Here is a 72,089-nt window from a genome sequence, read left to right on the forward strand (position 1 = left end):
TTGTGTCGCCCTTCTCTTGATTTTCTGGATCTTTTCCTTCAGTGCCAACTTCCTGTGGTTATTTTTGTTCTAAAACAAGTCTATCAAGGCTTTCCACATTGCATATGGGGTATCCTTCCCGTATATATTTGAGAAAATATGATCTTTAACTCCTAGTATGATCCTACTCGTCTTTGCCACACATTTCTTCCACTATGCTAGATCTTGAGCTTCGATTGTTGGTGGCTTAGGAATATCATTGTTTATGAATTCCTTGAGCACATTATCTTTCAACACTTACTCCATCTTGTCCTTCCAAGCAATATAATTTGAGCTACCCTTGAGGGCATACTCAAGTCTCAATCCATAGAACGACATCCTGCTGGCTCTGAAGAATGATCCTGTAAATTCGATTTACCTGCAAAGAAAAACTCGAATTCTTCTCTTCTATTGTGATTATTTCTCTGATACCATGTAAAAATTCTTCATAGATTCAAACTTCTTATGTAACATTCTAAAACAATAGACTTGAATCTACTCTACTCATTAGCGCAAAAAAATAATCAAGGAATTAGAAATCATAAAACATGAGACAATATTCAATCACATATGCTCAAATATTTATCTAAGGGGAAAGCTTGCCTCTGAAAACACCTTCTTATATGTATATTGCATTAGATCAGAAAAATAGAGAATATTTACAACGCTTGCTCAAGTCTAAGAAACCTCTGCACTAGTACAATCTATCTCACTGCCTCACAAGCTGACTCTGGCCAATACTTAGCCAATTATGTTGCCTGCCAAACTCCTATTTCCTTGTGTTTTTTCTCAAGGAATTAGCCCCCTATTAATTAGGTAAATCCCATCCTAAATTGGGTACTCTCTATAGGCCCTTCTCTGACTGCATGCACCACATGTACAACTCAAAAAATTATACAACTTATAGTACATTTCCCTTGAACTCGAATCTCAATTGGGTAACTCAAATTTCATGCATGCATGTGTTAATTATGGATGATTTATCAGTTAAATAGTTGAGAACATGAAGCTAAACCCCACTGCTAGACCTCTTACTAGTTCCTCCAACAGTTGGAAATAGTTTCACTGACATTAACTCAGTTTGATTGAATTAAACTATTACAACTCAAATCAAATTTAACCTATGCTTCTATAATTTAACAATCAATCTACATGATTCAAGATAGGCCCTCAACTCGAATTAACTGAGCCAAATAAGTAAATTAACTTAGTTAACTCATTCTCGTTGTCTTGTGATGTGGAATTATAATTTTCTCCTAATTTAATTCAAGGGACAATTAAATCAATATTTTCTTGTTGCCATTTTCAACACCTTGTCTGCCTAGTCATGGATGATCCACTGCAAAAAAAATAATATAATATTATTAGCCCTCGGCATGTAGGAATAATAAGTAAATTTGTTATGAAAATGGAATACCATAGATGAATTCATCACCTTCATCTTGATTGCATCGGCAAATGGTATGGGTTTCAACATATTTCCCTCCATATGATTCACTCTTGTAACACTCCCTCATTCACACTTATAAATCATCATACACTTGCTATCATGTTATATCAACAAATTTGTTATATTAATGGTGACCAACATTACAAATATTACCAGTTATGGGAGGTGCAGTGGCGACGACATGAGGTAGATTGAGATTAATGCCACGAATGTGTGAATGTTCTTTCATAGTGATGGAGAAGGAAAAGTTCATACCTCCTTCAACATCTACCAATGTGTTTATACACTTAAACCCATCTTCATAGATATTCACTACGGAAGCCATTGTAGTGATGTTATTAGCGACCATGGTGTTGTTAAAAATATGGTTATCTTGGGGATCGCAGCCCAGATATTACTAGGGGCTCATACCATAAGATTTATTAAATGTGTAGTAGCCCACCAAGACAGAATCATGCAAATTTTGAAACACTTCTAGGTAGACGTTGTTTTCTATTAGGAGTATGAAATGCCCGCAAGATTATTGATTTTCACTTTGCACTAGCATCTTTGAAACGCCCTTCAAACCCTCAATTGATTAATTAAAATTGATTATTTTTAAAAACATGAGGCTCTTGAGCCTCTACTAATGCTCTTGGCATCATATTTTATCCCGGGCCTTCTTAACATTCCATGCAACATTCAATCGTTGTCTCATCAACGTCCTCTATTTGCAGTTCCCTCTTCTACTTTAGACTTTTCATGCAATCCATGAGACTCTCAGATAGTCTATCTTCAACATATTCTTCTCCTATAAGGGATCTTCACCTTCCTCCATAAATTTTTTGCTTGAGGTATTTTCCTCTTATTTTCCTTTTTTCTGATAGGAAATTTGAACCTCCTTCTTAATTTCCATATTTTCCTCTAGTCTTTTCTTTCTAGCAGCATTTTGACTATGTCAAGTCTCTTCCCCAGCTCAACAATTATGTTATCAATTCCTTCTTGCCTCATTCCATTTACCTTAGAATTCTTCTCTCTTCTGTTATTTCCTCTCTTTGAACCCCTATTATGGTCATCAATAGCCATCTTCTTTCCTCCCTTCTAGTGAATTTCCACTTTCCCATTCTGAGCTATAGACAAGCCCTTGTAACAAGTCTTCTCCATCACTTGTTACTCAATTCCTCACCTACTTCTCCTCAACATAGGGTATTGATATTCCTTTGGCTCCCCCCTAAGGGAGCTCTTGAGCACTCCTCTCTCCTCTCTGAATTTTCCACTCCTATGCATCCCTTGAGAACCCATGTTGTTCTCTCTAATGGAGCACTTCCAATATCATTTGGAACACTTCCCTAATTTTATAGCCTTTTTACTACAAGGATTTTTTTTCCATGTGTTTTGAGAACAATAAAAGTTCTTTGCTATAGCCTCTATTTTTGTAGTCCACATCTTCTCTTGTTGTTGCCTCTGCATTTGTTAGCTTACTTTGCAAATACCAAAACAAAATTCAAGACTAGTTACCTATCAGTTTCTTCAATTCTCAGATCTCAATATCTCATCTATCTTCTAACTCTACTCCTTTGTTGGAAATATCTTCCTTTGTTCTATGTTCTCAGTCTTGTTTATTCATGATATTATTATTGATATCTTTGTAGAAAATTTTTCTTTGTGCTCTCTTAGGTTGGGTTCTCTTTCTCAGTTGTCCCTGCATCCCCTGTAGGAAATCTTCCAAGTTCCTTCATCCTCAAACTTTTTTGTTTGCACCTATGGGTTCTCAATTTCATCTAGATTTCTATATGCATTGTCCTTTCCTCCATGAACATCCCTCTTATCCTTGTGGCTCTAATTGAGAAATCCTTCTAATCTTATCGACTCCACAAATTTGCAATGCCTACTTTATTTGTTTTTCCCATAAAGAAACCTTCTCAAATGAAACTTTGGCATAGCTTGACTACCATGTTGGGACCTTTTTTTCATCTTCCTCTTTCTCTTTGATTATCATGTGCTGCAATGGCCTTCAACCTTGCTTCGATGACAGAGGGATCCTTCTTTCTTTTGTTGAGCACACAAGCCAAATTACTCATAATGAAACCCCGAAATAACCTCCCCCAGTGCAAAGCTTTTTTTTCATGCACAAGTCCTTGGTTTTAGATCTCATGGGTCCCACCTGAGGTCAGGTTCAGGGACGTTAACTTGTTCCTATCTTCCCTTATCCACTGTTGACACAATAATTTTGAGGCCCAACCAAGTTGACTACAGTCGACCGACTATCTAACTCTGCATTTTTCATAGCGAGACCCATGCTTGGTCAAGGTCGAGTGATGTTCTTCCTTCCAATGAACATCACAAGCCTAATTGGCCAACTACTTCGACCAAAAAATTGTCTCAACCTCCATCCCAATGGGGTCCATTCTGCTTGGAGCTCGATGCATCACTTTCCCTAAATACATATATTGAGTTATTTTTGTTATTAATATTTTTTAAGATGTTACATGTCGATTCATATTAAACATTAAAGGAAATTACAAATCACATCCATACCTTGAATTAGTAATAGCATTTTAATGGAATAAGAACTCCCTCACTCTTTCTCTATATATTTGATGTTAAAATATTTTACTAACATACATATTGAAATATTTTATTTATATTCCACATTAAACTTAAATTCAAATTTTTAATTTAAATTATTTTATTTTTATTTCTTGTTATAAAATTTGAATATGGACATGAAACATTTTGTTTATGAATGAGACTGAAATAGTTTTTTAGTGTCAATATATTTTTGTCTTAAATATTACACATAAAAAAAGAATTACGCACAATGTAATATTAATAATATTATATTTACATACTAAGTAAATTATTTTTTTTACTTTTAATTACTTTATATCTCTCCATAAATTTGATGAAAAATCAAGGTGGAAATTGAAGTAATTTATTTATGGCCAACATTGATTTTTTTATTACTATTTTTAATTTGTTAATGTAACTATTATTTTATTATTTTTAAATTTAATGCTACGTGACAACACTTATTTCATTTATTTCATACTGATTTGTAGAGGACCTATTGGAAAAATAATCAATCAAATTGACTAAAGACAAATTTCAATACTTTATGTCCTAGGGGACAACACAATGGGTGTTCGAAGTAATGTGAAATCTTTAAAAACTAAGAGATCCAAAGTTAGACGCAAAGAGGTTTAGTAGTAACTATGTGTGAGGAGTTTCTAGGTTCCTCTGGAATTATAAAAAAAAAAAACAACAACAACAACATTAATTTATCTTTTAAATTATATTTTTTTTATTTTTAAAAAAATTAAATTAATTAAAAGATAATTATAAAAAACTACACTTATTTAAATTTGATTTTATGTAATATAAAAATGGGGAAAAAGATATAAATTAAAATATTGTTTTATATTAACTTTATTTTTTATTTTTTATAAACTATATAAAAATTACATACAAAAAATCGGTTAATTTAAAATATATATATATTATATTTATTTTAACTTATTGCTATTATTTTAATAAAATATAAATAATAATTTAATTTTTTTTTCATTTTACAAACTTTCATTACTGTATGAAGAGTCTAACTTTTTAGTTTCCTTGCAGCTCGAGTGGAACACCCTCCTCCCACATTTACCCAAGTTAACCAGTCTGTTGGCGTAAACATGTGACGAGAGCTACTATGATCTGATTCAACTTCCCATGTAAAGTTAAGGAAGTGGAATTGACAAAACACAATCAATGTGGCCTTCTACACATGTTACAAAACCTTCAGGAGCCAACTAACCCTTCCAAGTGACCAACCCCTGAGGTAACTTGCCATTTTACTAACTGAGAGCCTCATTCGCTCCCATGACATGGGCATGCATGCGACTGGGACCCTCCAGTCATTCCCACAATTAGGGCATGTCAGTGGCTGGGGACTTTTTCAGCTAGTTCTCAGCCAATGACCCTGGATTCTATGTCACTTTTTGACGGCCAAGACTCAAGCCACTGCCCAGAACTCCATGAATCTTCCAAAAATGATAAATAATATAGAAACAAAGGTACTAATGCAAAAATTTGATTAGTGACTTGACTGGGCCCCTACTAGCCATAATAAGCATTTCGTCAAGCATGTCACAAATATGAATTCTACAGGTCATAAAAACATATATGAGCATAGGGGTCTCATACTTGTTTGAGAATCACTAACAAACATTGACGCCTTATAACATTAGCTACATTATCATCTATTAGTTCATATATTCATTATTCATTCATTTAGAAATCAAAACATGATGAAATCCATACATCATCACTATCATAAAACATACTCACAACTAGCATATAACCAATAAAAATAACAAGGATATAAAAGCCATAAAATCCACGTATAATCCAGTACATTTACACATGAAATACCAAGGAGAAAGAGCTCTTATTAATGAGTGAAAAATCCAACCAGGTATAGGACTTCCACGAACCACTAGATCATAGATTGGTTGAACCAAATCATTCTTTTAGCCAATCACCCTTGTGCCAAATTTCAAGCATGAATGTGGGACTCCTAACCAAAACCAACTAGGGCTTCCCGAGGCTAAAGCACCTCACCCTCATCAATAGAACCAGGCTTTACCATAATCCACACTGGATCACTAGGCCCTAAACAAGCATGGATGAAACCATATTTATCCACCTACACCATGAGGAATTTTCCTATCCCCTAGTGTCTAGGATTTAGCATACATCCCTCCATAAAATGATTGAGGATCCCTAGGCCTAATCAAGACTCCACCCTCCAAGATTTACCGCATATTCTACAATTCACCAACCAAGGATTCCTAGGCCTGATCAAGGGCACCCACCTCTAGGATTTTCTGTATATCCCACCATTCACCAGTCAAGGATTCCTAGGCCCACCAAGGTAAAACAAACTCCATCTTTACCACAACCCATAGTTCAATTAAGGGGTTACTATGCCAAGGCTTTAACACAATCCAAATTCTGATTCATGGATCACTAGGACATGCGTTCCTTCTTTCAGATACCACCTCATTCAGTTTCAAATCTATCGGGCAATCCAGATCAACCAAAAACATGAGAACCCATTACACCATGGCTATCTCGAAATGGAAAGGAAAATATGAAGAACATTGTCACACCTGGAAAAACCCATGCTAATGAAAGAAAGAGAACCAAATATACACGTGCATGTTTTCCCAACATTTATCTTGGAAGAAATGTCCCATGACCGTGATTATTATTTTGCATTTATTAAATATATTTACATGGAATTTTCACCAGGGTTGTTACAGAACCCTCCCCCTTGGGGGAACATCATCCGTGGTGTTAAATCACACCTACAACCAAAAAGACTGGTGAAATAAAAACATATTGCCTGTGGAGCTTTATAACTTAGCTTGTTGGAGTATTTACAATGATCAACCTACTGAGAAACAATCAACATAACAACCATAATGATATGACACCCATACCAATTATTGGATACTTATAACACAACTCATGGTAGTATTTACATCCATATACATATGTACATATATCCACACATCACGCCAAAACATATACCAAAAACTTTCACTCAACCAGTGTATAGTGAAGGATATGTAGCCCACATATGATCTGCCATCTCCCATGTAGCTTCATCAGGCCCAAAGTGCTTCCACTGCACTTAACCTACTTGGTTTCTTAGTTCTAGAGCATGAGGATATTTCTCTGCAATATACACTAAGTTTCTGGAAGGAATTCCCCATCTGGTTCCACCTGCAATACAAACCAGTGAATCACATGATCAGTATCTTTAATATACTTCTTAAGAAATTACACATGGAAAATATCATGGACTTTTACTATCGGAGGAAGTGCAATTCGATAGGTTACTGGTCTAATCCTCTCAATAATCTTAAAAGGTCCATAAAACCGAGGTGCCATCTTGGCACACGATCCAATCTGCAAGGATCTCTTCTTGGATTTTATGCACAAGTACACTTGTTCCCCAACCTAAAAATCCTTAAAAATCATGTTCCAATCTCCAAATTTTTTCTGCCTATCCTGTGCTACCTTTGGATTCTTCTTTATTACCTGCATTTCCTGTTCCATATCTGACAACATATTCAGTCCATTCAAAACCATGTTCACTAGATCATTCCAAGTGGAGTATTACAACTCCACCCATATAGTGGGAGCATTGGTTATTTTCAATCCTCCTAACTATTCACCAAAATCATAAATAATATTTTATTGACCCTATTTAATTCAAAAACACAAGAATTCCTCTATGAATGAAACTGAAAGCTGAATAATAAATAACAAAGATGAAAAGGCAATAATTCATATGTGAACGAAACTGAATAATAAATAACTAGATGTAAAAGTAGGTTGTTAGTGTTGAAACAATGATTTTTAGGAAATAATATAATTATATTGATAGACATCTTTATTTTATAAGAGGTTTTTTAACTTTCATGGAATATGCCTAAATATTCATATTAGTATACAAATTAATGATAATAAGAATTTCATATAAATTTATAGTTTAACTCCTCTTTTTTTTTTTATAATTTGGGAAATATGTGATGTAATAGGATAAATATTGTAATCCTTATTATAAATTAATGCCATATTTACTAGCCATTTATCTTATATGATTACGCTAATAAATAGCAAAAATTATGTTCCTTTTAAATATAATATGATAAAAAAATTAAATTTGTATACACCAATTAATAAAAAAAAATACATTAAAAAAAATATATATCATGTAAATTGTACATAAATGTTATATTTCTTAAATTTATTGGACTCAAACTAATTTAACTGAAGAATAATTACAATATACTACCGTGTAAAAAGATATACAAATATTATTATATTTAATTATTTTAATGATGGATAAATATTTGATGAAATCTAACAATAATGTTTGAAATGCCTCATACATACTATTGAAAATATTTATTCAAGAGATATTATACTGCAAGGTAACAACTCCAGCAAAACCAACATTAACTATAACAATAATATGAAGTTATTATTATTTGGAAAACACAATGGGTGATTGAAGGAAAGACAACTTGATGCTGGTGTGGCTCTTGAAGCCTATGCGCTAGAGCAACCCTTTGAATTCTTCCTCCATTCTCTCCTTCCCACCCATTGTACAAACCATCATCAATATATCATATAACAATGCCAATCACCTCGACATGCTTTCAACTTCTTTGTCTCCCTCAACAACTGCTTGCATAATTAACACATTTCCCTTCGTTGCCATTGTCGCGTAGCTTCTTCTCAGCAATTTCACACACTCCTCATCTACCCAGTCATGGAAGATCCACTGCAAAGAAATATAATAGAATATTATTAGCCCTCAGCATGTAGGAATAATAATCAAATTTGTTATGCAATGGAAGACCATATATGAATTCATCACCTTCATCATGACTGCATCGACATATAGTGTGTGCTCAAACATATTTCCCCCCATATGATCCACTCCTGCAACACTCCCTCATTCCCACTTATAAGTGATCATACACTTTCTATCGTGTTATATCAAAAAATTTATTATATTAATGGTGACCAACATTACAAATCTTGGCAGTTATGGGAGGCGCAGTGGTGATGACATGGGGTAGATTGAGATTAATGCCACGAATGTGTGAATGCTCCTTCACAATAATGGACAAGGAAGATCCCATACCTCCTATAATGTCTACCAATGTGTTTATACTCTTAAACCCATCTTCATAGATCTTCACCACGAAATCCATGACAGTGCTTCTATTAGCGGCCATCGCATTGTTGAAAATTTGGTTAGCCTAGGGATTGCAGCCCAGAGATTCCCAAGGGCTAATACCATAATATTTTTTAAATGTGTAGCAGCGCTCTAAGACAAAATTGTGCAAATGTTGAAAAGCTTCCAAGTAGACATCTTTGCTATCAGGAGCAGGAAATGCCCACAATATTGTTGATTTTCACCCTGCGCCAATAACTTCGATATTCCCGTCAAACCCTGAACTAATTAATTAAAATTGATTAGTTTTAAAAATATGAGTCTCTTGAGGCTCTGCTAATGCTCCTAACAACATATTTTATCTTGGACCGTCTTCACATTCCATGAGACATTCAATTAGTTTCTCATCAACATCCTCTATTTGCAGTTCTCTTTATTGCTTTAGACTTTGCATGCAATCCATGAGACTCTCATATAGTCTCTCTTCAACATATTCTTCTACTCTAAGGGATGTTACTTATTCTGGCCCAAAATTAAAAAAATAAAAATAAAAAATAAAAAATAAAATAAAAAAATCCTTGAACTCAATTTCTCTGAGTTCTTCTTCTCTAAGTTGGGCACTCAACAAGCGCTTCATATTCCTCCATAGATTTTTTAATTTAGGTATTTTCCTCTTAAATTCCTTTTGTCTGATAGGAAATTTGAACCTCCTTCTCAAGTTCCATCTCTACCTCTGGTCTTCTCTTTCTAGCAACATTTAGACTATGTTGAGTCTCTCCCTCAACTCAACAATCCTGTTGTCAATTTCTTCTTGCCTCATTCCATTTACCTTGGTATTCTTCTCTCTTCTGTTATAGTCTCTCTTTGAACCCTTATTATGGTCATTGATAGCCATATTATTTCCTCCCTTCATGTGAACTTCTACTTTCCCACTCTGAGCTATAGACAAGCCCTTGTAACAAGTCTTCTCGATCACTTTATACTCAATTCCTTGCCTCCTTCTCCTCAACCTGGGGTATTCATATTCCTTTGGCTCCCTCTTGTGGAACCTCTTGAACACTCCTTTCTCCTCTCCAACTTTTTTACTCCTACGCATCACTTGAGAACCCTTATTGTTCTCTCCACTGGAGGACTTCCAATCTCAATTGGAACACTTCCCTACTTCTATAGCCTTTTCACTACAAGGGTTCTTTTCCATGTGCTTTTAGAACACTAAAAGTTCTATGCTATAGCGTCTATTGTTGTAGTCCACATATTCTATTGTTGTTGCCACTACATTTGTTAGCTTACTTTCCAAATACCAAAAAAAAATTCAAGACTAGTTACCTATTCATTTCTTCGATTCTCAGATCTCAATATCTCATCTATCTTCCAACTCTACTCGTTTGTTGGAAATCTCTTCCTCTGTACTCTATTCTCAGTCTTGTTCCTTCATGGTATTATTCTTGATATATGTTTCTAAGCTTGTTCTTTGTGTTATCTTGGGTTTAATTTTATTTCTCAGTTGTCCCTACATCTCCTACAGGAAAACTCTTAAGTTCCTTCATCTTCAAACTTCCTTGTTTGCACCTTTGGGTTCTCAATTTTATTTAGATTTTTATATGCATTGTCATTTCCTCCACGAACATCCCTCGTCCCTGTGGCTTTGATTGAGCAATCCTTCCATCTTATTGACTCCACAAATTTGCAATTCCTACTTTATTTTCTTTTTCCATAAAGAAACCTTCTCAAATACCACTTTCGCATAGCTTGACTGCCATGTTAGGCCCTTTGTTTCATCTTCCTCTTTCTCTTTGACTGTCATGTGTTGTAATGGCCTTCAACCTTGCTTCGATGAGGAAGGAATCCTTCTTTCCTTTGTTGAGAACAGAAGCCAAATTACTGAAATGAATCCCCAAAATAACCTCCCCCAATGCAATGCAATTTTTTTTTTTGCGCACAAATCTTTGGTGTTAGAACTCCTGGCTCCCACATGAGGTCAGGTTCATGGATGTAACTTGTTCTTCTCTTCCCTTATCCACTATTGACCCAATAATTTTTAGGCCGAACCAGGTCGACTACGGTCGACCGACTAACCAACTCCACACTTTTCATAGCGAGACCCACACTTGGTCGAGGTCGAGTGATGTTCTTCCTTCCAATGAACATCATAGGCTTGATTGGCTAACTACTTTGCCCAAAAATATTTCTCAACCTCCATATTAATGGGGTCCACTCTATGTGGGGATTGATGCATAACTTTCCCTAAATACATATATTGAGTTATTTTTGTTATTAGTATTTTCTAAGATGTTACATCTCAATTTATATTAAACATTAAAGGAAATTACAAATCTCATTCATACCTTGAATTAGAAATAACCTATTTATGGAATAAGAACTCCCTCACTCTTTCTCTATATATTTGATGTTAAAATATTTTACTAACATACATATTGAAATATTTGATTTATATTCCACATTAAACTTTAATTAATTTTTTTTTTATTTTTTTTTTCTCTTGTTATAAAATTTGAATATGGACATGAAATATTTTATCTATGAACGAGACTTAAATAGTTTTTTGGTGTTAATATATTTTTGTCTTAAATATTACACATGAAAAAGGAAATACACATCAAAATATATTAATAATGTTATTTTTACAGGATAAGTAATTTTTATTTTTATTTTACTTTTAGGTTTATATCTCTCTATAAAGGTGATGTAAAATTAAGGTGGAAATTGAAGTAATTTGTTGAGGGCCGACATTGATTTTTTTATTACTATTTTTAATTTGTTAATGTAACTACAACATTTCCTTCATACTGATTTGTAGAGGGCCTATCGGAAAAATAATCAATCAAATTGACTAAAGACAAATTTCAATACTTTATGTCCCAAGGGACAACATAATTGGTGATCGAAGTAATGTAAAATCTATTAAAAATGAGAGATCCAGAGTTAGGTGCCAAGAGGTTTACTAGTAGTTATGTGTGAAGAGTTGCTAAGTTCCTCTGGAATTAAAAAAAAACAACAACAATAACAACATTATTTTATCTTTTAAATTATGTTGTTGTTGTTTTTGTCTCTTTTTTTTTTTTTAAATTCATTAAAAGATCATTTTGAAAAAACTACACTTATATAAATTTGATTTTATATAATGGGAAAAAATAATTATAAATTAAAATATTGTTATATATAAATATATATATATATATATATATATATATATATATATATATATAAAATTAATTAATCAAATTAAAAAAACCATATTATATTTATTTTTATGTTTTTTCTAAGTAAAGACTAAATCTATTAAGAGAAGAGGAAAATAAAGTTACAAAGAGGCAGAGGCCTCAGACATGAGCATATGAATGCTTTCAGGAGAACTGGGCCATCCCAAACTTGGGAAAAGACCATTACAGTGATGCTTAAACCAGCCATAGAAGCCTGACATAGATTGGTAAGCCATGGAGCAGAAGTAGGATAAACTCTTTGAAACATTACAAAAACCAAGCCTATAGTTAGCAAAACTATACAGATCAGCCGGGAGATCATGAGATATTGAGCCAAAAAGACTTAAAACCAGATTGTCGAACCACCTGAGCAGAACCAGAATCTTAAACTTCCGAGTCACAAAGACATGGAACCAGTTTGCCTGACCGTCGATACAAAGCCTGAGCATCCAAAAAACAGAAGAGACTGAACCTTACCCACGACCAAAAGGAGAATGCTGAGCAGATAGGAAGGAGACCAAGTGGCATCACATAGGGATGTCCTGGTCCAGCGGCTCCTCGATGACAGGGCATGCATTGTCATGCCAGAAAACACCATCACGTTCCACATCTCCCACTCCGCTGCCATCTGGAGGAACCGACTCAGTATGGGTGCCACTGGAGCTGGCAGCGAAAGCCATCGAAACATTGACTGTATGAGGGTTGCCACCTGGTGGCTGCAAAGCGCTAGGATTAACCTCCTTCCCGAATGAAACGCCACGCCCCTCCACCTTACCTTCATCTGCAGAAGTCTGTCCAGAACCAAGGCTAGTCGCACCTCTGAGAGCGCCCTGAGTATGCTCTGCTACATTACTCTCCGGAGGCCGAACCAGAGCTTCTTCCTCGGCGAAAATTATGGTAATATTAGCAGTAATAATGGGCTTATTTAAGCTACTCTGAAATTTGAAGTGGGTAGATTGAAAAGCATTATGCGGGAAGGGATTTCTAGCAGGGCTGGACGGGGGAGAAGGCGATGGGGATGAAGGCGAAGAGACATGGGGCAAAGGCTGATCCATAGAATGAGCTGATCGAGGCCGCGCATGACCACCCCTATTTCCGCCATGACGGCTTCTCATTCTATGCCTGACCATGGTTAGGCGACAAGGGGAGAGCACAGAAGCGCAAAAACTTCTAGGAGAATGTCGGGGGCTGAACTGCACAACAGGAATCTGAGGAATGCTCAGAGAGCAAGACAAAGAGTGGGAGCCAGACCTCCCAGAACCAGAATGAAGAATAGCCAGGAATTAGCACTGAACCTCTGAGAACGAAATCCTGCAGGGGAATCTAGTAGGAGGCAAGCAGCGAATATGAGACGGGTCACAGGCAATGGAATTGAAAGCCGAAAACTCCATGATAAAGCCAGCTCCTACGTTGTCTCGGCGGATGTGAGCATTAATATCAACCTGCAGACTGATCGGCTCGCACCTGAGGTGAACCATCATGCGCCAGGTGAGGTCTTGGAGATTAGCGCTGGCCAGCAGCTGGCATGGCCGAGCGTCGACGCTCATTAATATCTCCATTAATGAACTCTGAAATCACCCGCATCCGGGTGCTCTTCTTCTCCCTGATACATGTCATTCTTCACCAGATTATTGAAGTCCATGAGTTGAGATTCAGAGACTATTCTGGATATTGGGCCTGAGTGAAGTTCCATCTCGCTTTTGACCCCAATGTTAGCTAGTAAATCAGCCACTTTATTTCCGTTCCTTCGAATGTGCTTGAAGGTAATTGCCCTATGAGAAGAGAGCCAGATTTCAATGAGCTCGAGCCATTTCGCCATTCTCCAGCTACTGCTAACTTTCCCTGAGGGGGTGCCTTGCATAATTTTGGTGATCATATTTATGATGAGCTGAGAGTCGCCTTCTATGATAAGCAGAAAGAATCCATTATTTTGAGCTAGAATAAGTCCCTGCCAGAGACCTTCCAGTTCCGCCGAATTATTGGTGTCCCAGCCTCTTGAACCTAAAAAGGTAAGAAGAGGAAGGCCTCTATGGTCTCTGAAAATTCCTTCGAAGCCCGCATCACCTGGGTTGCCTTTCGAGGCGCCATCAAAGTTCAGCTGATACATATTCATGGGAGGAGGGATCCATTTTTCAGGAGAACGACTAGATGAATGTGATGGTTCTTTGGAGCTGGGTTCCTGATTCCATTGAAGGTTCCAATTGTCCCAAATATTTTGTTCCTGGGGGGTAGAGGGAAAGTCCTCCTGAGACCAGTCATGGAGAAGTAATGTTTCCTTGATATTTTGGCATATAGTTTTCCAAAGATTCTCCAGGGGCACTGATAGATCCTTGAAGATCCTCCGATTTCTCTCCTTCCAAATGGTCCACATGAGGAAGCCCAGAATGAGTTTCCATAGTGAGTTCAAGATCTTGCTTTGATACGGATTTCTATCCCAGTTGCTGATAGTGGCTTTGATGTCCCCCTGTATTCTACCTTCCTTCTGACACCGAAAACTGACTTTTTCCCAGAGCCTGCGCGCAGTAGGACATGAGTGCATAAGGTGCTTTATGGATTCCTCTTCTTGTCTGCAGATCGGGCACATGGAGGGCCCATGATAGTTCCTTTTCCTGAGATTGTCCCATGTTAGGATTTTGTTTTGACATAAGAGCCAAAGAAAGGTGGAAATTTTTGGCCAATTGTTAGTGTCCCAGACTTTGCTCCAGATTGGGTTTTTGACCATGTGCTCCTTAATTATTAAATTGTAAGCTTCTCTGGTGGAAAAGGTGCCTTTTTCTTCATAACCCCATCTAAGTATGTCCTTGTCATCTGAGTACTGTATTTTGCTTTTCATTAATTCTGTGGCAAGAGATTGTTGGGCTTGTTCTGATCCATGCCATAAGATTTGATCCGCCTGAATCCATTGTCTGTGACCTTGTAATGGAGAGGGAAGCCTTGATTTTGTCATAGGCCTGAATATCCTGCTCCAGGATTTGCATATGAGAGATCAAGTCCTTTATCTTGGGTTGCTGCTACCAAGAGTCGTCCCAAAACCTTGTTGTGTTGCCATCCTTAACTTCCCAAAAACTGTGCTACTAGATTACGCTTCTATGTTGCTTGGCTGAGTTCCAGATTAGGGATCCCATGCTGACTTCTGACATTCTGATTAGCTCTTCTGTTGGGTGATTGTTAGCATATTTTGCTGTCCAAAGAGTAGCCCATGGGGTGAATGGTACAGACAGCCATTTCCACCATATTCGAGCCCCCATGACCACGTTGCTGTGATAGGGATCCCTAAGGCCAGTTCCTCCTGCGCATTTTGGAAGGCAAACGGTGTCCCATTTGACAAGGGCCCATTTTCGGCCTTGACCAGAATTGCCCCATAAGAAAGATCGCTGAATATGCTTGATTTCTTTAAGAACCCATTTGGGAGCCGCGAGGATTGAGAAGAGATAAAGCGGCATGGACTGAAGAACAACTTTTATAAGAACTAACCTACTTGCCATATTGAGGGTCCTGTGAGTCCATGAGGAGAGGCGGGCTTCCAGCTTTTCTAAAAGGATCTTCCAGGAAGAATGCTTCAAGGTTGAGGCAATCATGGGTGCTCCTAAGTAAGTGGAAGGGAGGACAGCAATGGAGAAACCAAGAATGCGGGCAATGGCTGCTTGGGTTACAACAGGAGTGTGAAAAAAGAAGATTTGGGATTTGACTTTATTGATATTGGCACCTGAGGCATCCGAGAAATCTGATAATATCAATTTGAGCTAACGAGCTTCCTAGACAGAGGGATGACCAAAAAGCATATTGTCATCAACAAATTGCTAGTGGGTAAAAGCGGAGGAGTTATGAAAAGACAAACCTCTTAGGAGCTGTGACTGCTGAGCTTTTTTAATACTACGGCCCAAACCTTCTGCCATAATAACAAAAAGGAAGGGAGAAAGAGGGTCTCCCTGTCTGATGCCCCGAGAAGGATGAAAGGGGGAGGAGGGAATGCCATTGATCAGAATCGAAAAGAAGGATGAAGTGATTAGGCTCATGACCCATCTAACCCAAGGAGGAGCAAAGCCAAAAGCAATAAGAACTTCTCTAATGTACTGCCAGCTCAAACTATCAAATGCCTTAGAAAGATCTATTTTAAGTAGCATACCTGACTTTTTGGAATGCTTCAAAGAATGAATAATTTCATGAGTCAAGATGATTCCGTCCGTGATCTGCCTGCCTTCAACATACCCAGATTGCTCCGGAGAGATAATTAGAGGGAGCAGTAATTTGAGTCTGGATGCTATAATTTTGGAGACAATCTTGTAAATTATGTTGCACAGGGCAATAGGCCTGAACTTGTCCAGGGTGCTGGGTTGAGCTTCCTTGGGAATAAGGGCTATAAATGTAGCATTCATTCCTGGAAGCATCCATCGCATGTTTCTTGATTCCTCAACCACCTGCCAAACCTCCATTTTGATCAGATCCCAGAAAGAGTGGAAGAAATTAGAGGTGAACCTGTCCGGCCCAGGTGCTTTCCCAGCTTTCAATTGACGAGCTGCCGCTTCCACCTCCTGTAAGTCTACAGGCCTAAGAAGGAGTTGGTTATGCTCCTCGGTAATAAGTTTAGGAATGTTCCTTGTAATTTTTCCTATGGCCTGCATCCTGTCTGTGTGGGGCTCCTTATGCGCTTGCTTGAAATAGTTTAGAAGTTCGTTTTCAATTTCTTCATGTGATTCCACTTTTATGCCCTGCGCATTCTGAAGATGGGAGATGTTGTTGTTCATTCTGCGCTGGATTGTGGTTTTGTGAAATTTTTTTGTATTTTTCTCTCCATCTTTAAGCCATCTGATCCTTGATTTTTGCCTCCATAACATTTCTTCCTGTTTTTCCCTCTCTGAGATTTGCGATTCCAGAAGTTTTTCCTGTACTTCCAAGTCTTTTGAACGGCCTTCGAGTATAATTTTTTGCTGCAGTTGTTTCATATCCTTATCAAGGTTACTCTGAGCCATAAATATATTGCCAAAAGAGTTATGATTCCACTGTTTGATTTTTCCCTTGAGATGCTTAAGCTTTTGTTGAAATTGAAGCATTTTTGTACCATTAGGACGAGAGAAATTGTTCCATTCTGTTTTTATCACGTTAATGAACTCCGGATGAGACATCCAGAAAGCCTCAAAGCGAAAAGGTATGCGTGTTGTTTTACCAGGAAGAGACCACTGAGGGGAGATTGGCCAGTGATCAGATCTAGAGATCGGCAAGATGGAAGCTGCAAAGTCGCCTCCAATGTGAATCGCGTTGTCTGATAGTAAGAATCTGTCTAGACGAGAGGCTATCTGATGCACCCCTGCTCTTTTGTTGTTCCAGGTAAAGAGTCCATTATTGAAGGGAAGGTCTATGAGCCAATTGTTCTAAATGAATTCTTTTAGATTGTTCCTTTCCTTATTGCTACTGATTCTGCCTCCCCTTTTCTCCTCCAGGTTGGTGATCATATTGAAGTCACCCCCGGCGATCCATAGAGGGTGCATCCTATCAGAGTTGATTGCTGAGAGGGTGTTCAAGATTTCTATTTTGTGCATGGCATCCTGGGGAAAATACACATTGGTTAGATGCCCGTGTATATTGGTCCTTGAGATGTGAAAAATTGCTTGAATGAAATTCTTAGCAGCATGAAAGTTATTGAGCTTAATGGTACGAGCATCCCATATAATTGCTAAGCCTCCAGACACTCCATCAGCATCTACTACGACAGAGAGACTTCCTGGCCATGCTTTTGTTGCAATTCTTTCCAGAGCTAATGAATTACATTTAGTTTCTTGCAAGAATATGATTTGTGGTTTTTCTTGCATTATCAAGTTTTTGAGAAGTCTTCCTTTCCCTGGGCCATTGAGGCCTCTAATATTCCATGATATTAACTTCATTGGGAGATATTGTGGAGGGAGTTGTAGTACTTTGTTAGCTTAGAGTACCTGCCTGACTCTATTAGCATTTCTCCTATTTGGATTGTTCGCTGGAGGTCTGTTTTCCTTCCTCGCTTTTTGTTATCTTTGGTAATGAGTTTCCCATCCCAAACACCTCTCGTTTGAATGCTGAGATATTTTTGCCTTTGTGCCCTTGAGAGGATCACCTCCAAGTTTTCTAGTTGTCTAACTGGAATTTTGTCGTAGTTTTTTGTTTTGCATGCCTGCTCTAGTCCTAAAATGTCCAGTTCCCCAATGTCTATACTTTCTTGTTCCTCTTCCATTTGCTGAGACTCATTCAATTCTTCAGTGGATTTTGTAGGTATTTTGGAATCAGAGTGTAGGTTGTCCATCTCCATTCCTTGACTATTCCATGCTGGGAGGTTGCGCTTAGTTGGAGATAAAGGATTTGTGGGCACAGAATCTTCTTGAGGGGATTTGGTGCTTGTATGAGCAGAAAACTTATCCTTTGGCGCTTCCTTCTCTATGGATACAGGATTTTCAGAGCTATTATCCTTTTGACAGGATAAAGCTTCAAAGCTGTTAGATGTGGAAGGCTGGGAGGAGTTAGCTTGAGGCATCTTAGGATTAGGAGCGGATTTCTTGTGGCTTTTTCTACGGTTGGTCACTTTGGTAAAGCCATCAGACTCAGGTTTCTCTGGAGCAGAAGGGGTTGAGGGTTTTTGAGTCAGGGGATAGTCCCTATATAAGTGGCCCAAGGCATGACATCTTCTGCATCTAAACGGCACATGCTCATAATCAATCAACTGAACCCATTCAACATCATCATGGTATATACTTACCGCATCCGGAAGAGCCTTGTTAAGGTGCATGTATACACAGATTCGTGCAAAAGAGGTGTATCTTTGGAGTTTTGTTTCCTCTGCAACTTTGATAAACTCACCCAGAACATTTCCTATTGCTTGTAAGGAGGCTTCTTCCCAATATTCCACAGGCAGGGAGTACAATCTTATCCAAACTGGAGCCCAGCTGAGGTCCTCTTTATCAGGGTTGAAGCGCTCTACCCAGCTTCTGAGATACAGTCCAGCAGCATTGAAGAAATACGGCCCTCCATCTAGAACCTTGTTCCGATCCTCGAGACAGTTAAAAATGGCTGTAAAGAACCCTTTGGGTCCCAACTGCAGAGTGATGTGTCCTTTAGGATGCCATTTAGCTACTATCCATCCGTGCAGAGCTTTTTCAGTTGGCCAAAGTCCTATAAATTTGCCTATCAAGGCATGGTCTCTCATAAATTGTATCTGAGCATTGATTCGATGACTTGGAAGTTCTACCTTCGGGCGTTCTGTTGCAACTAGTTTGCAGGTGGTCGAGGTTACTTTGGGGCGACTATTTTCCTCCTTTTTCGCCTGAGAGTTCATATCCGTGCTATCCTCTTATTGATTCTCTTGCTTGTCATTTTCTTTGCTCTTCTGCCGCTCTGCATCTTCATTTGGGGGAGGCCCCGCGCCCTCCCCCTGAGGGGGATTCATGAAGACCGTGACTGCACTTTCATTATCTAAAGGACGTGTAGCTGACAGTGTTTGCAGGTATGCAGAGGTTCGAAGCAGTCTGTCATTGCTGTAGTTACAGAAGCCCTCCCCATGAAGGCCTTATATTTATTTTAACTTATTGTTATAATTTTAATAAAATATAAATTATAATTACACTGAAGGTGTCCCATTTTGAAATTGGTTAGGGCTAGGCATTGTCTACCTTTTTCATCTACATTTTTACATTCTTTTCGTTTCTTGTTTTGACATCTGTTTTGTGTGATGTTGCTGTAGTGGCAATTAATGTGACTTAAGTAAGTAAATATCAGAACCTCCACCTCCATTGCCTTCCCCTCCTTTTGCACTGTTAGGTCCCTATACTACTAGTGTAACCCCTTATTGTTATTAGTGTAGCCCCCTTATTGTATTATTGTGCCCATATAGTCCCCATGTTGTTATTATTATGCCACATAGAAGCCCACTATTGTTATTGTTGTTTCTCTACAATATTATTGTTATGTAAGATCTGATTGTATTGGGACTACTTAGACTCCCATATATAGAAAGGAGGCCTTGTCATTTGTATCATCCAAGAATTGTTCATTTGTGTAATGTAAATTAGCTTTCCCCCTCGAAGAGGCTGATTTGAAGTCATCGATCTATCTTTTCTATCTTTTTGTGAGCTGGTTTCATAACATTTAGTATCAAAGGTTTGGATTCTAGGGTTTTGCTGCTCCAAACAAGCCATTGTGGAATTTTCAATATAACTATTTCTCTACAAAGTTTTAGAAACTACAAAAAAAACCCATTTGATCTGAAATCATTCGGAACCTCACGTCCGAATTTCAGATCTTGTCTCACTATATTTTCGAAGATATGATCTGAGGAAGTTAGGGTCTTTTCAAAATCCAGAATTACATCACAAACTGGCCATCGTGGCATGTTCGCCATAAAAAACATTTCTACGAAGGTTCGGACTCTGAAATTAAAACCCATTTGATCCAAAATCATAATGAATCTCGGACACTAATTTCAAATCTTGTTTCTCTATATTTTCAGAGATATGGTCCAAGACATTTATGATTTTTTCAAGCTCCCGAATTACATACCAAACAGGTGACCTAGGGAAAATCGTCATAACATTCTCTCTTAGCATTAACTTAAAATTTCTTAAAACATTACAGAAATAGGACGGACTGTAATCTTCTTTTTATTGGATTCAAGTCTTAAGGTTGAAACAATGACATATGGAACTTCGTACAAATTCACTCTACTGGACCAGTCTATATTCCGGTCATCGTGGGATATTTAGCATAAATCTTCCTTGGAGAATCCAATCTTGATCAGACTTGCAGGGTTGGAAATAGGACTCAAATGGCTGTTGCAAGACACAATTTCAGACCTTGGAGATACGAAATTACAGAGATGCAATAGATTCAATAACGAGCTCCTACAAAGTGAAAAAAGGTGTGTAGTTTTTCTTTAAGTTTTGCATAAGTTTGGTTGAAAAAATAGTTTGAAGGAATTCAAAGGGTGTGGAAGCTAAGATGGATGGTCTAGAAGAAAAACTTAAAGGCAACATGGAAGATTTGAAGACATATTTGACAAAGTTGCTACAAGAAATCCTTACTAATGGCAAAAGGGTACTAGTAAAGGAAACTCATGATGAGAACAAAAGAAATGTTAATCATGATTTGATAGATTCTAATGTTAGATTGAAGACCCACCATGTTCAAAATATCGATATGAGGAAGCTTGATGACAAGGATCCCGTAACATGGATATTACAGATGGAGAAATATTTCGATCTCCATAATGTGCAAATCACACAAAAGGTACGTATTGCAATTTTATTTTTGGAACCAAATCATTTTGTATGGTATCGATGGCTTTGCTCTCGTAAATAAATCTTCACTTGGGCAATTTTTATGGAAGAAATGATAGAACATTATGAGGATACAAAAAGCAACACCTTTTTTAGCCAATTGATAAATCGCAAACAAAAGGGTTCAATGATGGAGCACATTGAGGACTTCCAAAAATTGAGTATAAGGGTAAAACATATTCCAGAGGAGCATAGGATTGATGTGTTCATATGGACTTTAAAGGATAACATCTAATATGAGGTTCAACTTTGGGAACCTGATTCATTGGAGAAGGCATTCAGGTTGGCAAGAAAAATCGAAATCAAAATTATGGTAACAAGGAAGCCTACCACTCACAACTATAAAGATGGAAGTGTTGTTTCTCCTAGCCTTTCACCACCTACAAAGTTGACACCACAACAATTGGAAGAAAAAAGAGCAAAAGGGCTTTGTTACAATTGTGATAGAAAATATACTACAGGTCATACGTCTGTTGAGAAGAAATTAATTTACATAGATGGGGAAGAGGAGTAAGAAAAGGAACAAGAAATGTCAAAAAAAGAGGATATACACCAAGAACCAATCCCAGAGAAAGAAGAAATGAATCTGACCATATTGTGTAATTCATTGACAAGAATTACCTCTCCTCAAACTCTCAAGATAGAAGGGCATATCAAGAAGAAAAAGGTAATAGTGTTGACTGATTCGGGTAGTACCCATAATTTTATTCATTATAAGATAGCCAAGGAATTGAAATGATTTCTATATCCAGCACCAGAGTGTCAAGTAATGGTTGCAAATTGAGGAACCATAAATTTCTCTGGAAAGTGCCATAATATCAAGCTATCTATGGGAGAATATATCTTGAATAGTCAAATGCTTTCTATTCCAGTGGTTAGTGCAGATGTTGTACTTGGAGTCCAATGGCTACAATCTTCGGGTACAATAGCTTTTAATTTTCAAGAACTTTTCTTGAAAAAAAATTCGAAAGGAAAGGAAGTTTGAATTAAGGGGTATCAAAGGGAAACTGGGAAATATAATTAGATCTAACAACGTGACAAAGCTTCTAAAGACATAACAATGGGGCATATTTGCACAATTATGTTCATTAGAGGTTCCCACATCAAAAACTTCTATTTCTCCAAATCTCCAAAACGTTTTGGACAATTATTCCAAGGTATTTGAGACTCCCAAAGGCCTCCCACCTATTTGTGATCATGATCATGCTATTTATTTGATTCCAGGAGGTGTTCCCCCAAACATCAAGCCTTACAAATATCCATATTCCCAAAAGTGTGAAATTGAATGTATGGTGGCAGGTATGCTAGAGGTTGGTATAATTCAACCTAGTCAAAGTTATTTCTCTCCTCCAATGGTATTGGTATAGAAGTATGGATCCTCATGCATGTGTTTGGATTATAGGGAGCTCAATAAGATTACTATTAAAGATAGATTTCCCATTCCTGTCATTGATGAATTATTGGGTGAATTACATGGATCAATTTACTACACCAAGTTGGATCTTCGTTCAGGATATCATCAAATTAGAATGAAGACTGAAGACATTCCAAAAGCAATATTTAGAACTCATGAGGGTCATTATGAAAATTTGGTCATGCCTTTTGCCTTGCCAATGCACCTTCTACATTTCAAGGTTTGATGAATTCCATTTTCAAAACCTTCCTTAGAAAATTTGTGTTAGTAGTACAGCAAGTCTTGGGAGAATCATGTTCAACATGTTGACAGGGTGCTCAAACTATTGGAGAAGAAACAATTATATGCAAAAAGCTCCAAATGTTTATTTGGAGTACAAGAGGTGGAATATTTGGGTACTCAATTAGCTCATAGTTCACCTTATCGTCCTCAATCTGATGGGAAAACTGAGATAGTGCACAAATTTTTGGAAGGATATCTTCATTGCTTTGTATTCGATAAACAGACACAATGGGTCAAGTGGTTGCCTCTGGCTGAATGGTCGTATAACACTTCCTTCCATACTGCAGCAACAAGGACCCCATTTATGGCACTTTATGGATATCATCCATCATCCATGACATCATCTTTAAAAGAAAATTCTAAGGTTCAAGCAGTGAAAAATCACATCGAGCATCAACAACAAGTTCTCAAACTCTTAAAGGATAACCTCACTCTGGCGTAGAATAGAATGAAACAATAGGCAAATCAACATCGTAGTGAAAGATTTTTGATGTAGGTGACTGGGTATCTTTACAACTACAACCATACAAACAAATTTCCCTTAATCCAGCTAAGAAGGATAATAAATTATCACCAAAGTATTATGGTCTGTACAAGGTGTTACAAAAGTTTGGTACTTTGGAATACAAATTGGATCTTCCTGCATCTTCCCAAGTGCACCTAGTTTTCCGTGTTTCATGCTTAAAGAAGGTTATAGGTGAGAATATCCCAGTTCAAACAATATTGCCAAAACTTGACGAGGAAGGAAAAATCACATTGGAACCAGGGTAGTCACAAAAACAAGAAATCGACAGCTACAGAATCAATCAATTTTTGAGTATCTCATCAAGTGGAAGAACTTACCTGTTGAAGATTCCACATGGGAGGATGAGAATTTTATACAAAAGCATCCAAAACTACTCAAGCATTGAGGACAACACTTTTTGAAGGAGAGGGGCATGATAGGTCCCTATATGACTAGTGTAACCCCTTATTGTTATTAGTGCAACTCCCTTATTGTATTATTGTGCCCATATAGTCCCCATGTTATTATTATTATGCCCCATAGAAGCCCACTATTGGTATTGTTGTGCCCCTACAATATTATTGTTATGTAGGCTCTGATTGTATTGGGACGCCTTAGATTCCTATATATAGAAAGGATATCTTGTCATTTGTATCATCCAATAATTGTTTATTTGTGTAATGTAAAGGAGGTTTCCCCCTCGAAGAGGTTGATTTGAAGTTGTTGATGTATATTTTCTATCTTTTTGTGATCTAGTTTCATAAAACCCACCCTTGTTGCCTCCTCCTCCACTACCTTTACCATTCCCCTGCATTCCAATCTTCGATGAAGACAATCCATCGTCGAGTATTTTATCGAGGGATGACTCCTGTGCCTTCAAGAAATTTTCCTATTTGAACACTTCTTTCTTGTCGACCACGAGATACAGCCAAGAACCCCCAAAAGGAAAAACATAATGTTGAAGCGATGTTGGCCAGAAATTAGTGTAGACGACATGGCGAGGTTGGGCATGAAGCTTGCAGATCCACTTAGTGAATTCTGTGGCATTTGACGTAGTGGTCGACAGAAACACCAATTTGATAGCTGGGGGAAGGAAAATTATGCTCTCCTCCCACACAACCCCATGCTCTTGGTCCTTCGTATAGTGAATCTCGTCAAAGATAACCCAAACAGCCTCTTTCAAAACCTCAAAACCTCTATAAAGCATCCATGTGATAATCTATGTGGTCATAACGAGGCACGACGCAATTAGAGACATGAACTTTTCACGCGTCATTAACCATACATTGGCAAACTCGTGGTTGAGATCCTAGTTTTTCTAGTTGCTCAGGCCCTTTAGAGGTGAGGTGTAGATGACCTGTTTCTTATCCCTAAAGGCCATTATGATGTCATACTCACACATGGTCATATTCCCAGTCGAGGTCTGATCTGACACAAGCACCAATTCATTGTGCTCTAGGATGGCCATGGAGAAGGCTAGAAGGGGTCCAAGGTAAACCGGTAGGCCTTTGCCATGGGGCCGTTGTACACGGGGTTTAAAATTGTGTCGTGTGTGGTCTCGTCCATGGCTGAGGCATAGCTCGTGGGTATGGCCACCTTGTAGATGCAGGTTTGAGCCATACTACATATCTTCAACTAAAATTCAAAGTAGTGTGCAAAGATAAAAATGTCCAGTTACACGAGATCAACAATAAATTAGTGTGCTACTAGTAGATTTTCACTTTAAATTTAAATAAAGTAGATGATGTTTTTAGATGCATTCCCATTGGCCCATTGAAATTCCCTGTACTGTAAATGCTCTTTTCCAAGATTACTCCTGTAAATGCCCTGAACTTTTCTTCATGGTTTCTTTGCTTTTTCAATATTATTTTCCTTCATTAGCAAAAGTTTATATACACTTCATCAATTGAAATTTGTTGGCATCTGGCTATTTTCTTCATGGTTGTTATTTTTTTCGATATGTGTTTTCCTCCCCAAACTTCATCAATTAAAATTTGTCAGGGTATGGCATTGAAAATGCAACATGAAAATCCTAATTTAATTTTGTCCTTGAATTAAATTAGGAATACAATTGTAATTCCACATCACAAGAAAACTTGTACGATTTAACTAAGTTAAATTGACTTAGTTGGCTGAGCTAATTCGAGTTGAGAGTCTAACATGAGTCATGTAGAGCGTCTCCTACATTATAGGAACACTGGTTGAGTTTATTTTGATTTGTTATTGATTAATTTAGTTTAATTGAGTTAAAGTTAGATAAACTAGTTCCAACTGATGGAGGAACTAGTAAGCGATTAGACGGTGGGGTGTTGATTCATGTGTTCAACCAGCTAACTAATTATTCACTCATAAAAAACTCATGCATGTTGGATCTGAGAGTTCCCCAATTGAGATTGGAGTTTAGGGACAGTGTACTATTAGTTGTATAATCATCCGAATTTTACAGGTGGTGCATGTAGTCAAAGGAAGGCCTATGAGGATTGTGCAATTCATATTGAGGAATTTCCCTAATTAATAGGGGAGTAATTCAAAAGTAAATAACACAAGGAAATAGGGACTTGTGGAATCCAAAATTTGGTTAAGTATTGACCAAAGCTTGTCTAGGAAGCAATGAGACAGATAGAGATAATGCATAGGTTGCTCAGTCTTGAGCAAAGCATTGTAATCTTCTCATATTTTCTAACTAATGTAATATAGATAGTAGGGGTTTTTAGGTGTGGATTTCCTGAGGAAATCATTGTGTAATGTGTTAATTGAATTATTTATCTTGTATGCTTCGTGATTTCACGATCAATTATTTGTTTCCACTGATGAGTAGAGTAGATTCAAGTGTATTGTTTTAGTCAATTACAATTAGTAGTTTGAATCTACAAGGAAATGCTAAATGGTATCATAGTAGAAAACACTCTAGAAGAGGAGAATATGAGTTTGTTTTGTAGGTGAAATTGAATTTTCAGTATCATTATTCAGAGCCAACAAGATTCCGTTCTATGGATTGAGACTCGAATATGCTCTTGAGGGTAGTTCGAACTATATTTCTTGGAAGGACACAATGCATGCAGTGTTAAAAGACAACAGGTTGAAGGAATTCATGGACAAATATTTTCCTAAGCCTCCAAGAATTGATGCTCAATATCTAGTAGAGTGGAGGAAATGTGTTGCAAAGGCGAGAAGGATCATACTAGAAGCAGTTCGAAATCATATTGTCTTGAACCTCCATAGGAAGGAGACTCCATATGCAACTTGGAAGGCCTTGAAATACATGTTTCATAACAACATTGACCACAAGAAGGTGGCACTGAAGGACACTTTTTGGAAAATAAATATGGAGAAGGGTGACACAATACCAAATTACTTATGCAAGTTCACCCAATGTCGGGATGAGCTTTGGAGTGTTGGTATTATAGTTGTTGAAGATGATCTAGTCAACCTAGCACTTCTAGGCCTTCCTAAGAGCTAGCACAGCTACAAAGACTTGGTAAATGGGAGGGAGAATCTACCAGAGTAGGAGCATTTGTGGTATGACTTGGTGAAATAAGAGATAAGGCAGAGCATCAGAGATGGAACCTCGTCCAAGAATGATGATGAGGAGAACTGTGCCTTAGCTAGAAAGTTGAAGAAAGGGAAAGGAAAGAAATTCCAATCCAAAGGAGATTCCAGTCAAGGCATGATCCAGGTGGATGTTGGTGGCCACCCACCTATCCCATTTGGACCCCCACAACTGTCTCTTTCAATTTTTCAGTTTCCTTAATTACAGCACAGTTTACTATTTTTAACAGTTTTTCGGGTCCTGAACTTTCGGAGCCATTTTGAGGCCCTAAACAACGTTTCTTGGGAAAACTAGGAGCAACATGGGTCCATGGATCAATGTTTCTCTTCCCAAATTTTTAGTTCTCATATAGATCTTTCTAATGAGATATTGTGTGCATCAAACAGAGATCGTATGCCAAAGTTACGATCCCGGGAAGTTGATGTACCAATTTACCCAAATAGAGCCCACAATTTGGCGTTTCATCTCCTAGGGTTAGGTTTTTGGATGTTTAGGGTTTTCTAGTGTTTCTCAACAATAAATAGGCCTTTGAGCCTCACTGTAACTCAGTTCAGAGGCATGTAGCTGCCACATCTCTTCTCAGAGATAAGCTACCGTCACCATAGCTAGTTTATTTCCATTTCTATTTGTAAGCATATTTCAGTATTTTACAGTAATAAAATGAATTATTATTTCCACTACATCTCTGTATTTATGGTTATTTCTTTAATTTGTTGCGTTCTTGTTTAAATATGGATCAGTGGTATTAGAGCGGTCTGCTCTTTCTCTATTTTTCTTTGCATGTCCCCAATGAGGTCGGGATATAAGGAGTTAGGGCTTGAACTAGTCGAACTTTGCAAGACCGGCCTCTCAAATCCCGACGACCTCCCATGGCGAATGAAAAGAAAGACGAGGGGGCAGGAGATCCTACCAAAAGCTTGCTCGAAGAAGCCCTCAAGTGGCAAAGGAACGTGATGATGGACAACTTTTCCCAGATCCTTCAGCAGCTACCTAGAGGCGACACATTGACTTCCAACAGCTGCTCTGGAAACGCCACACCCTTTAAGGTACAAGTTAATTTTTAAATTCCCATATTCAAGGGTCAAATAGACACAGATGCCGTAGATAAATGGTTAAATTTGCTAGATGGGTATTTTTCTGTTCATGATTTTTCCAGACGGGAAAAGATTATTTTTGCTCTTCTCAAAGCAGCCCCCTACGTCAAGGACTGGTGGGAAACCTACTGCGAGTAGAAGGATAAAGTACGGGCTCACTATTTTTAGCCGCACCCACTTGGAATTCATTCTAGGATGCCATCAAGGAGTAGTACTACCTTGTCAAAAGCTATGGGGACAAATACATAAAGTGGACCACGCTATGGCAGGGAAGGGACCAAGATGTGTCAGAGTTCACAAACATTTTTCATATCCTTCGCACACAGTTGGGTATAAAGGATTCTGAGCTACATTTGGTACTCAAATACTGCAGCTGCCTACACAGGTACATCCAAGAAGAGATGGAGTTCCTGAACATCTCCTCGCTCGGCGCGGCATACCGATATGCTGTCAAAATCAAGCAGAAGATTAAACAGAAGAAGCGAGACTTTGGATCTACAAATCTGAAGAAAGGGAAAGGCTTCCCCAAATCGTAGAACCAAGGACAAAGCCAAGATGGGGCAACCTAGGACAACCCGTTGAAGCCACAAGAAAATAACAACACCACGAATTCGAAGAAGGACAGAGGAAAGTGGTGTGAGTTCCATAAGAGCCCCACTCACAACACAAGTGAGTGTCGAACCAAGCAGCCACTGGTGGCCAAGTTGAAGGCTTCAGAATCAGATGCATGCTTTGACCCTAAGTCAGAACACGAAAAGGGTAATGGCAAAGGGAAGTAAATAATTGATGTGGAGCCTAGCACCACTATTGCCACTGCCAATATCCAGAAGAATAAGCCAAAGATCCACAGGAGGGGGAGTGCATTTTCCACTCACAAATGTGGGTGAAGGGTTTGCCGCTACAGTTCATTTTCGATAGTGGCAGCCAAAAGAACCTCATTTCAGCAGAGGTCGTGAAGCGGTTGGGCCTACCAACTACACCACACCCGCAGCCGTACAGTATCGGGTGGCTTCACCAAGGACGAGATCTCCAAGTCTGCCAGTAGTGTTGCCTTCCCTACATCATCAAGCCCTTTACAAATGAGTTATTGTGTGATGTTGCACCTCTTGGTGTTTGTGATGTACTATTAGGCCAACCATACTTCTGGAGGAGACATGTTGTGTATGAGTCAAGGCCTCGCACTATTATTATTACTTTGGGTAATTCATTATACAGGATACCGGAGGTAGCCCCACCTACTGCCACCTCTTTGATCATCGCTAAGAAATGTAGCAAGCTCTTCTCCTAAACTAGGAAATTCATTTTCTGTCTAGTTCGCTCCCAAGGTAAGCGGAAGATCGTCACCACATCCATGACCCCCGCGAAGGGTTCCTCCACGCAGCAGTAGCAGTAGAGGGATACAGTCACAAAGCACAGGAACAACTTCTCCTCACCCACAAGGGTAACACACAAGTTTCAGGTGGGCAACAAAGTCTGGTTGCATCTACAGAAAGAATGCCTTTCAAGAGCCCATCAGAAGCTCTTACCACTCCGACATGGTCCTTACACCATTACCAAGGTTGTGGGAAACAATGTTGTGGAGCACAGCATTTCCCCATTCCTTCACTTTCACCAAGTGTTCAATGTGGACCATCATCGACCATGCTTCTCACCATTACTAGACACATCAGAGGTTGCAGAACAACTCATTAGGGACCAAGTTCAGCAGATGGAGGAACTCAACGCAATGGGGACCATTGCTTCCTAGGGGGGGATGAATGATCCATGTGGATGTTTGTGACCACCCACCTATCCCATTTGGACCCCCAAAATTGTCTCTTTCAGCTTTTCAGTTTCCTTAATTATAGCACAGTTTACTATTTTTAGCAGTTTTTCGGGTCCTGAACTTCCAGAGCCGTTTTAAGGCCCTAAACGACGTTTTTTGGGAAAAATAGGAGCAACATTTGTCCATGGGTCAATGTTTCTCTACCCAAAGTTGTAGTTCTCGGATAGACCTTTCTAACGAGATATTGTGCACCTCAAACGGAGATCGTATGCCAAAGTTACGACCCCTGGAAGTTGATGTACCAATTTACCCAAACGGGGCCCACAATTTGGCATTTCATCTCCTAGGGTTAGGTTTTTGGATGTTTAGGGTTTTCCATTATTTCTCAAAAATAAATAGGCCTTCAAGCCTCATTGTAACTCAGTTCAGAGGCATGTAGCCGCCACATCTCTTCTCAAAGATAAGCTACCATCGCCCTAGCTAGTTTAATTCCATTTCTATTTGTAAGCATATTTCAGTATCTTACAGTAATGAAATGAAGTATTATTTTGGCTACATCTCTGTATGTATGGTTATATCTATAATTTGTTGCGCTCCTGTTTAAATCCGGATCAAGGCAGAAAGAAGGACTTGTCGAAGATTAATTTTTTTCACTAGCATGAGCTAGGACACTATTCCACGAAGTGTCCGCACAATAATGCCGGCAAGAAACCCTCAAGAGGAGTGATAGGTAGAGCTCTTGATTCACAATTCGAGTTGTATTTCACCCTCATTTCTCGCATGGTGACATCGGCGATGGGTAGTGTGTGGTATATGGATAGTGGAGCCTCATTCCATATGACTGACAAAAAATAATTCTTCAGTGACTTAGAGGAGAAGGACCTACAGATGCACATGGAAATGGGAGATGATGGAAGGTATAGTGCGACCAAAATTGGTACTATTACTTTTCAGAGGGATTCTAGTTCTCCTCTCACATTAAAATATGACATGTATGTTTCAGTTCTGAATAATAATTTAGTTTCAGTTGCTATGTTGGAGGACCATGGCTACGATGTCATATTTAGAAAATGAAAGGCTTTCCTTTGTCACATAGCCTCAGGACAAGTGAAGTGGATCAGGGTTCAGTTGAAGAACCTCTACAAATTGGATGTAAAAGATTATTCTACTTTGAGCATAAAATAAGAGAAGATGCAAATCTAAGACATCTGTGAATTGTGGCATACAAGATTGGGTCACTTGCACCACAAAACTTTGAAGATCATGCAACAGATTTCTACATGACTTCCTAAGGGTACACTAGAGCAGAGATATACATGCAAAGGTTGTACATTGGGGAAGAACACCAAAGCCACCTTTCATGATAAGGGAAGTCGAGCACAAGAAATCCTTGAAAGAGTTCACTCAGATGTGTGTGGACCATTCTTGACAGCCTCCATGGCCAAGCACAGGTATTATGTAATATTTGTAGATGATTTCTCACGTAAGTGCTAGATTTTCTTCATGCAGAAGAAAGATCAGACATTCTCTAAATTTTGTGAATTTAAATCGCTTGTTGAGAAATACACTGGCAAGAAAGTGGAGAATATAACGGTAACAATGGAGAATATGTGTTGAATTCATTCAATAACTTCTATGCATCAGAAGGAATTCGACAAGAGTTGATAGCACCCCATAACCTGCAATAGAATGGGGTGTCTGAAAGGAAGAACAAAAATATTGTGGGAGATGCATGGGTGATTTTACATGATCAAGGCCTACCATTAAACTTGTGGGTTGAAAGTATGCAACATAGTTGTATATGTGCAGAACAGGAGTCCTCATCGGATTCTCAGGATGAGTACAACAAAAGAATATTTTTCAGGTAAGAAAGCAAATGTGGCACACTTCAAGAACTTTGGTTCATTAGTTTACTATCATCTTACCAAGGATGCAAGGAAAAATCTACAGCCAACAGATGAGTTTGGCATATTTATGGGGTACATTGATACACCTCACAACTATCGGGTGTACCTTCCATCTCATAGGATGACACTGGTTCGTAGAGATGTGAATTTTGATGAAGAGAAGGCCATGAGATGTTACCTTGAGAGGGAGCTTCAGTTACTTGTAGATGAGGAGCTTTTAGCTCCAAAGAGAGAACCTCAGGATGATGTGGAACAACCACATGCAAAGGATCAGAGAGTGGAAGCACCCACTCATGCTAATATTTCCAAAGATGGAAAGAAGCACACCAGAGAGGCTAACAGATTGATGCATGAAGCTCGAAAGAATGTGGGAGTTCCCACATCACAGTGCAGGTAGAGGTGGTCACCATATCGGTACACTGGCTACTTGGATCTAATGAGCGAAAGTGTAGAGATTGAACCATCCTCATTTGAGGAAGTAGTGCAACAACCATTATGGGTTGATTCCATGGTAGAGGAATATGACTTCATTATCAAAAAAAATGTTTGGGAAGTGGTCCCAATACTAGCAAACAAGTCATTGATGAGTTCTAGATGGCCTTACAAGGTAAAGAAAGCAGAAAATGGGAGTGTGGAGAAAAACAAGGCCAGATTTGTGGCCAGACGGTTCTCTAAGGTGGAGGGAATTGATTACAAGGAGACATTTTCTCCAGTAGCAAGGTACTCCTCAATCAGATATATTATAGCACTTTCAGCACATATGGGATGAAAGGTACATCAATGGATGTGAAGAAAGCATTCCTTAGCGGAGTGATTGAGGAAGAGGTGTACATTCAGTAGACGGAAGTATTTGATACCTTCAACAGAGAGTCACATGTGTGCAAACTCAAGTGAGTCTTTATGGGTTGAAATGAGCACCCTATGCTTGGTACATCAGGATTGAGAGCTATTTCACCAGGTTGCGCTTCACCAAAAGTGAAGCAGATGCAAATATTTACCATATTGTGGTTGAAGGTAATTTTTTTATTATAGTATTATATGTTGATTATTTAATTCTAACAGGTGATGAGAAGTTGGTAAAATCTTGTAATGAGGATCTTGCAAAAGAAATTGAGACGAAGGACCTGGGGCTCATGCATTTTTTCCTTCATATGGAAGTATGACAAGGAGATGAGGAATTGTTTGGGTCTCAAGGCAAGTGTGTCAATGAGATACTTAATAAGTTCCACATGGAGAGTATCAAACCCATGGAGACTCCTCTAGCACAGAATTGGAAGAAGGAGGATGCTACTTCAGGTAAAGTAGTGGAGGCTACTATTTACAGGAAGATTGTGGGTTCACTTATCTATTGGGTGAACACACAACGATACATGTGTTTTTCAGTTAACCAGCTTAGTTAAGCAATGGTTATGCCAACCAAACTTTATTGGAAGGAAGCTAAACATGTGTTGAGATACATCAGAGGCACCACTGAGTTTGGTATTTGGTACATAAAGACAGAGGGGGTGAACCTTCAAGGCTTCAAAAATGTAGATTGAGAAGGGGGTCTATACGACAAGAATATCACATCAGGGGGAATCTTCAGTATTGGGTCAACAACAGTTTCTTGGTACAACAGGAAGCAAAGATTAGTTGCACTCATTTCGGTAGAAGAAGAGTACATTCCTTCTAGTCAAGCATCTTGTGAGACTATCTAAATGAGGAACATCATTGTTGGGTTATTTGGTCTGTAGATAGATCCTATAGTGATTTACTGTGACAATCATAGTTGTATCAAAATCTCTAAAAATCTAGTTTTTCATGATCGGTCGAAGCATATCGATATCTGGTATCACCATCTACTAGATTATGTACAGAGGAGAATCATGTTGCTGGAGTACATTCCCACAAAGGAAGGAGATGCATATATCTTTACTAAGTCACTGTCAAGAGACAAATTCGATTCTCATAGAGGCATGATTGGGGTATCTAATAATCCCTTTCTTGTTGAGAGGGAGGGTTGAAAATGCAATAAGAAAATCCTCATTTAATTTTTTCCTTGAATTAAATTCGGGATAAAATTGTAATTCCACATCACAAGAAAACTTGTACAAGTTAACTAAGTTAAATTGAATTAGTTGGCTCAGTTAATTCGAGTTGAGGGTCTAACTTGAGTCATGTAGAGTGTCTCCTACATTAAGGGGAGACTTGGTTGAGTTTATTTTGAGTTTTAATTAATTAATTTAATTTAACTGAGTTAAAGTCAGTTAAACTAGTTCCAACTAATGAAGGAACTAGTAGGAGGTCAAATAGTGGGATACTACTTCATGTGTTCAACCAATTAATTGATAATTCACTCATAATAACTCATGCATGTCAGATCTAAGAGTTACCTAGTTGAGATTGGTGTTCAGGGACAATGTACTATCAGTTGTATAATCATCTAAATTGTACAAGTGGTGCATTCAGTCAAGGGTCGAAGTCGTATGAGGATTATGCAATTCATATTGAGGAATTTCCCTAATTAATAGGGGGATAATTCCCAAGGAAAAAACGGAAGGAATTAAGGACTTGGGTAAGCCAAAATTTGGTTAAGTATTGACCAAAGATTGTCTAGGAAGCAGTGACACAGATAGAGATAATGCAGAGGTTGCTCGGGCTTGAGAAAAGAATTGTAATCTTCTCATATTTTATGACTAATGAAATATACATATAGCAGGGGTTTTTAGTTGTGTCATTCCCCAGGAAATCAATGTGTAATGTGTTGATTGAATTCTTTCTCTTGTATGCCTCGTGATTTCACGATCATTTAATTGTTTCCACTGATGAGTAGAGTATATTCAAGTCTATTGTTTTAGTAAATTACAATTAGCAGTTTGAATCTACAAGGAATTTTTATATATGGTTTTATAACTTCAATTTATATCTATTTTTTTAAGCATATCAACCATTCTCGGGCTTTTTAAATCATGGAAAAATAAAAATAAACCTTCCATGACGAGATTTCCACACAAAACAGAGAATATGAAATTTCCAAATCCAACGTACCAAAACATGGTCAAGTAATAGCTAATCGTTATGTTCTTTTTCAATTGCTTATCAAAGTCAACCAAATTTCACACAAGTAACAAGAGAAGGGGCGGTGTGTGAAAGCTAAAAAATGTAAGAGTACCTCCATGATGCACCTAGGCAGGTGCAATTTAACCCATTTAACTTTATTTGATGATGGGACTAGTGATTAAACTTGAAGTGTGATGGGACCCGTGATTAAATTTGAAGTGTTGAAGTTAATTTCAATTGAAAGGGTTTATATTTATGCCAATTTTTAATGATGAAAAGTTAAAAGAAAGACATTTCAATTGAGAAGAGTATATCATCACTACATTTCATTTTCAATCAAATTTATTTTATATTGGTTCTATATATGCATATAGCATGTGTAACTTTCCATTTTTAAAACTGTATTTTTGAATGCATAAATGGATACAATGCCTTAAAAGTTTACCTAGACACTTGTATTGTGTAAACTACACCACATAAAATTTCAATTCCAACAAATTTTTGCAAGACAAAATTTAAATTTAACAATAAAAATGGAATTAATGGCTCCAACTTTATTTAAATTTTTTAAAAGGAGATAGCTAAAATTCTAAAACAAAACCCCTTCTTTATGTTGATTACAGAATATCCTTGAATCTGAAGGTCACTCGAGTGAAAAATGCTCTTTATTTAATCCCATCATCAACACACACTGACTTTAGTCATTTCCTCCGTGTAATTACATTTTTTGTGCGCTAGTGCCCACGAGGACCTTTGGTAATGTTTCTCCTCATTACCTTGCATGTTATATTTGGATATAATATGTATTTAAGATTTTGACATAGTGGTATGATTGGAAAACAATGATTTAGCTAGGTGGTTTGAGCAACATTTGTCAAACAGGAATCAACACAAGTGTAAGAGTATTTGAAGCCTGAACACATTTCCTCCCCTCCATCCTCCACCCTTTAGGTTGTTATATTTCTTTTGCTGCAACATTTTTGCAGTAACATCATAGGCATGTTCAATTCCTTCAGTGTATCTTTGCACCGTTAGGGGTAGTTGCTAGTTAAAATGCATTTCATTGTACAAAATTTCCTTACTGTATGAAGCATCTAACTTTTTAGTTTCCTTGCATCTCGAGCCACTATTGTAGTTTAGATTTAAAAGTAATAAATAATATTTATTATCAAAGCAACACACAATTGTAATTTAAAACTAATAATTAATGTTTTCTAACTAAATTTTACATCTACACCTTGAAACACAATTGCATTTTAAAGTAGTAAATAAATAGTATTTATAGCAACATGAAAAAACGATTATAGTTTGAATTTAAAAATATTAATTAATGTTTATAACAAAAGTAATATTATAACCACCTAGTTAGATGATAAATAAAATATATTTATCATTTTTAAAGTTAGACTCAAGAAATTCATAGTTATTATCTTCCTCATATTAAGGTATCCTTATATAAAAAAGAAAATCTTAAAATAATATATAATTTTTTTACCAATAAATATAACTACACCAAAGGTGTCTTCCACCAGATTGGGTTGGGAAAAAACTCTTTAGCCTAGCTAATCACAACACTTCATTTTTGTCATCCTCAGACGAGTAAAAAATTGACACGTGCAATGATCATTTTCATTGTTCTCGTCGGCTTCTTGTAAGGTGATCCCATACATGGAACGAGAGGTAAGTTGATCAACAACTTGACCACTTATTTCTTTGTGAAATCCATTGCCAGAGTTATGCACCTTGTATTCGTAGCACGAGAATTACCTCTTCCCACATAGATCATTACAAAAATTTGGAAATTCAAATTTCCTCCAAATGCTTTGTTTAGCAAAGGGACCGAACTCAATCCAGTCGGTCAAATTCAGAGTTTTTCCAATGTGTGCCACCAAGCGCGGAGACAATAAGGAAGGTGATAATTTGGCTAGGATAGGGAAGGGTGCGCCTTCGGTCTGACTTCCTTGCCTCCTTCTGTCCTCCCTCCTTCCCTTATTTCCATCCATCCCTTCTGTGTTTGCATCCTGCCTTTTAGTTTCCTTTTCCTAACCACTTTAGGACTAGAAGAACAAACAGAAAGAAACATATGACAAAAAGAGAGATATGAAGGATAAGCATAAGGTGTGTGTTCACCTGGGCTTGTGGAGGAAGAAGAAGAAGGTATGGCTTAGCAGTGTGATCTTAGCTAACATACTATGGAGTGTGGGTGTCTCCTGTTGTATCTGACTCCTGCCAAATACCTTTCACTAATAGGCAAGGGGAAGAGCAAGACTTCTCATCGTTCTTCCTTCTACTCTTGGGTGATCATCCCTACCTTGCAAAGGTAAGGTAAGGTACGTTGCCCTCCCACTCACAAACTAGAAGCCTTGCCACGAAGTCAAATTGCAGTGGGATTTCTTTCAACCAAGATAATAGGGATGTGCAAGCTTCGGTCTTAACACCCCTACTACTGTCTCTACTTCTAGGTCTCGAGCTTTCAGAAGGGACGTTGCTGGCCTTGGGCCCCTTCTATATGAGGAACATACTTTTAGGAGAGATCAATTGCTCTGCTAGCTTGTTGGCTGACCTATGACTCGCTTGCTTTGTTTCTTTCTTGCCAGGGAAGGACAAAGTTGAGAAGTCTCACCTTACTATTTACTCTGGGGTGCACCTGCTCTTAGCAAGCCAGACTTATAGTCCACCTTCAGTCCTCCAACCAAGAGTGGTTGATTTTGGCAAGAAGGGGAAATGCACACTAGACACACTCTTGGTGGTAGAGTTTCACATCTATCTGACACCAATGTAAAAATACAAAGATGTATTTTTGTAAAAGAATCATCGAGCTCTGCTATTAAGGAAAATACCCCATCATCGTCGAAGCCCTCTAGTCATAATTGAGTTTTTCTTAAGCTTTGTGTAACATCACGTGATCCTTTATAATCTGTGGACTTTGGTTTGAACAAAAAACCATTATCGCCAAGGAAAGGCGCCAAATACTCCATCATTGATCTCTATGTTGAAAATGTAGAAATTGAACGTGAATACAATATCTGGTAGTCTAATATTTTTCCAAATCAAATGTTCAACTTTTTTCTCTGTAAAGCTGGTATATATTGAAAACATATCCTCAATTTCCAGGCTCTAATGAAGAACAACTTGCCAAGACCCTGAATAGAGAAGAGTATGACTGGTAAATGTCCTTACACCCCAAAGTCCATAACTTGTGTTTGTGAGGAATCCATATATGATTCAATTTGAAACCATTGAGATCAAATTGAGATAGAATCCACACAAACTAAAGACGCAAATGAATATGTGTCAATAGAATCAAAAGTTGTAACTGTAATTGACCTATGAGGGGATAATGCCCAAATTGAAAGTGAATACAAAATACATGGAATGATTCTTACATTAGTAAATAGGCAGGCAGGATTAGTTTGTTGGTTGTTTAGTTTTGTTTAGAGATTTTCTCAACAAGCAATTCCTTGTTTGGAATATGTTGGATCTCATGAGCACTATTTATGTGGCTTGTATTTTGGCTTTGTGTGAAAAATATACGAATCTTTTTGAGTGAATCTATGCTCCATGTATTCTCCTCACATTTCTTTATTCGTATTAGAGCCAGGCTAGGCCTAACTCCCTCATAGGAAAAAGGCCAAGGAATATGAAGAAATATGGCAGTTCATACTTTGTACATAGAGTAGGATAGATTGTGAGATAAAATCAATTTATTGTGAGAGTTTTTTTTATGTGTAAGTATATGTTCTATGCATAAATATGGTCGTCCATTCTACATAATATCAGTCAAGTCAATCGATTTTCGTGGATGTTGCATGAGGTGTAATACACCAGTGTCCCACTCCACCCAATTTCTTCAAAATATTTTGTGATTTTTAGGGATGCCCCTGGAGGTTTTTTCATTGGTTAATTTTGATATGAGAAATAGCCATTTCTGAATGTTATTAAGGTTTTTAGCAAGAGACAAACCCAACCACTACAATAAGCAAACCATTCACAAGGTGTATGTCTCTTTGGAATTCTTTGCGTCAACGCATGCAGCTCCAACGTTGGAGACAACCGAGAACACGTAGCCCATGGAGGAGGAGTTATAAGAGTTGTTGGAGAGCGTGGTTGATCCGTTGCTCTTGTGGATCTATGCACGAGGACCGTTGCCTGACCCGGCTGGTGTGGTGTTAGCTACTTGAAATTTCCCTGTCATTTGTTCGAATCTCGAGGAGCTGTCCGTAAAGGTCTTCGCTAATGGCTCAGAATATTAGTTCTGGTTGTCTAGACTTAGGGTTTTCTCTACTGTTGAGATGTAGTTGCTAGGCATTTTCAATGGAGTATCAAGTTGCTAGGCAGAAACTGCGTATAATGTGGATTGGAGTCATACTATTAGGAATAATTGTTCTGCGTAGAACGTGGAGCATCTTGCCAGAGGGAGTGGTGATACGAGAGTTGGTTGCTATGTGAGTTTGAAGGGAGTTTGTAGTGTGCAGTGTGGAAAGCGTAAATTTGCAACGTGTTGTGTGTTGCATGAGGATTGGTGCTATGTGGACTTGTGCTTCCTTGGACAAGATGTTTATTGCTTGATTGTCAAAAATTGAGATCGCAGGCTCAAATTCGTTGGAAAAGAATGTAGTCGCAGAGCCTACATAAAGTCAAATTTGTTGGAGTCTGCTTGGAAGAAAGAATCGATTGCTGCTATATATTTTTTTGATACACCTGCATAAAAATGAGATTCGATGTCATTTTTGTAGTCTTATTTTTGGTAGCGGGTGTAAATATGGTACAGCAACAACAACAATTAGTTTTGGGCTTTCTTAGATTCATTGTTGGTTTATTTATAAAGTTTTGGGTTTCTGAAATATGTTAAAAGAACCGATTAACGAAAAAACTAGCATGATGTAAATTAGTGGTTCTCGATATTCTTCAATGTCGATAGAATGTATCACTAATTTAATTCTGTGAATATGTTATATGTTGAGGGGTCTTGTTGTGTTTTAGGCTTCAAGAGTATCAATTATAGGTTATGTTATGAGATACATGTGTGTAGAAAGGTCAATTCCATAATTGATTGCTGGATACAGTCCACTATTGAGATTGTCCTTTGGGAGATTTAGAAGAGTCAATTACACAAAGTTTATTAAAGATGGTTATAGGTGATTATGTCTTAAATGAGTTGAATGGGAGGCTCGAAGATTCTCGTGGTGAAAAGAGTGTTGTCTAAGAGACTTCAAAGTGGGGATAAGTGTCGAGGAATATCAGTGAGATAGATGTGACATGTGAATTGTAATTTGTCATTTTTGTAATAATGTTTGTAATTATGTAATGTAAGAATTAAAGGGGGGACTTGGAATAATGCTTACATTAGTAAATAGGTAGGATTAGTTTGTTGGATGTTGAGTTTTGTGGAGAGATTTTGTAAAAAAAAATTCCTTATTTGAAATCTGTTAGATCTCATTAGCACTATTTATGTAGATCGTATTTTGGTTTTGTGTGAAAAAATTACAAATTATTTTGGGTGAATCTGTGCTCCCTGTATTCTCTCATATTTCTTGAATACAAAACCCAACCTTTGAAAATAGTCCCAAAAAAATCAAGTTCATTAATGTTAGTGCTTCCACCAATCGTTTGCGCTCTGAAGTTTGTCGGTACATCTATTATTAAGTGATGGAATATAACTGTATATTTGAGTGAACTGCCGACTATGGCCATATCTTGAACCTAATGGTTTTCAAATATGGTGACACACGGATGAATCTCTAAGCAGCACTAGCCGTGCGATTATTCTGCATGGATCTGATTCGCCATATCTGGATGATTTATTCCTCCAGATCTGAAGTGTGTCGTGCCACTTGTACTTTTAATCTTTAAGGCCTCTGGGGTTTTAAAGTAAAAAATAATAATTTGTCGCTAGTTGTTTGTTTCAAAGGCAGTTTGTTGGACAATTGAAGAAGCACAACGATCTCTACTGCATAGAAAGTATCTTGATAACTATTCTTCAACAACATGTTAGATTTTACAACATTAATGAGGTGGTTCAATATGTTTACAAAAATGTTAGAAAGCGTTAGAACCAATTAACAAATTTTTTTGAGATTCCTTTATATGATTAGAAGAATGTTCACGACTCAACATGTGCAACAAAATTCTGATTTCGCCAAATATCAGACTCACTGTTTGACAATATGTACACGGTTTTGTACATCTTCACACAAAAGCCAACTTTACGTCACACCAAGATAAATGCAACTGGGTTTTACGGTCCCCCATACTGCTAATAAAGAAAAGGATTTACCGCAATGTAACAACTCCAGAAAATGTTTATTCAAGGGATCTTATATTGCAATATAACAACTCCAGCAAAACCAACATTAACCATAACTATAATCGGAAGTTATTATGATTGAATTTATTAGGATTTGGAGAGCACAATGAGCGATTGAATGAAAGGCAGCTTGATGATGGTGTGGTTCTTGAAGCCTGCGCGCTGGAACAACCCTTTGAATTCTTCCTCTGTCCTCTCCTTCCCACCCGTTGTGTAAACCATCATCGATATATTATATAACAACCCCAATCCCAATCGCCTCGACATGCTTTCACCTTATTTGTCTCCCTCAACAACTGCTTCCACAATTAACACCCTTCCCCTTGCTGGCGTTGCCTCGTAGCTTCTTCTCAGCAATTTCACACACTCCTCGTCAGCCCAGTCATGGAGGATCGACTGCAGAAAATGATAATAAAATATTATTAGCCCTCAACATGTAGGAATAATAAGTAAATTTGTTATTCAAATGGAAGACCATAGATGAATTCATCACCTTCATCATGATTGCATCGGCAGACGGTATGTGCTCGAACATATTCTCTCCATATGCTCCACCCCTGCAACACTCACTCAATCCCAGTTACAACTTTCTATAAATCATCTTGCTATCGTGTTATATCAGAAAAAAGATATTACAACTCTTACCAGTTATGGGAGGCGCAGTGGCGATGACATGAGGCAGATCGAGATTGACGCCACGAATGTGTGAATGTTCCTTCACAATTATGGACAAGGAAGTGTCTATGCCTCCTCCAACGTCTACCAGCGTGGCCATACTCTTAAACCCATCTTCATACATCTTCGCCACGGAAGACATGACAGTGCTGCTATTAGCGGCGATGGCGTTGTTGAAAATCTGATTAGCTTGGGGATCGCGGCCCAGATATTCCCAGGGACTCATACCATAAGCTTTGTTAAATGTGTAGCAGCCCTCCAAGATAGAATCGTGCAAATGTTGAAAAGCGTCCAGGTAGACGTTGTTTGCTATCAGGAGCAGGAAATGCCCGCAAGATTGCTGAGTTTCGCCCTGCGCTAGCAGCTTCGAAATGCCAGCCATACTTTCTTTTCTTCAGTTCTGCACCGTCTGCCTGATTTGCTTCTTCCTCTTCAGTAAAAACGCCATAGGAAGCAAGGAACCTCAGAATTCTGTGGAGGTATCCCACATCCACATGGGAATTACTAGTAGATGAGGAATTAGCAGCAGCAATGTGAAAAGCAATCTGCTCAACGGAAAGGGGACCTCCGTTGCCTCGTGTGGCAATGATGTCAGGAATGTTGAGCAACACGGCTGATTTCAAAGCCAACGGCTTGACGGCAGAGAGCATCATCTCATACAGCTGGAGCTGGTGCGTTGCTGCGGGATCCCGTGATGAATTGATGTGTTGGACGGTGGCAAAAGCCAAAACGTCATCGATGGAGTCCATGGGATCTGTTGCCATGTGAGCAGAGATGATGAAGGAAAGGAATGAGTATGGAAGGCGATGAAGCGAAGTTTTACAGAAGCTGCTGATGGATTTATACATGAAACTTGAGTGGCTGCCCTGCTGATCAATTTATGTAGCAAATAGATCAAACTTGAGTGGCTAGCAGCTGCTTTACGTCAATCCAGGGATATGATTCAAAGGATCTGTCGTCATCTTCATCCACATGTGCACAAATAACTTCGTTAACTTGAGTTTGACAATAACATTAAATAATATTTAACCGACTTTTCTGAACTTTCATGTGGAAGCTGAAACTATTACATTGTTTATGTAATCATAAATATATCTTGTCTCACACATTTTCCATGAATCATAAGATATAATTTTAAAATAAATTATTAAAAGTAATATTTACTGAAATTAATAATAATAATATTAAGGAATTTTATGTCACTTTAAATTATTTGAGATAATTGTGGGAACTAAATATTTATACTATTTTATAATGACATAAGTATTACATAGTAGCTAATTTTTAGCTAGTTTTTGTCACTTAGTTTAAATGTAGCTAAATAAAAATAAAAATATTGAATTTAAACCAATTTAGGTTTTACTCATTAGTAGATTGAGGTATTTTGTTAATTGTAATTATGCATTGTTTGCAAGTACCAACACCTTGGTTACTAATTTCATTTGTTGAAATATGAATGCATCACCGTAAGTGGGTTATGACCTTAAACTACTTTTGATTGGCTATTCACATGTCTCTTCTTGTGAAGTGGAAAAGTATGTGAATAATCCAAAACCCAAAAGCATTTGACATGAGTAAAAGTTCACCCCCTCAAAAACTACCATCAAGATATTTTAGGTGGTCAAGTCTTGTCAACATGCACATGATGATGTAGTTACATATTACCATCCTAGATATCAATAAAAGATAAATCAATAACATTTAATAGTAAAAAATTATTTTTATTAAAAATTAAATAAACAATTAAATAACTATTCAAATAAATGTGTCATGCCTCCACATAATATCAAAACAAAATAAAAATTTAAAATACGAATCCTACAGTGTTAACTATAGTAACAAGACCATATAAGCTTTGTTCCGAATATCATGTAAATATTTATTACTTTACCACATGCATTACATTACCCATTACAATTTCATTCACTCACCATTTAATGGTTCTATACATTGTTTAGGTTTTTCGTTGATGATCAATGGTTTTACATTTAATCTAATATAACTGGCCTATACTCCCGAGCTTTGGCAGGAGGAGATCTCGGAAATCCTTCTGTCAGCTCACCAGCTGGCACTCCCTCCTCCGCATCTTTCCTCCATCGACGGTCACACATGCTCGAGCTCATCCAACAATAGAGTCTTTGCCTAGTAGTCTCAGTTGCACTTTGGTAAGGTTCCGTTGTGTTCAGTTGTCGTCTCTATGCTTGGTTCAACCTTTCAATGTCTAGCTTACTCCATGAAAACATTGCAGGCTTGCCTATGCCATGCCTCTGCGGCTAAGGAGCGTTTTCATGGCTCTGTTCCTAATGTAGAGTGTTCCCTGATAGGTATTTTCATTTTTCAAATAGCTTGACTCCATGAAATACAGTTTCATTTTTACCACTATCATGGTAACGCTCATTCTAGGTTTGTTTCAAGTTCTTCTGGAGGCACCTTGGCACTCACGGTACCATTGCAAGGCGCTTCCTCTGGTGTTCTGTCATGGCTTTATGTTCTAGCCCTAACCACAGCTTCGGGTATTTGCAAGACTCTTTCTTCCTCTAGTGGCTTATGAATCGGTGAGGTCTGAACAGACTCAGTTATGTGTTCTTGTTTGGTTTTGTCCTCTTCTTGAGTGCCCTCCACAGAGTTAATGTCTAGGCTTTAAGTGTTCAATTTGGTTTGATGAGGTTATTACTCTGTTGGTTCATCTAAGTATTACAGATCTGCTTCGCCTTTCTGAGGCAAGCCTCTGTCAATGTATTATATGTTAATTAACTGACAATATCATAGTTTGACGAGGGTCCTCCTTGGTTCATGTAAAGTTTTTATCTTGTTAGCCTTCTTGAAGTTACTCTGAAGCGGGTTTCGACCCTAACTGAACTCTTGTTATTTCTTTGCTACCGGCTTGACTTATCAGCTCTAAGTTTTGTACTGTAACTTTGTGTATATAATTAGTAATTTAAGTTCAGGCCTCTTTGTTGAATTTCTGCTTGTACAATTAATGAATTCTGTTCGCTATCTTTCGCTTTAGATTTGATTATAATGGTTGAAAATCATTATGAACTCGTTCTCTTTGCATTGGAATTTTCATGGCCAGCTAACTGCTCTGTCTCGGAATCTAAAATCTCAGTTAGCACTTGTCTTTACGTTTTTCACATTGGTTCATCAACTTTCCTTTGACCAATTCCAATTAGTTATTTCGAAGTCTTGGTCGGGGTTCTGTTTCTGGTTCCAATTCCTCCGAGCATTTTAATTTCATGATTTTGTTGAGGGCGATTCCGGCTTGGATCTGGTATTACCACCCTCGTTGGATTTATTCTAAGACCAACTATTTTACTCTCCTTGAGCTACAAATAATTTGAGGCTAGTATTGCCCCTTTGCTTATTTGGTCTCCTTGGTTATTTGGTCTCTGGCGACCCACCGTGTACTGATAAAATAAATGGTCATGACTTTGGGTTTTGTTTTCATTCATTTTGGTAAATTTAAAAGGTTTAATGCCACGGTGCTCAGCCCTCTAAATGTTTTTCTAGAATGGAGCAACTTTACATTAATAACTCAGTTATTTTAACTATCTGTATTTGATTGTTTAGAAAACTATTGTCCAACAATTTGTTTTCTCTTTTCTATCTAGCAATTTGTTTTCTCTTTGTTAAAATATAAATGTATCTACAACAAAGACTATCCCCTTTAATTTCACATTACTGTTTTCCAGCTTTAGAATTTTCACTGTTTCTTTTCTATTGTACACAGGGTTTATCTTTGTTTCCTTACATATATAGGTGTATAAAAACACAGTCCAGACTAGTGCCTTCAGGCCACCTACTTATCTAATTTAAGAGTTAATATCCCTCTTCCTATACAGTTTCACAGCCAAAATTAAATACAATGGTTCCAGTACTTACCTGGATACAGTCTCTACGACAGTTGGTTGTTGAAGTCACAACTTTATATTTCAGATTTATCCTCCCAACCATGAGACTTGCCTTCAGGTCCAAGCCTCCCCCCGAGCTCTTGCTCACAAGACAGATGCTTTCTTGCAAGACTTATAAGTCACATCATCCACAACTATCTGGTCACCACCAGACTTAGCTCTCAAACTGTTTGTCCTTCCAGCACGACAGACATTCCCTCTTTCTCCTTTTGGTTCTCTCAGGTACCTCTCAGATTACCCTCTTGATCCCTTCTTGGAGAATTCATAATCAGGGAAGTAGTTAGGGTTAGGTAACTACCTATCCCCAACTTCTTGATATGAGAGAGTTACAAGATTTGTTAACACTCCATATTTGTTTCATTCATAATTATAAAAATTTAAATACATAAATTCAAATAATACTAATAATAATAAGATCTAATTTTTGTTTTACTGTAGTAAATAAAATAATTACAATTTTCTGGGGACATCACATCTCCGCCCCCTAAAATCAAACATCATCCTGATGTTTTTCTACTGCAAACAGACCCAAACAAGTTTCCCTCATAACCTGCTCATCCTCCCAGGTGGCCTCTTCCGACCCAAAGTGTTGCCATTTCACTTTAACCTGGGTGATAGCTCATTTCTACAAAATTACTTCTATCCGATCAAGTATAACCAAAGGTTCGACCGAGAACTCGCCTTCCGATTCGACCTGCAAAAAAATTCTAGTCAGTCCCTTTAACTATTAATTCTTTTCTTTTGATAGATTGTTAAAACTATTTTACCTGTATATCTTGCCAATTGATTATATGTTTAGGATCATAAACATATTTTTTTAACATGGAAACATGGAAAACATTGTGCACATGAATGTGGTTGGGCAAGGCGAGTTGGTAGGCCACTGGTCCGACTCGTGCCAAGATCTAGAAAGGGCCACAAAATCGGGGTGCCAACTTAGCACATCTGCTCCATTGTAATGTACTTTTCTTTGCTCGTACCCACACATAGACGTGATCTCCAATTTGAAATTCCCAGAAATTCCTTTTTCGGTCAGCAAAGTTCTTTTGTCGATCTTGAGCGGCCTTTAAATTGGAATGAACCTTCTTGACCATTTCCTCCATTTCTTTTAACATCTCGGGTCCCAACATCAACTTATCCTCCGGTCCTCCCCAACTTGAAGGTGTTCGGCACTTGTGTCCATACAAAACTTCAAATGGGCTCATTTGTAATGACGTATGATAGCCGTTGTTATAAGCAAATTCTACCAAATGTAGGTAATCCTCCCATTTGGAGGGTTACTGCATCACATAAGTTCGCAACATGTCCTCCACTACCTGATTTACCCGCTCGGTCTGCCCATCCATTTGAGGATGGTAAGAAGTGCTGAAATTCAGTTGTGTGCCCAATCCCTCAAATAAAGCTTTCCAGAAAGCTGATGTAAATTTTACATCACAATCAGAAATTATAATTTTTGGCAACCCATGTAATCTGAAAATATTTTGCATGAATATGTTAGCAATCTGTACAGCCTTGTAGGTTGATTGCACTAGTATGAAATGAGAAGATTTTCTCAACTTATCCACTACCACCATTATCGAATCATTTTGCTTTTTGGACCTAGGTAGTCTTGTAATGAAATCAATGGAAATGGTCTCCCATTTCCATTCTAGAATTGGCAATGGATACAGTAACCCGGTTGGATGTTGATGTTTCGTTTTCACTTGTTGACATTCCAGACAACGAGTCAAATACTCGGCTACATTCTTCTTCATGCCAGGCCAGAAATATTCTTTTCTAAGTGCGGTAATCAGCTTCTGGTACCCAGGGTGGCTTGCATATGGACTCTTATGATATTCGTCTAAAATTAAGTCTTTAATACTTTTCTGGTTAGGCACATACATTCTTCCTTTATAAATTAGCATACCTTCATGGTTTATCTCGTATCCCAGCTGTTGTTCATGGTTGTTCGAAACTTTAGCTTGCTGCCATAAAGACTGATATTCTGGATTCTGCTCGGCCACCTCTTTAATCAACTCATTGAAGGTAGTCTGCACCTTACTATAAGAGATTTCATAAATATAGTGTACCTTTTGACTCAAAGCATCCGTGACCCAATTCTCCTTACCTTTCAAGTGCTTGATTTCAAAATCAAAACCACTTAAAAAGTCGATCCATCTAGCTTTCCTGGCATTCAAAGTGGGTTTCTTAAAATAGTTAGTTAAGCTATGATGATCAGTCATTAAGAGAAATTTCTTACCCATCAGATAGTGCCGCCACATTTTTAGTGCATGAATGACAGCTGTTAACTCTAAGTCATAGGCTAAATATTTATGTTCGTGCTCCTTAAGTTTCCTAGATTCATAGGCAATCACTCTACCTTCTTGCATTAAAATGCCACGAACCCCTTCCTTGATAGCATCTATACAGACTACATAGTCCTTATTTGGGTTTGCAATGCTCAAGATAGGTGCGGTAGTTAGTAAATGCGTAAGCTAGTCAAAGCCCTTTTGGCATTTTGCTGTCCACTTGAAGGTTTTTCCTTTCTTCTGTAGGGAGGTAATGGAGTATGCCACTCTAGAAAATCCTTCAACGAATCGCTTGTAGTACCCGACTAGACCCATGAATGACCTTATATCTTCCACGTCCTTTGGCACTGGCCACTCCATTATAGTCTTTATCTTTTCTGGGTCCACAATGATTCCATCTTTGGTAATGATGTGGCCTAGATACTGAATCTGCTCTTTAAAGAAATCGCACTTGTTGTATTTAGCATACAGTTGATGTTCTCTGAGAGTCTACAACACTATTTTAAGATGTTCTTTATGTTCTTCTATATTTCAAGAATAAATCAGTATATCATAAATAAAAATTAACACAAATTTATCCAAGCACTGATGGAATATACTATTCATGAGACACATGAAGGTCATGGGAGCATTGGTCAGCCCGAAGGGTAGCACCACGAACTCATAATGTCCATAACGAGTTCTAAAGGTTGTTTTAGCTATGTCTTCTTCCTTGATTCTGATCTGATGGTATCTCGAATGTAGATCAATCTTTGAAAACATTGTCGCACCCTTCACTTGATCAAACAGCTCATCTATACGAGGTAAAGGGTATTTATTTTTAATAGTCAGCTTATTTAGCTGGCGGTAATCCATGCACATACGCAGGGTTCCATCCTTCTTTTTAACAAAAAGTATTAGGGCTCCCCAAGGTGATATGCTTGGGCGGATGTATTTTTTATCCAGCAGTTCTTGTAACTGCATTTTTAATTCTATCAACTCCAGTATACTCATGCGATAAGGAACTTGGGATACCAAAGCAGCTCCCGACATCAATTCAATGGTGAAATCTATATCTCTTTTTGGAGGGAGTCCCAGAATCTCTTCAGGAAATACGTCTGGAAAATTCTGTATTACAGGTATATTTTCTAAGGAAACATATTTTTCCTTTATGTTGGCATATCCCACTTGAATTGCATAGATTTGACATCCTTTCTAGATACACTTTGCTAACTGTGAGGCGGTTACTGGTCTTAATTTTAGAGGCCTTAATATGCCTTGAATTTCCTGCCTCTTTCCCTCCTCATCCATGTAGAAAATAGCTTTTGTTTTATATTTTATGAGGGACCAATGCTTTTCCAACCAATCCATGCCTATTAGAACGTCATATGACCCTAGGGGCAATACATTCAGGTCTGCCACTAGGGATTGACCTGCTATTTTCAATGGGTAGTTGCTGACTTTGGCCAACACACGTCTTTTTTCCCCTGTGGCTAGCTGTACTAACCAGGGATTTTTAAACTTGACAGCTTGTAAACAACACTGATCAACTATCTTAGGACTAACATAACTTAATGTAGCTCCTGGGTCAATTAAAACATATATAGTTTGGTAAAAAAATTTACCTTCGAATTCCACCATGGTTGGTTGGTATTCTGCCTGATGGTCTTCAAGGGAAGCATTGATTTTTGGGATGCTCCTGGCCACTTCTCCTACAATGGATGCCTCCTGAATCTGCGAAATTTGTTCAGTGCCTTTGCAGTTGGGACAATTTTTGACATAATGTGGTCCTCCACATCCCAGCATTGTACTGGGGGTCTTGCTGCTATTTCAACTTTAGTTCTACCTTACTGCTTATTGGTTTTGGATTCATTGGGAAGTCTAAATCTGGACTGATTTCTATTAAGATTTATGTTTACTTGTCCTTTGTGGGGTCCTTTATTGATTATAGACTTGTTTCCTAAACCAGTCATGGATCTATGCGGTGTGTTACCTGTCCTCTTCATGCTAGCTGCTCTTTCTTTTTTTACTGGATATATCAAAAACACTATTAAACGTTAGTTTTCAGAGGCCTCGACTTTGTAACCTAAGTGTTATGATACCATTTGTCATGTATCCACATAATATCAAAATAAAATAAAAAAATTAAATACAATTCCTATGGCGTTACCTATAGTAACAAGGCCATATAAGCTTTGTTGTGAATATCACGTAAATATTTATTACTTTATGATATGCATTACATTACTCATTACAATTTCATTAACTCGGCATTCAATGGTTTTGTACACTGTTTGGGTTTTTCATTGATGATCAATGGTTTTACATTTAATCTGATATAACCCTCCTGTACTCCAGAGCGTTGGTGGGAGCAGATCTCGGAAATCCTTTTGTCAACTCACCAGTTTCCCTTCCCCCTCGACATCTTTGCTCCATCGATGGTCATGCACGCTCGAGCTCATCCAACAACAGAGTCTTTTCCTAGTAGTCTCAGTTGCACTTTGGTAAGGATCCATTGTGTTCAATTGTCGTCTCTATGATTGGTTTGGCCTTTCGGTGTCTAGCTTACTCCATGAAAACATTGCAGGCTTACCTATGCCATGCCTCTACTCCTAAGGAGCAGTTTCATGGCTCTATTCCTAATGCAAATTCAACCCATAGCGCGGCCATGACAGGTATTTTCATTTTTCAAATAGCTTGACTCCATGAAATATTGTTTCATTTTTACTGCTATAATGGTAATGCTTGTTGTGGGTTTGTTCGAGGTTCTTCCAGAGGCACATTGGCACTCATGGTACCGTTGCAAGGCGCTTCCTCATGTGTTCTATCATGGCTTTATGTTTTGGCCCTAACCACAGCTTCGGGTATGTGCAAGACTCTTTCTTCCTCTAGTGGCTTATGAATCGGCGAGGTCTTCACAGACTTGGTTATGGGTTCTTGTTTGATTATGAACTCTTCTTGAGTGACCTCCACACAGTTAATGTCTAGGCTTTAAGCTTTCAGTTTGGTTTGATGAGGTTATTACTCCGCTCATTCATGATCACAGGATGCTACCATTAAGCTTAATGATTATATATATTTATCTTTTGTACAATTGATTTATAAAAATAATTAAAAAAATTGTAATATTACATCACTTCAAGATATTTTATAATTTTGTTTTTTTTATTTAATACACGAGTTGTTATACAATATTGTTGATTATAATTTTTTGAATTTTTATAAAAAAATTCAAAAATTAAAAACTTGCGTTGTTGGTACGACCTTGATTAATGAACCAAAATTCATAACTTGCGTTTTTGGTACGACCTCGATCAATGAACCAAAATGTTGACACTGCACAACGTATTCCAGAGCTATGTGACCAGGGGTTAAATTTGATGGGTGACTCTACCTGTCAAGGAATTTTTTATGATGTTTTTATTTTTAAACTGCCCATCATATGACTTTTAATATTTATTTGTACAAGTTTCATCTAATTTCAAATTGTACTCATAATTGTTGCAAATTTTTCATTCTCTCTTGTACCATTCAACTCAAGTCTCATTGCTACACTTTGTTTTGAGCCCTGTTGATCAAACTTTTCTGCAAATTTTCCAGATTGTTGAAATGTTCTGAAATTTTTTTTTAAGATGGAAATAGTGATAAAATAGATGGGAAATATGTATAGAAACAACAAAGAATAATATTATAAAGTGAAAAAATATATATTCATAATTACTCTCACATGAAAATAATGAATGTTAATATTGTTGCAACAAATTTGACAAAAATAATTTACTCACACATACCATGTTCTCCATTTAAGTCACGACAATTTTAATCTCATTAAAAGAATAATAGTTGTGAAATAATTTTCAAACCAAAAACATAATGTGCATGAACTATGTAAATGTTCAAAAAGTAGATTCAATATCAACATGTACACAAACTAAATTTTGGATAGTTTCACCAAAAGAGGTAATTGTCAAAACACCACCATTACAAACATAAAAATAAAAGCAAAAACTTTAAATATTTAAGATTCTTCTTTCTTTAGCATCTTTCCAGATGTCATATACCCTATCCCATTCCACCATTGATGAATCAAGCCCTGTTAGAGACACCCGCATCAAGGCATCCAATGCAACTAATGATAGCTTTGTTCTTCGGACATCCTTTATTATGTTTTGTCTTGAGAATCCTCTCTCACAAGCAACTGTACTTGCAGGAATAGTAAGTATTGCCTGCCATAATTTTGACATGTTAGGAAAATTTGTATGCAACCCTGTAACATAAAAAATCCTCCATGCATCTTTCATGGATGATCCCTCGCAATTAACATGAAGAGTGTCAACAAATGGATGAAACTCTTTCAAACAAGCCTCAAAATCAAATTTAGTTTTGTTTTCTTCACTTTGATAATAAGGATGTTGTAAGTGTTGAAAAATCTTTTCAAGCCAATGCTTTGAATTTCGTTCTCTGCCATGAACATCCTCTAAATAATGGCAAGGGCTAAACAACCTTTTTGAGTTGAAAAATGCAAGATTAGGGAATCTTCCGTTCAAATTCTCTACGAGAGCTTGAACATAATCTTTTGCAAGTTGTTTGCAACTTCCTGTTGAACCTTCAATACACGGTTTCCATGATTGTTTTTGTATATCAACACAATCAACATATGCATGTGGAATTGCTACAAATCGTAATTCATGCTTGTGAACAAGCCCCACATTGTCACAAATTTCTAGAAAGACAAATTTAGAGGAATCTATAAATTTAGATAAATAACATGCGCCATCTGCAAATGTGTCGCTTTTTAAAAACCACCTTTTCAAAGTGTTTACCATGACATCTATGGTTGCCCCTAAAGAGCTGACATCAATGTACTCTTCTTGGAATTGCTTGTTCAACTTGTTTAATTCACACATTATATCTGCAAGCATATGTAAACAAAATTGTACTGAAAATATTCTTTCCTTATCATACCATGAGTCTTTTCTTTCATTTTTCCACAATGTTAATATGGGAGGCATAAGTACAACAAGTCTTTCAATGACTTGTCCCCTTGAAAGCCATCTAACTCCATGGATTTGAGGAGCTTGAAGAGTTTCAAGTTGCATAAGTTCCTATAGAGCAATAAGTTGACTATTTCTTTTCGTAGAATTTTGCACCCAAGAATATACCTTATTTTCTAATTTCTCAACAAATAATAATTCAGGTATTTTTTTTGAAGCATCTGATGCGGCTAAGACTTCACGATGAGCAATGCAATAAACACCTACAAGATTAGGTACATCTTTCTTCAAGAAAGTGATAAAACCATTTTCATTACCAACCATTGAAGAAGCGCCATCTGTGGAAACTCCTATCAATCTTTCTTTTGAAAGGCCCCTTAATTCCATTAAATGTTTGATTGCATCATAAGTTGTTTTCTCTCTTCCATCGCAAACATTTATGAGCTTTAAATACTGTGAAATTGGAGGACCCAATCCTTTTGAGTTTAAAAATGTGGCATAAATCACAAGATGTTTTTCTAAACTACGGTCTGTACTTTCATCTAACATCAATGAAAAAAAAGGGCTATCTAGCATTTTGGAAATTTGTAGCTCTTCAAGATACTGAGATATAGCAAAAAGGAATTCTTTTGCAGCCATGTGATTTGTATATGATGTATAATCTTTGTTCTTTGGCATATTTGGCGTGTGTAAAGACATTGTAAACAAACAAAGAGATTCATATTTTGAGAGTGGTAGATCCTCTTGCACCATCCAATATACTAATTTCATAGTAGTGATGACTCTTTCTTTGTTCATATCATCAACGTATGCAATGTGTTCTGTAATATACTTCGCCTTCTTCTCATTTCCACATATCCACTTTTCCTGTGAGAGTTTATGAATGCTTGAACTAGCATGAACAACTATAGAATCATGCTGCAATGTAGAGCAACTAGTCCCAATTCCCCATTGCCCGATTACCTTATGCATTTCACAATATATGCATTTCATAACTGTTTTTCCTTCATGCTTTGCCTCTCTCAACCACTTATACTTAGTTTTCCACTAATCACGAAACTCTCTTTTTACTTTCATATTTATTTTCTTTTGGCTGCTAGGTTCTCCATGGTGAAATTCTTCATCATTTTCTTCATTATGCTCCAAGATATCATATTCTTCATTATGCCCCAAGACATCTAAATCTTCATTTAGATCAAAATCATGATATTCTTTATCGGGCAATGAAACTTGAGATGTAGTAGACCATCCAAAGAGTTTTTTGATAGAAAGTTGATTTCCTTTTTTTGAAAACATTTTTGATATATAATACCTATATAATAAAAATAAATTATTTAGTATATATGAATTTCATTTCATCAACTAAAACCATATTAAAAAAATAATCTTGCAATGATTCAAGAAATGATATTAACCACGGAATATACCTATTTATTCTTTATAATATTTAATAATATGCCTGTTAATTCTTTATAATATTTAATAATTTCTCAAGTCTAGGTAAACTTTTTTTCAATATTTACAATAAATTGTCTAATTTTTCTATCCATTTCAATGATTTGTAAAGGCAGAAAAGTTGAATGTTTTAGCATAAATACATTACAACTTCTGTTTGCATTTAATAATGGTGATTTCAACAACACTATTTCTTGGAGTTTAAAGTGGACATATTCAAATTTTTATTTGAGTTATTATTTTTCTATTCACTTTTTGCCAAAAAAAACACTAATTTTTATTTGGTTTAAATTGTATTAAATCCATATATAAATACAATTTTTTCTCACATAAAAATAAACAAATTTATATATGAATTGACTTACTCCTTCTTAAACACTTGTTGAAATTTGCCCACAAAGTAGGTTTCTCTTGTTGCTTGGACGAAAAAATTTGGAGAATTGTGGTAGTTGTCCTGTTGTGGCCAAAATCAAAACAACAAATTTAACTATTTTTGAAACGCCAACAAAAAGTATGAGGACAACCTGTAAATCTTCATTGTAAATTTTTACTAAATATTAAAGATAATAAACATGGAACGTTTCTTTTAAGATAATCAATTTATATCTTCAAAAATATAAGTTTTTAAAATAATTAATTTATATATTAGAAAATACACTTTAAATAATGAAAAATTTTATTTCTGTTTTAAAAAAATATAACAAAAAAATAGTAAAACTAACACGTAAATAAACAAATTCAAATAACTAAGGAGTAGCATACTATATAAACATAAAACAGAATGTGATATGGCGAAGGCAAACAAAACCATAGTAATGATGTTCCAAAGATTATTTATTACTCATTACTTGCTATAATTTTCAGTCATTCCATGCCTGCAACTCAAGACGGTGTGACTAGGGAGAGGTGTAACCAGGGTCCCTCTCCCGTTGGATAGACCACCTACCATTGTATGTGATCATTTCCCAAGTTCACAGTGAATGCATTGTGAATATATTCAATCCTTGCAAAAAGGCATGGGAGGACTGAAAAGAATTAAAACAAGGGCTTCAAAAAGTGATCTAAGATGCATTGCAAATATATTTAATCTCTGAAGAAAGCAAGGGAAGACTGAAAACAACTACATAAGCAAGGGAAGACTGAAAACCACTGCAACCTATGATTGGGTGACCATGGCATGACAATTGAACGAACCCCATCCTTAATTGACCATCGATCTTGATAAGGATTCCATAGTAACCTTACTTCCTCATCCATTTCAATCATGGCCCATATATATCCGATTTCATCAATCTGAGCCGGAAGTCCTTAAAGCTAGGCGTGAGCGTAAAGATGATAGGAAGAAATTATTACCCAGGCATTCATATATTTTTTAGATGGCCACGCTCTAAAGTTTATTTCTCTATCAATGTTGTTATAAATATAACCCACCCATCACATAATAATAAAACCACAATCAAAATACACAAAGCCAAGTAAAGATAGAGAAAAATTCAATTTATTAAAAATTAAAAAAACAAAACACTACTGTGTTAGAGAGATATCCAGCAAGCATGCATAGAAAAACGAATAGAGCAGAGCATCTCTCAAATATAAGTAGTGTGAAACACTATCTATGGCTATCACTTCCCGGTTACTTGGTCAGCTGAGTTCTAGTTCTGTAGCATTCGAAGTTCCAAACTTTGCAGAGTTTTTCTTATGCCCGCTTCTCACCACATTCAATAATGAATAACTTACAAATGGCAGTTGATTGGAATTTTCCATGAATTGGAAGTTGCAACTTGCAAAGGAATCACACCCGGATGCGGGTGCTCTCGAGGCTCATTCAGTGCGGGTTCATGTCAAGCCGGCAGCTGGATTTGCACCTGGCAATCCTGCACGGCCTTCAATCTCCTCCCGCGGATGATATGAATCACTCTCAGTACCGACAGTTCTTCAAGCATTCGGCATTGAATGCGCTCCCTGTTCGAGACTCTTCGTAGGCGGTTATATTCATGGCTTCGTTTGTGGTTTCGGCTGTCAGTCTCATCGGGTCTCTCTTCATCAGCCTGTCCTTATTCCTGCATCCTTGTGTTGCTTTGGTAGCTTGAGGGTTTCTCCGGTGTAAGCTCCTTACCTGGCTTGCCCACCTTCGCTCCTGTTATGTCTGGCCCTGTTCATCTCTTCCCTCAGGTCTCTTTGTTCTCCTGACGATGGTGCGTCGCCGTGGTTGCTCTCGCCGTGGAGGAAGCGGTGGAAATCGCGGACGTTCTCAGCCTGCTCCCTAGAACATCATACCTTTGGCTTCGGCTTCCCCGTCCTCTGATCATGGTAAGCCCTTCCCGCATAATTCATTCCAAACCACCCGCTTTAAATTTCACAGTCGTCTCAACAGACCGATTCTCTCAGCTAGCATTACTGTCATTTTGGCTGAGGAAGAAGATAGGCCCAGTATCTTTGTCCATAACTCACCCTTGCAGACTCAGGATGATAGCGTGCTCCAGGGAGATGAGGTAGGAACTGTGTTTACTCATGGTGACTTGCAGGTTGAGGGGAACGTTCCTGAGGTCCCTAAGCCTCCAGAGGATAATGCTTAGAACAATTTGACTACGGTCGATCCAGCGCACCCATCAGATTGCAATCTCTGTTTGGTAGCTCCTCCAGGTGGCAGCGACACGGGCGTCGGGGACAATGTCGATGACATGTGGATGGGCTCTCCTTGCCGGGTGGAGAAGGATGCTCGGGACCCTTTGCAAAATGCATGATGCCTCCGGAACCGCGCCTGCTGTTGCAGTTTCCCTTCTGGTTCTTCTATCCTATGTGTTATGCTATTCTGGCTTTTGTCAACATGTTTTGTATCAGGTCTTGGCTCGGTATAGTTATCAGCTCTCATGGTCATAGGCTCTGTATCAAGTCTTGGCTCGGCAAGTTTATCAGGCCTTTGTTTTTGTTCAGTTTTGTATATCGGTATCAAGGCAACACAGAAATTATCATGGCCACAGTTCTCATATGCCCTGTAATGGTGTTTACCACCTTGGCCAGCATTTTTTGTATGTATGGATTCTGGAATTATGTACTGGGTCTTCTCAATCCGGGAATTGGGTTATCGGGTTATCTGGTCATCTGGTTATCTAGTCTTATGTTCTCTGGGTCAGTGTTGTTGGATGGCTTCAGCCTCCTCTTAGGTCTTGACCTCCTCGTAAATATTTTCTCTTTATTAATAGATTTAGCCTTTACTTAGAAAAAAAAACTTGCAAAGGAATCACCATAAATTAGTAACATAACTCGGCAGTGGATAGCTGGGAATTAATTACCATACCATTTACTTGTTGAAAACTAGAAGTTGATATTTATGACTTAGTCTGGAATTCGGATAGTTGTCACTTGCGAAATTGGGAGACTGGTGGATTATTAAATAAGATATTAATAATGTTAATGAATCACTCTTCACAATTATTCACTCTCCATTCAGCACAAGGTTAAATATATATATTAAAAAAAAAAAATTAACTTTTCATTTTTAAATATGTTTGTCATATTGACATTTTTAAAAATTATTGCCAAGTTACAAATGACGTAGAGATTTGGAATCAGAAAATATTTTACATATTTTAGATATAAAAAGGCCAAACACAGGTATAAGGGTGTCAAATTTAAACCCTAACCAATTTATAATCCATTGTTGACCCAATAATTTTGAGGGTTGACCGACTAACCAACTCCGCATTTTTCATAGCAAGACCCACACTTAGTCGAGGTTGAGTGATGTTCTTCCTTCCAATGAACATCGTAGGCCTGATTGGCCAACAACTTCAACCAAAAAAATTGTCTCAAACACAATTGCATTTTAAAGTAATAAATAAATAATATTTATAGCAACGCTGAAAAACGATTACAGTTTGAATTTAAAAATAATAATTAATGTTTATTCTAATCACCCCGTACATGATTAAATAAAATGTATTTATCACTTTTAAAGTTGGCCTCGACAAATCCATAGTTATTATCTTCCTGCTATTAAGGGTCTTTTTATATTAAATGAAAATCTTAAAATGATATATAATTTTCCTATTAATAAAGGTAATAATTATCTTTCTCGTACCAAGTAAGTGGAGGCCAAAATAAAAAGAGTAGTTTAATTAGGTTATAATTTTGTCAAGAAAATAAAGTAAATTTTAGTAAGATTTTAATTAAAATTTAGTGGAAATTTTAGTAAATATGAGTTATAGTTGTTAAGTTTTAAGATTTTAGTTTGGATGCTTTAATAATTGTTGATGATGCTGAATTTATTTCCACCATAAAACAAATAATTTAAACACTTTAACATTTAAATTTCTTGAAAAAAAATCAATTTCCAACCAACATTTTAACGTATGAATAACTCCATAAACTAAAAAAATTGCTAACTTGCTAGCATTTAATAAACTTTATCATTCCTCAAACACTCAACATGTGCAACAAAATTCTAATTTTTGTGGGGACCAAATGTCAGACTCATTGTTTGAGAATATGTAAACGGTTTTGTACATCTTCACACAAAAGCCAACTTTACGTCACGCCAAGAAAAATGCAAGTGGGCTTTATTGTGCCCCATACTGCTAATAAACCTGAGAAAAAGGAGAATGCAAGTGGGTTTATTGTCCCCCATAACGCTGATAAACTTGGCAGAGAAAAAGGAAAATGCAAGTGGGTTTTAATGTCCCCATACAGCTAATAATCTTGCGAGAGAAAAAGAAAAAGGATTTATCATTGAAATCACTACTTCTCAGCCGCCACTACCGCTAAAAGGATTTATCATTGAAACACACGCTATTTTTTGTTATTCAAAATCTTCAGTGTGTACATTGTCAGTAATAATGATAGCTGCCGCGTATCAAACTCAAATTTCATGGTTTAATTTTTTGTTTTTATAATAGATTTGTTTTCAAATGTGTCGGAATTATTTATTAAATTTGTGATTTCAATAAATTTTGACTAAATCATAGAGAAATTAAATCAGACCAAAAAATTTTCAAAAAAATCTCACTAAAGACATTATAACTATCATATTACCTTTTTCTTCTGCATAAATCTTTGCGAAAGTAACCCTGGCTTTTCCAAAGAATATAGGCATAGATACTGGCTGTCTGTGCATACTGTCACTGGTAAGGGCTAACTTGGAGGACTATTTAGAGATTTTTCGATTGATATTGTTCAACAGAACGTTTCCTTGAACACCAGAGGGTCTATAAGAGCAAATGGATATGCCACTGGTGGTGGCTAATCTTTTTACTGTTCATTTTCCTTGCAGAATCAATGAACAATTTTGAGGAGGTATAACAGGAATTGACTATGTATATGAATCTTTAACTGGATTATTAATTTTAATTTCCCAAAAAATATGAGTACCCGATGGAGTAACAGTACATCAGAATTGGTCCTTTTCAATCCTCCTAACTATTCACCAAAATCATAAATCATATATTATTGACCCTTTTCAATTCGAAAACACAGGAATTCCTCTGTAAACTGAAAGCTGAATAAAAAATAACAAAGATGAAAAGACAGTAATTCCTATGTGAACGAAACTGAAAACTGAATAATAAAAAACTAGATGTAAAAGTAGGCCGTTAGTACTGAAACAATGTTTATCAAGAAATAAAAAAATTATATAATTATATTGATAGACAAGTTTATTTTAGAAGATGTTTTTTAATTTTTATGGAATATGTTGAAATAATAGTGTTCATTAATTTTTTATATAATTAATGATAATAAAAAAATAATAATAATAATTTAGTTTATTTTTTTATTTTTTAGTTTGGACATTTTAATCTTTATTATAAATTGATATTATATTTATAAACATATTGATGTCATATTTACAAATATTTAATTTATATAATTGTACCAATAAATAATTAGAAATATTTTTTTTAATATAATATGATTACAAAAATTCAATTTTTATACATCAATTAACAAAAAAAAGTATTTTAAAAAAATTAAATTTTGATTTTTAAAATATTCAATTTAATAGGTAAATTTCACATAAATGTTAGATTTCTTAAATTTGTTGAACTCAAACTAATTTAACTCAAGAATAATATAGGAAAGTAAAAAATATACAAATATTACTATATTTATTATACTGAGTGAATATTACAATATTTATTACACTGTTCACTGAGGAAAGATTTGAATACTAGAACCTAATATATTTATTTATTGTTCAGAAAAGACTTGAATCTGGAACCGTGGGACCAAAGTCCTGGCCAGTAAAGATGCCTCACCTCGGCTCAGAAAAACCAACATGAACAATAACTATAATCCGAAATTATTAGGATTTGGACAGCACAATGAGGGATTGAAGGAAAGGCAACTTGATGATGGTGTGGCTCTTGAAGCCTGCGCGCTGGAACAGCCCTTTGAATTCTTCCTCTGTTCTCTCCTTCCCACCGGTTGTATAAACCATCATCGATATATCATATAACAATCCCAATCGCCTCGACATGCTTTCACCTTCTTTGTCTCCACCAACAATGGCTTCCACAATTAACACTTTTCCCTTCGCTGGCGTTGCCTCGTAGCTTCTTCTCAGCAATTTCACACACTCCTCGTCCGCCCAGTCATGGAGGATCGACTGCAGAAAATGATAATAGAATATTATTAGCCCTCAACACATAGGAATAATAGGTAAATTTGTTATGGAAAAGGAAGACCATAGATGAATTCATCACCTTCATCATGACTGCATCGGCAGACGGTATGTGCTCGAACATATTTCTCCCCATATGCTCCACCCCTGCAACACTCACTCAATCCCAGTTACAACTTTCTATAAATCATCTTGCTATCGTGTTATATCAAAAAAAAGATATTACTACTCTTACCAGTTATGGGAAGCGCAGTGGCTACGACATGAGGCAGATCGAGATTGATGCCACGAATGTGTGAATGTTCCTTCACAATTATGGACAAGGAAGTGCCTATGCCTCCTCCAACGTCTACCAGCGTGGCCATACTCTTAAACCCATCTTCATACATCTTCGCCACGGAAGCCATGACAGTGCTGCTATTAGCGGCCATGGCGTTGTTGAAAATCTGGTTAGCTTGGGGATCGCTGCCCAGATATTCCCAGGGACTCATACCATAAGCTTTGTTAAACGTGTAGCAGCCCTCCAGGACAGAATCGTGCAAATGTTGAAAAGCGTCCAGGTAGACGTTGTTTGCTATCAGGAGCAGGAAATGCCCGCAAGATTGCTGAGTTTCACCCTGCGCTAGCAGCTTCGAAATGCCAGTCAAGCCATACTTTCTTTTCTTCAGGTCTGCACCGTCTCCCTGATTTGCTTCTTCCTCTTCAGTAAAAACGCCATAGGAAGCAAGGAACCTCAGAATTCTGTGGAGGTATCCCACATCCACATGGGAATTACTAGTAGATGAGGAATTAGCAGCAGCAATGTGAAAAGCAATCTGCTCAACGGAAAGGGGACCTCCGTTGCCTCGTGTGGCAATGATGTCAGGAATGTTGAGCAACACGGCTGCTTTCAAAGCCAACGGCTTGACTGCAGAGAGTATCATTTCATACAGCTGGAGCTGGTGCGTTGCTGCGGGATCCCGTGATGAATTGATGTGTTGGACGGTGGCAAGAGCCAGAACGTCATCAATGGAGTCCATGGGATCTGCTGCCATTTGAGTAGAGATGATGAAGGAAAGGAATGAGTATGGAATGGGATGAAGCGAAGTTTCACAGAAGCTGCTGATGGATTTATACATGAAACTTGAGTGGCTAGCAGCTGCTTTACGTCAATCCAGGGATATGATTCAAATGATCTGTCGTCATCTTCATCCACACTGAACATGTGCACAAATAACTTCGTTAACTTTAGTATGACAATAACATTAAATAATATTTAACCGACTTTTCTCAACTTTCATGTGGAAACTGAAACTATTACATTGTTTATGTAACTATAAATATATCTTTTCTCACACATTTTCTATGAATAATAGGATATAATTTTAAAATAATATTTACTGAAATTAACAATAATATTTAAAAAGTTTACATGTTCCTTTGAATTATTTAAGATAATGGTGGGAACTAAATATAATTCAAAGATAATGGTGGGAACTAAATATTTTATAATGGAATAAATATTATAGGGTAGTTAGTTTTTGTCTTTGTAGCTTATTTTAAATGTAGCTAAATAAAAATAAAATATTGAATTTAAATCAATTTACGTGTTACTCATTGATAAATTGAGGTATTTTGTTAATTGTAATTATGCATTGTTTGAGGGTATCAACACTTTGGTTACTAATTTTATTTGTTGAAATATGAATTCATCATTATAAGTAGATTATGACCTAAAACTGCTTTTCATTGACTATTCACCTCAGATGTGGAAACACATGTGAATAATCCAAAACCCAAAAGTATTTGAGATGTTTAAAAATTCACCCCCTTAAAAGCTATTATCAAGATATTTTAGGTGGTTAAGTCTCGTCAACATGCACATGATGATGTAGTTGCATATTACCGTCTTAGACATCAACAAAAAATAAACCAATAACATTTAAAATTAAAATTTTGTTTTTATTAAAAAAATAAAGAAACAATTAAATAAATATTAAAATAAATGATTTAACATATAATTAAATTCAAAGTATTAGTAATATCATTGAAATTACTAAATAAAAATATTAATTTGATTTTTAAAATTTGATTAGAATTTTACATTTATGAAAATTTATTCTTTTATAAAATCTGTTTATATATATTACCATTACTTTATGAAAATAATAAAACATATTGTAATATTGTATCACTTAAAGATATTTTATAATTTTTTTCTTTTATTTAATGTGAGACTTGTTATATAATATTGTTGATTATAATTTTTTGTATTTATATAAAAAAAATATAAATAAAAAAAAAAAATTAGTTTTACCATTTTAAAAAATATTTTATATAAATAATAGATTGTATTTAGAAAATATAAATTTTACATCCTAAAAACTGGAAAATTACTTAATTATACTAACTTGGATATGATATAGTTGAGATTGCATTACTATTTTAAATTAATTATAATACAAAAATAATAATAATTATCATTATTTTTTTTGTTATTGAAATAATTTAAAAATATATATAATATAATATAATATAATATAATATATATACATATATTTAATTTTTCATTTTAATTTTGATAACCATTTGTGACTTAATAAATTATTATTTTCTCCATTAAAACAACCCAAATTATATAAATTTTTAACCAATTTCAAAGTAAAATCCAACTAAAAACACTGCTGCTAAAATCAAAACAAAACAAAGGTGAAAAAAACACATAAAGGGATTTATTTATATAATTATCAACCCATGCCTCCATCATCATAAAGGGATTTGTTTATACCCATGCCTCCATCAATCATGGTTTTTGCGCTGTTGGTACGACCTCGATCAATGAACCAAAATATTGATACTGCACAGCGTATTCCAATTTGCAAAGCTATGTGATGGCCAATTTATAATCTGTGTACCTGAAGTACAATAGATTCAGTGATTGATGCATTCAACGCAGTGTCTGTTACAATAAATAGAGCACCCACTAGCATAAATGCATAACACATATCTTAAAGCCAACAATCAACAATAATATGTTGATTTTTATAACCAATCAAAGTGATAATAAATATATTAATTTATTTTTTTTAATAATAAATTTTAAGTTTTAATATTAAATTTTAGAATTATTTTTGGTCAAACTAAAAGTAATATAAATTAACGGAAACTCAATTCAACATCTCGTGCTCGGCGGGGAGATAATAATAGTAAATAAATTAATATAATATAAATTAAGGAATTTCTCTTTTTTATCATATTATATTATAAAATTAATTTTATAACTTTTTAAAATGTTTATATTATGTTATAATATATATTAAATGTTAGAGATCATCTTACATTTATATCATGTTATAATATATATTAAAGGTTAGATATCATCTCGATTTGATTTATTTGGTCAATGAATTTATTACCTCACAGTTTAAACCAATAATGTTTTATTATTGGCACTTTCCCTATTAGCTAATGGAAAACCTTTCCCTTGCGGCTTCTATTATTTGTGCTTGTAACTAGGATGGGATAACCATACTTAGCAATAGATGAAAAACATGAACAATAACTTTCCCATTGTGAGATGCCAATATTTGATGTGGTGATATTTTTTACCCACACCAAAAGATAAGGGAAAACCTCCTGAATCTTCCAATAGTTGTGGTTTGAGATGACATGGAGTGTCACGTGGTATCCACGTGTTTGTGTAGAGTCCATGTCATTTGATCCATATCAACCTACCTTCACAACATCTTGCTAACGTCACAATAACATCAGGCTAATGTGACCTTCCCATATGAAATCCTTTCTCGATGCCACATGTCATAAAAAAACCAGCCACTTGGCCTCCCAAAAGGGTCATTTATGCTTGTCACATGTCACTTTGATAGTGTGCCACATCATCAACCTTACAATGTCATTCCACTCGTGTGACATAAGTGTAGAATTACCTCGACTTCATGGTGTCTGCCACTTCAGCTTATTTCAGGTCCCACGAGGTTGTTCCCTTAGGGTAATTTCACACTTCCCCATTCATAGATGGAAGAGAATTCCATCATACTTTTTTCTATTGTGCCTAGATCCAAATGGTTAAACTGATATTGATGCTAATTGATGGTGCAATGTGAAATTTCCCATCATCTGATGCCTATCGTTGGCATTGTGCTTTCTCTATATCATGTCCATTCAACAGTGTTATCACTTGGAGATGAGGTGCAACAAAATATTAAGCTCTAATCACTCTAATTAATGTTAAAAACCCCATAAGGCAATCACATGGTTAAAGTCAACGCAAAATCTCTGGTTCACTCACAAGCCATCTTTCTGTAGTAGTTATACTTAGAACCTTAAGGGTTTTAAAGACTTTTCTCAAGCTTTCCTCTAAGGCCTATTAGTGTGTTGAACACCATAGTTCCATAAGTGTAAAACACATCATCTTTACATATATTGTTCAGACATTATACACATCCATACTAACCAACACCCAAGTAAGCCTATCCATGACTATCACTACTCTATAATTTCAAGCACAATCATATTAGTGAGACCATGGAACCCTAGATATATTCCATTAGATATAGTGGTAAAAATAGCATCTTCTTTCTTCTCGCTCTTCCCTTCAACACATACACATTATCCGATGTCTTGAATCCTTTAGAAATTAATCTCTTTGACCCTTCCTTCTAGATAAAACAACTCTAGATTTGGAGATCACTTCCTTACTCCCATCAACCATCTAGCTCACACTAAAAATATTGTATTTTAAGCCTTCAATGAGCCACACATCATCTGCATTGGTCCTCTTCTCACAAAGATTGGCCTTACCATTTCTGAACACTCTTATTGGTACATTACGTTCAAAAACAACATGGCCAATATTGGTTCTCTTGAGAAAGTGAAATATGCTCCTATATCCTAACATATGGTGTGCGAACCCGCTATCAATGTACCACTTTTTATCCCCATCCCATGAGAAAAGAGAAATACCACACTTTCCTAGCTCCTCCAACTTCTTCTTCCACATGGTGCTTGGCTGGTTCCTTGGTTGATAATTCTCCTTTATCTGTTGCTTTTGACCAAATGACCTAAAGGATCTATGCATCTTACAATCTTTGGTCATGTGCCCAAAATTGTGACACACATAAAACTCTATATGGCTAATATATGAAGTCAAAGGATTTGATTTTTTTCTTCTCGTGTTGGATCTTCATCTGCTCATGCTAGATTTGAAATCAATGGAATTATGGACAAACAATTTACAAGAAAAACAATAAACATGAAACGAACTTGTATACTTGAAAGTAGGTCCTCTTCTTGGCTATACAAGATGCTTTATAGGTGTGTACATTCTGATCCTACATCTAGCAACCATATGTCCAAAATTATGACAATTGAAGCACTCAGTGTCACCCATCAAGGGGGCAAAATAGTTTTGAATCCTCTAAAATATGACATTATCAACTTTAGGAGCAATTGATCTTCTGGATATGAAAACTCCTATTCATACTCTTTTTATTGTCGCTGATATATCGTATTTCTTTCTCCTTTCTTACTGGTATTATTTATCACATTTTTCGTTGCAAGCTTCTTTGGTTCCACTTTGTTGTTCTTTCCAACATGCGCACTGGAATATCCCTTTTGAAGACCAAGACTAGATTTTTGCAATGGCGATATTTGAATTTCAAGTAAACTATCCAAGAATATGGTTCTCTTTACTTGCTTCTTTTGTTGATCCTTTTCTTTTATTTGCTCTCTCAATTTGGAAATCATAGCTTCAAGCCCTTCAAAAGAGTCTTTTTCCTCTTTTTCCTTGTTGCACATAATTTCCTCAATTGTTTTTGATTCTGCCAACTAGGTATTTAGACTAATGATATCCTCCTTGAGATCCTCTTCCTTTGTATCACAGATATGCAATATCTTATCATGCTCCTTACCTACATCTGTTAGTCTACCAACTTCTATTGAAATTTCTTCAATAACAACCATGGAAGATTCGTATTAAGCTTTAAGGAGCATAAAACTATGACCATCATCCTTTTCACTAACTAGATTTGAATTATTATCATCACAACTATCTAAAACATAACTTAAAACTAAATCATTATGGCTTATACCTTCATATTTGTTGTCGTTTTCCACAACTGGTTCAACTAGAGTTTCTCCCTTCTTGGATATCTTATTCTTCTTCTTTTTGTTTCTCTTCTCCACTTCTTCATCAGTGTTGTTCCTACTGACTCCATATAACATATGCATTCTATACAAAATATCCTTAATAGATTTAGATCTACCATTTTTCTCAATATATTCAAAATGGAGATTCTCACAAATGATGCCTTTTTATTGAGCATCATATTACATTACACTTGATAGCATGGAACTCTCTCCATATCCTTCACAAACACATATCCAAACATCAACACCACAAGCTTCTAATTTTTCTTTACTTTAAATTCCCATACCTAGAATTTTGCAGTAGTTAGAACATATACTCCTTGAAGGTTCATCCTAAAATATTTGCAAAATTTTCACCAAAACTAACCAGATCTAGTCTCCAATGATCAAGCTACAACCAAGAGCCCCGCTTTGGTACCAATTGTTAGAAACCTTGAGCACTATTGAGAGGGGGGAGTGAATCAGTAGCGTTTCTTATGATATACCTTTTCCAATTTTAACTTCAACTCATGCATGCATTAAGTGACCTGCAACACATTAGTAGATCAACACATCAACATATAATTATGTGAGCAGTTAAACCAAGACAATCATAAGAGAAATAATGCACAAAACAAAAATCATACACATGAGACATAAGAATATATGGTGGAAACACTTTTAGGAGAAAAACCACCCTTCTTGTTGTTGCATCGTTGTAAATCTTTTATTATGTGTTAAGAAAAATGATGTTATTTACATAAATTTTTGGGACCCATCCGCTAGGAGGCTCGACCTCAAACACAGTTTGCAAGTGACCACTAGCTAGGAGACTCAATCCTAAAACACAGTTAGTTCACCACCACGAAATATTATCTAGCTACCACTGGGCAGAAGCGATACTTTCCACAATATTGTTGCTAGAACCAACTAGCATAGAATCACTACTCCAACTTACCAAGATGCCACTTTCCAGAAGTCACTCCACAACTCTATGTGGACCTCAATTTTTTTCATTTTCAAATTGGATCCCCAAGACACTATGCTTAACAAGGTTCAACTCTACTATCAAAGCCTAGAAACAAGACAATCTCAATGACTCAATAACAATAAACTCACCAACATAAAAAACCATTAACAAAAAACTTAGCCATCAACTCTCATCAACCAAGCCACTCATGGACACACATAACACCATCAATAAAATCTACAAAATACACCAAACCTTTAGTATATTAGCAACATAAAAAACAATACAACATTCATCCATATGCACCACCAACCCTGAAAAACAAATTCGAGTGTCACAATCATAGAGCTACACCAAGCTCTCCATCTCTACCATCAATATTTGAATCTCCACTACAATAGCCACAATTCTATCTACGAACTGATATTATGATTTAGTACTCTGTTACAGGCCTTCGATCTTCTCACTTCACTACCATTTGCACTTATACACTAAGGTATCTCTACTCATCAATATGTCTAAAGCATTTTTCCTCTCTGTAAACCTCTTATACTCATAATCACTCCAACCACTAGATCTTAGATCCAAAATGAGATATGTAAAATGTGTTGGGAAAATTCCTCTTTTGCGCTAAGTTCATAGGAACTACACAACATTGATGGTATCAATCCATAACCATCACTACTTGTGCATTTAATAGATTCACACCCAATGGAGGTCTTATTCAACAAATTTCGACCTTACCAATTAATTTTGAAGCTTCTAGGAAATACCATGTCGAATTTCTTTTGATATGTGCAAGGAATGTGAAGAAACAATTGCGTGGGCCCATAAAAACAAGGACAAGAATAAAAATTCTCGACAATAGCCAAGCTCTTTACACTTCATCCTAGTGGCTGAAAGGATACAACCACATTTAGAAAACCCTCTCACAATGACTATGGCAGAGCATAAGGAAAAACATCAGATCTTCTACTCAAAACTTGTTCCAACTTCTTACACACCTTCTTCAACACATGTACACACTTCTAGGCCTCTTCCAAGCTCTGTGACACTTCTACAAGTAGGTTCATTCACTAGACAAGTGCCTCTACCAAGTTGGCCTGGATGTCAACAAGCCCTCTACTCTTCGTTAGGCCTCTGCATAACCTTCAACACCTCTACAAGAAATCCAAATATACTAGGACATCAATTGATCTACTAGACCACCTCAACTTTGTCATCAATGTCACCAAGATGCTACTATTTTAACTGGGTTGACATTAATGCGTCATTTAGACCATCATAAGGTTGAAATTAATGCCAACAAAAACCAACTATAACCATGAAAGCCATAATGCCAACATCCACTTCTTCAGAGGTACCCTCATCTATTATTGAAACTTATGTAGGTCTTCCTTGATAACTACTAGATGTATGAGTGTCTCTATCTTCAAATATTTCACATGAACATCTAGATAATGAATGACCTATTTCCTTGCATTTATCAATGAACAATAGCATACCTTTTAAAAATCTTGGTCTCTCTTTTGATTCTTCATCATTATCTTGAGAGCAATGTGCAACAATGTGCATATTGGAAGGAAGGACTTCAATCTTCGAAGTATCTTTTCTTGAGGTGATTTCTTCTTTCTCTTCATCCTTTTCTTATTCTCAACTCCAACAAAAAATTCTTTAGGATTTGATTCTCTACTCGAGTAGCAAGGTTCTTCAACCTTGTCTTGAGCCTCCTGACTATCTTCTCCATATATACAATGCAACTTTTCTAGTTTATGTCTTTGGCAATATTGTAATGACTCACTTTATTGGAGTCTGAATTTGATTGTCCCTTAAGATAATCTTTCTTGCTTCACTATCAATCTCATTATTTACTCCATTGACTACATTGCACCATATATCAAAATATATAGTCATTAAATAGCATTCCATTATACACATCCAAAGCACATAATTAGCTCCATTAAAAAATGGAACTCCTTCTAGTGTTACCCAATCCTGATTAGCCATGTTTCCTTTTGATTAACCTTCAAGAAATTAAGTTGTTCTTGAAAAAACTAGCTCTGATACCAATTGTTGGAAACAATATTAAGATTGAGAGTTGGGGGTGAATAAGTATTAGGCTAATTTTACCATTTTTTGCCAATTTATATTTATATTTTTACTTGGCAACCATGCATGTGTGCAAATAACAACATATCGTGTAAACAACAAATTAAATCAACATGTGAACATATAGCAACACCATGAGAAACATATAAAAATGAACATAGAGGATTTAATGCAGAAACTCAAAAGGGAAAAACCACTAATCTTTGTTTTTATGATGAAAATATGATCTCCTATTCTATTTACATCAATCTCTTTGTGAACCACCACTCATAGGAAGCACTAACTTCCTTAGATTGTATATACTAGTAACCACTGGGAGGAAGCCCTGATTCCCTTATTTGTAGACACCTGATTAGTTTACTAGAAGCACCAACTTCATGGCTTTGTTGCAACCACCAACTTACAGGAGCCACCAACCTCCAAGATATCTTCAGACATCCACTCAAATAGAAGCCCCAACATCTTGTTTTGTAGGCAGCAACCTACATTCCATAAGGAAGTCATTGCTCACAATTCTTGGCACCTATTTTGCTTGATTTTAGCTATGCATTCAACTTTTGGCACTCTCTTCAATGGCATCCTCTCTTACCTTAGCTCATCTTCTCTACAATCCATCCATATAATTTTTTCCTCTAATCTCGTCCCTGTACACAAGAATTAAAAACTCTCTATTCTCGACCCTCATCACCTTAGAAACCTTGCTCACATGCTCTCATCCTTCATACTCTCTACATGGTCAACAACTCTTGGATGTCATTCTCCACAAGCACTCTCGGCCTTTCTAAATAGTGTACACCCACATCGAGCTCTCCTTGCTCAACTAACTACTATTGTCAACTCAACACTCAAAAAGTTTCTTTCCCCCCCCTTTGCATAATTTCTATCCTCTTTTTTGTTCATCTATTACACAAGGAACAATTTAGGGCATTTTTTTATTCAAACTTCTTGAGTATGTACACTCAACATGGCTAGCTGATCACCATTAATTTCCTTAGCATGGTCTCCATTACCATTTTGTATGACACTATAAGGATCACAAGGCATAAGGATAAAATCTATTGCACACAATCAAAATTCTTAGATTCTTAGGCATAACATCCAATTTTTTTACGTGATATACTATACAAAACATCATTCTTAGGTTGGTTCACCCATGCTTTGGATAAAGATCCATTAATTTCCTTGTATGACTCTCCATACTCAAGAAAACGATCTATTAACATCTCTACAAATCATGGTCCTTGTTGCCTTATTTCCCTGTTCTTGTAAATTTCCATTAACTCCTACTCTGCCATATTCAAACTACAATTTTTCCATGTTTAGACATTAATGAGCTCTTAAGCCTTCACCCCTTTAGTGCATATGACTAGGAGACGTGACCTTTGAACGAATAGCATA

General features: G+C 36.7%; 3 protein-coding genes and 1 pseudogene across 3 annotated transcripts; all 4 read right to left on the reverse strand.

Annotated features, from left to right (window-relative positions):
- Nucleotides 1-7,133: 7,133 nt before the first annotated feature.
- Nucleotides 7,134-9,255, reverse strand: LOC149248078 (anthranilate N-methyltransferase-like). The gene is made up of 5 exons (XM_089447459.1): nucleotides 9,162-9,255; nucleotides 8,892-8,956; nucleotides 8,659-8,795; nucleotides 7,544-7,563; nucleotides 7,134-7,225 (listed from the first exon to the last, which is right to left on the reverse strand). Exons 1-5 carry the CDS (start codon nucleotides 9,253-9,255, stop codon nucleotides 7,134-7,136), a joined length of 408 nt encoding a protein of 135 aa, XP_089303585.1.
- A 4,718-nt stretch (nucleotides 9,256-13,973) lies between these two features.
- On the reverse strand, nucleotides 13,974-17,160 carry LOC149248079 (uncharacterized). The gene is made up of 4 exons (XM_089447468.1): nucleotides 16,542-17,160; nucleotides 15,499-16,121; nucleotides 15,232-15,375; nucleotides 13,974-14,594 (listed from the first exon to the last, which is right to left on the reverse strand). Exons 1-4 carry the CDS (start codon nucleotides 17,158-17,160, stop codon nucleotides 13,974-13,976), a joined length of 2,007 nt encoding a protein of 668 aa, XP_089303594.1.
- A 24,498-nt stretch (nucleotides 17,161-41,658) lies between these two features.
- Nucleotides 41,659-42,995, reverse strand: LOC149248080 (flavone 3'-O-methyltransferase 1-like; annotated as a pseudogene).
- A 17,945-nt stretch (nucleotides 42,996-60,940) lies between these two features.
- Nucleotides 60,941-62,613, reverse strand: LOC149248081 (flavone 3'-O-methyltransferase 1-like). The gene is made up of 3 exons (XM_089455997.1): nucleotides 61,725-62,613; nucleotides 61,572-61,636; nucleotides 60,941-61,474 (listed from the first exon to the last, which is right to left on the reverse strand). The coding sequence occupies exons 1-3, from the start codon at nucleotides 62,605-62,607 to the stop codon at nucleotides 61,172-61,174; spliced, it is 1,251 nt and encodes a 416-aa protein (XP_089312123.1). The 5' UTR covers nucleotides 62,608-62,613; the 3' UTR covers nucleotides 60,941-61,171.
- Nucleotides 62,614-72,089: the final 9,476 nt, after the last annotated feature.

This window comes from Pinus tabuliformis, chromosome 7, assembly GCF_031772625.1.
Source record: "Pinus tabuliformis cultivar Carrire ecotype Pingquan chromosome 7, CPIR1, whole genome shotgun sequence".
NCBI lineage: Eukaryota > Viridiplantae > Streptophyta > Pinopsida > Pinales > Pinaceae > Pinus > Pinus tabuliformis.

Excerpts from the sequence above, each read along its gene's own strand:
- LOC149248079 (XM_089447468.1), bottom strand. The coding sequence starts at position 17,160 with ATGAACAACAACATCTCCCATCTTCAGAATGCGCAGGGCATAAAAGTG. Across the intron at positions 15,376-15,498 it reads CAGCCAAGCAACATAGAAGC|GATATTCAGGCCTATGACAA; the intron begins GTAATCTAGTAG and ends ATCCTGGAGCAG. Across the intron at positions 14,595-15,231 it reads TTAATGAAAAGCAAAATACA|GAACCCAGCTCCAAAGAACC; the intron begins GTACTCAGATGA and ends CAATGGAATCAG.
- LOC149248078 (XM_089447459.1), bottom strand. The coding sequence starts at position 9,255 with ATGGCCGCTAATAGAAGCACTGTCATGGATTTCGTGGTGAAGATCTAT. Across the intron at positions 8,957-9,161 it reads ATTGGTAGACATTATAGGAG|GAGTGGATCATATGGGGGGA; the intron begins GTATGGGATCTT and ends GGAGTGTTGCAG. Across the intron at positions 7,564-8,658 it reads GAAGTTGAAAGCATGTCGAG|ATATGGAACAGGAAATGCAG; the intron begins GTGATTGGCATT and ends ATATGTTGTCAG.
- LOC149248081 (XM_089455997.1), bottom strand. The coding sequence starts at position 62,607 with ATGTATAAATCCATCAGCAGCTTCTGTGAAACTTCGCTTCATCCCATT. Across the intron at positions 61,637-61,724 it reads CACTGCGCTTCCCATAACTG|GGGTGGAGCATATGGGGAGA; the intron begins GTAAGAGTAGTA and ends TGAGTGTTGCAG. Across the intron at positions 61,475-61,571 it reads CCGATGCAGTCATGATGAAG|TCGATCCTCCATGACTGGGC; the intron begins GTGATGAATTCA and ends CATTTTCTGCAG.